The sequence below is a fragment of the Prionailurus viverrinus genome, chromosome A2 (genome assembly GCF_022837055.1).
Source record: "Prionailurus viverrinus isolate Anna chromosome A2, UM_Priviv_1.0, whole genome shotgun sequence".
In the NCBI taxonomy this organism is placed as follows: domain Eukaryota; kingdom Metazoa; phylum Chordata; class Mammalia; order Carnivora; family Felidae; genus Prionailurus; species Prionailurus viverrinus.
In genome coordinates this window covers 163376768-163448856 of record NC_062562.1, presented here as the reverse complement: position 1 = coordinate 163448856, position 72089 = coordinate 163376768, and the positions used below count along the sequence as shown (strand labels likewise).

At 41.9% G+C, this 72089-nt stretch overlaps 1 protein-coding gene and 1 pseudogene across 1 annotated transcript; both read left to right on the top strand.

Annotated features, from left to right (window-relative positions):
* Positions 1–16043: 16043 nt before the first annotated feature.
* Positions 16044–55490, top strand: LOC125154138 (uncharacterized). Its single transcript, XM_047837899.1, has 7 exons — positions 16044–16160; positions 22114–23002; positions 38010–38207; positions 42527–42578; positions 45223–45293; positions 48171–48319; positions 54047–55490. Exons 2-7 carry the CDS (start codon positions 22131–22133, stop codon positions 54937–54939), a joined length of 2235 nt encoding a protein of 744 aa, XP_047693855.1. The 5' UTR covers positions 16044–16160; positions 22114–22130; the 3' UTR covers positions 54940–55490.
* A 9231-nt stretch (positions 55491–64721) lies between these two features.
* On the top strand, positions 64722–69142 carry LOC125151333 (GTPase IMAP family member 4-like; annotated as a pseudogene).
* The last annotated feature ends 2947 nt before the right edge of the window (positions 69143–72089 follow it).

Below are 72089 nucleotides of genomic sequence, written 5' to 3'. Positions count from 1 at the left end.
GGACGGATGTCACTTTACATGGCAGAGGTGAAGGCATTCTGCCATGTGATTAAGGTTTCTAATCTGTTGGTTTTGGGTTAGTCAAAAGGGGATTATAGGGGAGCCCAGGTGGCTCAGTCTGTTAAGCGTCTGACTCTTGGTTTCAATTCAGGTCACAATCACATGGTTTCATGAGTTGGAGCCTCCCATCTGGCTCAGCGTTGACAGTGCAGAGTCTTCTTGGGATTCTCTCACTCTCTGCCCTCCCCGACTCGCACTCTCTGTCTCTCTCAAAATAAACAAACTTTAGAAAAAAGGGGGTGGGGTGGGATTATACCAGGTGGGCCTGACCTAATCAAAAAATATTCAAAAGCAAGAGATTCTCCCACTGGAGAGAATATCCATATTGAATATCCGTATTGAGAACTGCCTATCAAGAGGGGCAGCCAGGGTGACCCTCTGGGAAAAGGAACTCAGTCGTACAACCACAAGCAACTCAATGCTGCTGACAACTTGAATGAATTTGGAAAAAGATCCTGAACTCCACAGAGGACACCACTGAGCAGCTGACTCCTTGACTGAAGCTTCAAGCAACTCTGAGCACAGGACCCAGTCAGGCCTTGCCTAGACTCCAGACCCCCAGAGACGGAGCCAATAAGTGTATGTTGTTTCAAGTTGCTAAGTTGGAGGTCATTTGTTAGGCACCGATAAAAAAGTAATGCACTTGTTATATTTATAGTGAGTTTCTTTTATTTAAAAAAATTTTTTAACATTTATTTATTTTTGAGACAGAGAGAGACAGAGCATGAACGGGGGAGGGACAGAGAGAGAGGGAGACACAGAATCGGAAGCAGGCTCCAGGCTCTGAGCCATCAGCCCAGAGCCCGACGCAGGGCTCGAACCCACGGGCCGCGAGATCGTGACCTGAGCTGAAGTCGGACGCTTAACTGACTGAGCCACCCAGGCGCCCCTATAGTGAGTTTATTTTAAATAGCATGTGGTTGGCCTTGCTTTTTAATCCAATCTTACAGTCCCTGCTTTTTATTCTGGGATGTTTAGACCATTTATCACAGTCTACATGGAAGTACTATTAGACCACTTCACATGTCATTTAAGAAACTTACATTAGTGTACTTACAATTTCTGTCTCCTGGGTGTTGTCATATGCCTGACTTTCACATACGTTGTAGGTTCCTCAATACACTATTACTATACAGATATCCATACATATAGATCAAAATCTTTCCACATTTGCACTTTGTAACTGGCATCTAATCATATCCTACCTTATACTTCAACTAGCTCCCAGGAATATACACACAATAATGTGCAGTATTTATTATTGTGAATAATACCTGTGGAGTATGTATGAGTGTGAAATGTATCTGTTTGTGAAATCTTTTTTTTTTAAATTTCTGAGTATTTACTATTATGAAAAGTTTCCTCTTGGATTTGATGATTCTGTATCACAGTTTTATGGAATTTAACCTACAAAGTGGTTTTATCATATTATTTCATCATACACGAAAGCTATCAACATGAACATTAATGTGATCATGTCAATAAAGAAACGGAACCCCTTTCGGCCCCACCTCTTGGAGCAGGTGCATAGGGGATGGCTCTGAGACAGACACAAGTCCGGGGCCAAGTGCCACACCCTGCTCTCTCCGCTACTCCTTCTAACACGCCCTCGCCATGTCCCAAGTAGAGCTTTTTTACCCGTGGATGTCAAAGCCTTCCTTTGATTCGAGCATACATTTCCGTATGAGAATTTAAAAGCCATAATACTTATATTTATTTTAACTTCTCATTTCTACATGCAAACAAGACAGAAACAAACAACAGTTGGAGGGCGTGTGTGGACACGTGGTCACGAGACAACGTGAAATGAAAGAATGACGGGTTAAAGTCAGCCCCACAGTGCGTGCTCATGCACACGCCGCCCTGGAGGCAGAGCTGGGGACAGCGGCCGTCCTCCCAACCCCGGCCCCCTCCCTGTTGCCCAGCGGGTTCCCGAGTTGCAGGGTTACGGAAGGGATTCCCCCCTTGCTCAGAGCCCCCGTGTGAGCCCCGCAGGGCTGCTGAGGACCCTAAAGACGGAGATTAATGGCGGACTTCCGCCCAGCGGCACTTCACCGAGCCAGCTCACTGCAAGGGCCACCAGGGCCCTCAGGCCTCCTGACCACAGCTCACCACAACCCCGAAGTCCAACCTGCATCTCCCACTCTGGCGCCCCAGGAACTAGTGGCATGGCGGGCCCTTCTAATCCACGTGGAACTGGGATGGCCCTAGGGGTCCCCCCAATAACCACCTTCTCCACGTGGAGCTGCCCCCACCTCCCGCCAACACCACCTTCCTTCCAGACCCTGAACCCTGGGCCAGGTGAGTAGGTGCCTCCTGTTGCATCCACACCTCCGGACTAGAGCATGGCTGATTTGAAGTGAGGAGCCAACTTCCTTGAAAGTGTTTTGTCACATTCTGACAGAGCAATAAGGAAACCCTATGGGTTTGGTTACACAACCTAAGGATGGCATCTGATTTTCTAATGATGTGGTGGTCAAGCACTTTCATGGGCTAGCCTACCCCCATTAAACTCCATGGTACCACCATAGCAGTGGAATGTCAGGGGTCTGGAGCTTTCCACCAGTGCACCTGTGGCTCCCTCTTTCTCCATTGTGTGAGACGACCTCTGGGTTTTGTATTGTTTTGTTTTATTTGTTTGTTTGTTTTGTTTTTTTGCATAGTAATGCATTTGAGAAGCACAATGAAGACATTCCCCAAATTTCGACTTCACTTTGGAAAGACACGAGCCATAATAAATGCTAGAAACTCGGGAACTGTGTTATTTTCAGTATAGTTATTTCTCTTTTTTGGCAGTAAATTATTGTAAAGGAAATAAACCGATGTATCAGAAGTAAACATTAATATGTCTGACCGTGACATCACTTTCACGGGTGATAATAAAACATCCAAGGGTCACAAAGGGCCAGATCTAGCCGGGTATAAGAACTAGGACAGTATTAAGGAGGGTCAGTGTCTGCTTTGGTCTGAATGTTTGTGTCCCCCCACAGGTTTCATATATTGGAAATTTCGTGCCCAAGAGGATGGTTTTAGGAGCTGGGACCTTTGGGAGGTGAGTCAGTCAAGAGGGTAGATCCCATATGACTGAGAATTATGCCCTTCTGCTAGTCTTATCATTCTTAAAGAAAAGGAGGTCTTTTCAGCTATTAAAGATTAGATGGCAGGAAGAGGATGAAATTTTCATACGAGGCTTAGTCTAGCTTCAGTTGGTATCTCTGACCCAAGTTTCTGTTTCTCCTCTCTGGAGGGTCATGAGAGAGGTGAGTAAAATAGCCAGATATTGTGTGGAGAAAAGGTTACAACAGGGTACAGTGCTAATGGCCCTGGACCTGGTTAGGTCAGTAATCAACTCTGTGATCTGCCTAACTCACTTACAGCTTCTGGAGTCAACTCTCCTTGTGTGTAGTGAGGGGGTTCATTTAATCTAAAGCTAATGTTCTGGGGTCTGATTCTTACCCAGTCTTGCCAGTTAAACACTCTAGTGAAGATACCTAACTCACGGCCCTTCACCTTATCCCCACCCCCTACCTTACCCAGCTTTATTGAGATTTACTTGAAATGTAACACTGTTTAAGTTTAAAAGGTGCAATGTGTTGATTTGATTCACTTCTATATTGCAAAATGATTGCCACTATAGTATTATTAGCTAACATCTGTATCACATCACATCTTTACCATTACTCTTTTTTTGAGTGAGAACATTTAAGATCATCTACTCTCTTAGTAACTATTAATGTATGATACAGCGGTATGAACTATAATCACTGTGCTGCACATTAGATCCTCAGAATTTATTTGTCTTATAACCGGAACTTTGTACTCTTTGACCAATGTCTCCCCATCCCCCCATCCCCCGGCCCCTGGTCACCACCATTCTACTCTCGATTTTTCTCTCCATTTCTATCAGTTTGGCTTTATAAAATTCCATGTAAAAGTGATATCATACAGTATTTGCTTCTCTCTGTCCTACCTATTTCACTTACGATAATGCCCTCAAGTTCCATATCAAGTTCATATATATGTGCATATCATATAAATATATATATGTATATGTATATGTGTGTATATATATATATATGTATATATATATATATATATATATATATAATCTTTTTTAACCATTCATCCATAGGTGGACACTTAGCTTGTTTACATATCTTGGCTATTGTGAGCAATGCTGCAGGGAGCTTGTGAGTGTAGATATTTCTTTGAGATCCTGCTTCCCTTTCCTTTGGAATAATACCCAGAAGTGGGATTGCTGGATCACATGGTAATTCTACCTGTAATTTTTGAAGGACCCTCCTTACTGTTTTCCACAGTGGCTGCGCCAGTTTGCATTCCCATAAACAGTGCACAAGGCTTCCCTTTTCTCCACATCCTCCCTAACACTTGTTACCTCTTGTTTTCTTGATGATAGCCGTTCTAACAGGTGTGAGGTGACACGTCATTGTGGTTTTGATTTGCATTTCCCCTGATGATGGTGACACTGAGCATGTCTTAATGTACCTACACGCCATATGTATGTCTTTGCAAAAGTGCCTATTTAGTTCCTCTGTCCTTTTTAAATTGAATTGATTATTATTGCTATTGAATTATATGAGTTCTTTATATATTTTGGATATTTATCAAATATATGATTTGCAAATATTTTCTCCCATTCGGTGGGTTGCCTTTTCGTATTGTTGATGGTTTCTTTTGCTAGGCAGAAGCTTTTTAGTTTGATGTAGTCTCCCTTGCTCGTTTTGTCTTGCATTGCCTTTGATTTTGGGGTGAAATCCAAAAAAGTATTGCCAAGACTGATGTAAAGGAGCTTACTCCCTATGGTACTCTAGGATTTCAAGCCTCTTAGATTCACTGAGACTCATTTTATGGCCTACTGGTTATATTTAGGAGAATGTTCTTTGTGTACCTGAAAAGAATGCATATTCTATTTTGTTGGGTAAAGTGCTCTAGTGTTAGGTCTAGTTGGTTTATCAGTGGGTCACATCTTCTGTTTCTGTTTTGACCTTTTTTTTTTTAATTTTTTTTTCAACGTTTATTTATTTTTGGGACAGAGAGAGACAGAGCATGAACGGGGGAGGGGCAGAGGGAGAGGGAGACACAGAATCGGAAACAGGCTCCAGGCTCCGAGCCATCAGTCCAGAGCCTGACACGGGGCTCGAACTCACAGACCGCGAGATCGTGACCTGGCTGAAGTCAGACGCCTAACCGACTGCGCCACCCAGGCGCCCCTGTTTTGACCTTCTGATTAGCTGTGGTACGCGTTGTTCAACGTGGACATTGAAGTCTACAGCTTGTTGTTGAATTGTCTATTTCTCCTTGACGTCTGTTATTTTTTGCTTCCTGTGTTTTGGGGCTCAATTGTGAAGTTCATGTGTGTTTATAATTATTACATTTTCAAATTCACTGAATCTTTGTTCTAGCCATTCAAATCTATTGTTGAGCCCCACTAGTCAAATTTTCATTTGTTGTTATATTTTTCAGCTGCAGAATTTCTATTTTGTTGTTTAAAAAAGCAATTTCTGTATTCTTACGGACACACAGACAGCAGCAAATCAAGGCCTAGGAAGGCAGAAAGGGAATCAGTATCCAGATTCACTACACCATGTTACCTAAAATACCCAGTTTTTAACAACACCTGTAAGATGTACAACAAAACAGGAAGGTGTGACCCATATACTGGAAAAACTCAGGCCACAGGAATTGCCTGGCAGAGGCCCTGGATATTGAATTAGAAGACAGGGCTTCCAAGCAGGAATTCTATGTTGAAAGAACTAAAGGAAATCACACTTAGAGAAGTAAAAAAGGCTACAGAGACAATATCCCATCACCATTGATTCAAAAATGACATTTGACAAACCTGACACCCTTTCATAATAAAACCCCTCAACAAACTAGAAATGGAAAGAAATGCCCATAAGTCAGTGAAGGGCATCTGTGAAAACTCCCACCACTGGTACCATACTTGATGAAAGACTGAGTGCTTTGCCCCAGTGATCAGAGATAAGACAAGGATATCTGCTCTGGTCGCTTCACTGCAACTTTGTGCAGGGGGTTTGCGTGTTTGGCTGGACTCTCCTGGTGAAGCCTGCTTCCCCTGCAGGGTGAAACCTCTAGTGTCTGTCCTCAGAGGATGCAGCCTGGGTCTGCACAGTCCCGGGGGGGTGACAGCAGTCTTAGCCCCACTCTGTGTGTCTTACCCTAACCACTCTGTCTGTTCATACTATACCCAGCGGTTAAACCTACTGACCGCCCGCTGATTCCTCCCAGGATACTGCTCTCTTGCTGGAAGGCTGAGGGGATAGGGAGTCCCAGCTTCTTGGCCATACCTGCCAGAATGCAGTTCTTACTACTATTTAGTAGACTTTTTGTTTTTTTGAAATAGTCTTTCTTCGTTTGCTGAATGATCTTAGAACAACTTTAAGAGACTTTAATATATTTTTAAAAATATATACCTTGCACCACTTATGGCTGTCCCACCAGTACTAGGTCTGTAGAGTTCCTCCAGGGCATATGGAAGCCAGTCCTAGTTTTGGGTCAAACTCTGGCCACATTGCCAACCCTCCCCTTCTTCCTTCCTGCTGGCTGCCTGGAGTTTGCCTCCTTTTGTTTCCCCCTTGTGGTGTCTTATTATAGTTAAACGAAACACCGTCAAAAGGGAGCCAGGCAGCAGTTACCACCGTCTTACCGACAGCCGTTTTTATACGGAGTCCCACTGTCCTATAACTGCAGATATGGTGAACTTGCAGAGGGTGAGAGAGACGCCGGCCTCTCCCTGTATTTCCAAAGAGTCATTTATATTCTTTCACAGCTTGGACATGAGTCATTTCAGTGCAACTTTCACGTTCTATATCTTCCTGATAAATAAATAATAGTCAAAATAATAAAGCTGCTCGGCTGTTTGTTAGCTATTTATGTTTTGAGTGAAAATTTTTTAAAAGGTGGGGGGACCTGGGGGGCTCATTTGGTTGAACATCCAACTCATGGTTTCACCTCAGAATGATGATCTCACAGTTCTTGAATCAAGCCCTGAGCCGGGTTCTGTGCTGGCAGAGAGTGTGCTTGGGATCCTCTCTCTGCCTCTTTATATGTCCCTCGCCTCCTCACTCTCTCTCTCTCTCAAAATTAATAAATTTCAATCAATCAATCAATCAATCATTCAATGAACAAACAACCAGTAGAAAAATTGGTCAAAATTTTGGAAGATAGCAGCATCCGTGTGCACCTGTTCTAATAAAGAGCAGAACTGACTTGTTCAGCCCACGTCAGGGTCAAAAGATCTAGCTGCTGTGCTTGCTTTGAACGGGCCCTGGTGGGAGATTCCCAGGAAGACGTCCACCTCATCCTCAGGCCAGCACCAGCCTGGGGAGAGATGGGAAAAGCTACCTGTGCAGAGGCCAGTGAGATCTCCATGGTGGGGTTCCTCCTTGGCCCCGCCTTCCTGCCCCAGTCCCTTTTGAGCACAAGAGCAGCCACAAATGAGAAGACATGAACCTGTGACCTTGCCTTTGTGGCCTGATGAGGAAGACAGACTTGGGAGAGGTGAGGCAGGAAATTGCTGGGGCTGAAGTAAGATGTATGTTTTTCTGTGCATGAGTGAATTTACGAGAAATCACCCTGTTGCCCATTTCTTGAAAATGCAAGGGACTGTGGGAAACAATAACAGAAAAAACTGTGCTGTGATATGGTGCCATAAATATAACAGTCTTTCCTTTATCCCTCATTAAAGATTTACTTACCGTGTTTATCATTTGTAATAAAGCACTCGAGACACTCCACAAAGATGTGAGTGAAGCAATAAAAGATGTCAAGTTGAAACCAAAAGAAAGAAACAAAGGTAACAGCAGAAACCATGCCAACTTTGTTCTAAATCCCAGAGAGGGCAGATCACTGAATGCTGTTGGCTGGTCCTGGCAGCCTGTGAGTTCTTTCCCTGACCCCCATTCTCCCAAGCCGCCTCTTCCACCGTTGGTACCGAGGAATGGCTAAGAATCCAGGGGCCATCCAAGCAAAGGCTGTGGGGTTTGGAGGTGTGGGACTGGAAAGTCTAGGCGGATGAGTGAGGAAGGATGCTGTGTGTGTGGAGAGTAGCAGAGAACTCGCGGTGAAACATGCCTGTGCCTTTGCTTCTTGTGTTCATGGCTGTTGGTGCTGGCTGGTAAATAAAGGTGGTGTCCATAACCATCTGTAAGTGTCCATTACTCTGATGGCCTAGGGACGCCAAAGCCCTGGGGAAAAAAGTTCCATACTCGTATTCACACCTGGGTCCTCCAGCCAGGAGCCCTGGGACTGGGCCCTCCTCAGGGTCTCCCTTTGGGGACCACAGGCCCCTGTTCCACCTGGATATTTATACCTACAGCCAACCAACACCTGAGAAGTTGTGTGGGTAAGTGGGCCCAGGCTCATGAATCATGCCGGGGTGGGGGGAGAGTCTTGGGATTCCTCCTCATTGGGAGAGGCCCCGATAGTCTCGCATGATGCTATTCTGTAGGAGGCATTGTATTGAGACAATCTAGGACTTCTTATCCATAAAGATACTGGGGCACATGGGGATTGTGGGTTTTTGGGGTCTGTTTGTGTTTGGGTTTTCTCCAAGCCATAGATCTTGATCGTGGCAGAATCAGGCCCACACACTTTTCCACTGACTGATTCTCATATATTAAGGAGACATTTTTGCGGATTAAGAGAAAATAGTCCTTTTGTGCGGTGTTGGTATTCTGTAAGAGTGAGGGATTGATTGTTGCTGCTGGGACCAGGGCCTGCTTTTACCTCTGACCCCCCAGCTCATGGCGCCCTGACAGTCTGCCTGTTTGCCTTCAGATTTCAGGAGGCCTTAATCCCACTCCCAGGCCTTAAATTCCTGTGTGTCTCTTTAAAGGAAACAATTGTTAGTTTTTGTTTTGGTGTTGTATAATTGTTTCCAAAAAGAAAATTCTTCAGAGCACTGAAATCTAAGTTCTGAGAAAGCCCCAAGCTCTCTCATCAGGGAGACCTGGGGTCTATCTGGGCCAGAAATGTGGTGGGAATGAGGAAGAACATAGTCTAGAAGATTTGCCCTGTTCACACTGTGCCACAGAAGGGGAGACCTTTGGGTTTCTCAGAGGATGGGACAAGAACGCAAGCAGGGGCAAGGTGGAGGGGACATACTGGATGGCTAGCACTGCACGACAGTCATCCAAACTGCAGTTGAAACAGCTGAGACATGGATTGTGTGGTAGCTCCTGGAGTCCAAGGCTAAGATGCCAGAAGAGGCGTGCGCTCTCTGAAGCCTCGAGGAGAGGACCTTGCTTGCTTCTTCCTGGGCTCTGCTGGCAGCTGGCCATCTTGGTGCTCCTTGGCTGGAGATAGGCCACCACTCTCTTTCCTCACGCATTACATTAGAAGCAGCAAGGAGAAACCAGGCTGCACCTTCCACACTGTTCTCGGAATTCTCCTCAGCTAAATATTCAAGTTCATCACTTACATGGTCTACTCACCACCCAGCAGCCCACCTCAGTTTAGCCCCCCTCCCTGACCCCTGCCCCTTGCCCCCTGACATTTATAGCAAGTGCCATCATACCTCCAATGTCCAGCAGCGTGGTCCCCACCTCTCCCTGGGTCCTCACCAGAAAGTGACCTGGATGTTCATCCTACCACCGACATCCTCTTAAGGGCAATCTAGGCCTTTTTTTTTTCATGTACCTTAGAATTCTTCAAGCCCCCATGCATTACTCAATTTCGAAATGACTCCTACATTTTAGGTAATTACCAGAGCAGGACCCTACTTCTTGGCCTTAAAATATATTAGTTCCACCAGGAGCTGCTGTAACAAATGACCACAAACTGTTGCTTAAAGAGCAGAAACTTACTGTCTCATTGTTATGGCTACTGTCTTTCTGGCACAGGCTACAAGTGCCAAACCGAGACGTTCCCAGGGCCATACTCGCCGTGAAGGCTCTGGGGAAGGATCCTTCTCTGCTGCTTCTAATCTTCTGGTGCAGGCTGTCGTGCTTTGTTCTTTGCCTTCTAGGTGCTTCACTCCAATCTCTGCCTCTTTTGTCACATGGTGCTCTCTGTGTGTATCTGTGTGTAAACTTCTCTCACGGTGAATGAAACGATTCCAGGCATTGGAGTAGGGTTCAACCTTAACTTCATGACATGACATCACAGAGAGCGTGCTCCAAAGAAGGTCACATTCTCAGGTACCAGGGGTTAGCACTTCTTTAGGAGGACACAATTCAACCTAAGATGGATGGTAAGAGAGGGACAGTGTGTGCAGTGTGAGGGTACAGTACCCCTGATCTCTTCCTCTCCAGTCCTAGTTGCAGTTACCAGGTTAACCCATTGGGATAGTTTTCTTAGGTCTCTGCTTCTCGGAAATCTTCTGCTGCCTAGGGCTTAGAATCCACATTCCTTGGCCTGGTATTCAACAGTCATTATAATCAGTCTCAAATCCTCTTCCAAGAATGAGATTCTTCTAGATATCATTGTTCCCGTTAATATCCGTTTTACACTTTTGTAAGGAACGAAGGTGATAATGATATGGAGGTCAGTGCCTGGGGCACCGTAGGCCCTCAGTAAAGGCTGGTAATGATTCCTGCACTCCAAATTGTTAGCTGCTCTCTGTCTGTGTCCAGTGTTATTTCCACCTCCAAAGCTTGGATCATGCTATTTTTCCCTCTCTTTCTTATCTGAGTGCAGTTTTGAAAAAAAGCAAAATCATTCTTCTTGGGCAAGTATAAACACATCAAAGATTTTGCTCAACTCATGGCGTGACTAGAGAACCAGTATGATAGTATAATGGATCAAAGTTCCTTTGGGTGGCTCAATCAGTTAAGCGTCTGACTCTTGATCTCAGCTCAGGTTGACCTTAGGGTCTTGAGTTTGGGCTCCATGCTGGGTGTGAAACCTAGTTAAAAACAAACAAATAAGCAAAGAATAAAACAAAAAACACAAATAAAAACACAAAATTCATTTGAAATCAAGGGTTGATGTGTTCAAGAGAGTAGTAAAATGTGATTTTTGCGTTCTATATTCCACCAGACAGAAAATTCGCTGAGTGTCTCCAAGGCAGAGATGTGCAAAAATCCTCTCTGTCCTTAAAGTGTTGTAAAATATCACAGCGGGTCATCAAGCAGAGCACCACACAGTGGAGAACACTCCAGTAATCTCTCTTGCCTATTTCTAAATTTTTTTTTTTTATTTTTTTTGTTTTTTTTTTGTATTTATTTATTATTTATTTTTTTTTCAATATATGAAGTTTATTGTCAAATTGGTTTCCATACAACACACAGTGCTCATTAAATTTTGGATCATTTTCATAGCGTTCTCTACTTTGTGATCATAAACAGTCTCCAACAAGTATTGTTGATCCTAGAAGATTGTTTTTACTATGCATGGCCTGATTATTTATACAGATGCAGCAAGAATCTTAATTAACCGGAAAAGCCTCCTTGAGTTTGCTTGGGAAATCTAGAGCCTAATCATATTAAGCAACTATCAATTCCGAAGGATAAACTTCTTTTGGAAATTTTCAAAATGAGTTTTGAATCAGACTTTTCAAAGCCCCTGCCATTCTTCTCTCCTAGGAGTAGGAAACCAAGGCCCAAACACTTTCTCCAGTAAACTTTGCATGCTGTACCCATAAATCTCAAAGAATTTCCCTCTTCCTGAGGTCTCCAAAATTTGCCTGGGTTTCTGGACTACCTGGGAGTGGACTTCCTTACTCCCAGTGATTGGGATCCTGGAAGCCAGACATCATATTAGTTTTCTTATGAAGGTTTTGGAGACATTAGCTCCACATGTAACACCAACAATTGCTCCTTAGCAGTGGTCTGATGGTCTTTGATGAAACAACAATCACTCTCATATATCACCCTGTACATATGGCTTTGCTGCAGAATCGATTTTTCCAATGGTATCTTTGGAAACAAGAGGACAGATTTTTATTAAACCTATGCAAATGGTTCTATCATCATGAAAGTGAATGAAACTCAGTAGAAGCATTTGTTTCTGAATTTTGAGGGTAGGTGAAGATGAGGTAATGTTTAAAGATGGTTGTTGTGGGTTTACAAATGCACAGTCTACTAATTCGTTTAAGGAGAAAGAAATAAGGTTTCCACACATAGCCATTCAAGAAGAACATCAAACAGAGCGCCATCAATATTCCAAACAAATAACCACAATGGCACATCTTGAATCCGTTCAGTCAGTCCTATGTCATTACTTCTCACTCTGCTGGATCTTGAGTCAGTCGTCTGATTTCCTGAGGTACATATGCTTCCAGACTGAGAGTCCCAGTAGTCCTGGCTTTGCTCACTGGCACAGTCTGAGCATTGAGTCAGTGCTGCCATCTTGCAAACCTGCTCTGAAGAGTCTCTTTGAGGCAACAGTAGTTCAGAGCACGTCCTACAGTTTTTCCCCTGAAGCTCCAAGACTGTGACCCTCTGGTGAAGACACAAATTCTGAGTGGTCACTTTTGGCAGATCTTCGGAGAAGCCTTAGGAGGAAGCAGAGACCTGTTTGAGAACAGGACTGAATGGTTGTGGTTCTTAACCGAATATAACATCGTGGAAGACAGTAAAAGGCTCTTTGGGGGGGATGGTCCTTATTGCATGAGGGTTTGGTCAATGTTTCCTCTGAGGGATTCAGCCCCAAGTGCACTGTCACACCTAACACCTATATCTCTTTTGTGACACGGCTGCCATAAGCCTGCAAGAGGCAGCTCTTCTTGCACATCCGTGGAGCCAGAAGACAATTTCATTGAAGACATGTGAGTGCAGGGGTATAGATAATCCAGATCCCTTATCCTGGTAGACAGGCTGTGGAGGCGCTAAGTCTTCCTTTTCATGCAGTGCCCTTTGGGGGTGGAGTGAGTGGGGACAAACCAGGAAACCTTGAGTGATATCCACTTAAAAGAGCCTGATATAAAGTAGAAGTGACTAAATTTATTTGGCACCAAGAGAGAAGGCTCCAGAATCCCTAACCCCCCAACATGTTGGTATTTGGGGATAAGATAAGTGGGTTTTCATGAGTTCATGAATCTGGGGTCCTCTTGAGGGGATTAGTGCCCTTGTAAGAAGAGATAGCAGAGAGTTGCTTCCTTGCTCCATCATGTATGGACACGGTGAGACAGTGCCATTCGCAAATCAGGAAGTGAGCCTTCCCCAGGGAAACAAGTTGGCTGGCACATTGGGCTTGGGCTGCCCAGTCTCCAGAACTGTAAGAAATGAATTCCTGTAGTTCCTGCTCCCAGGCTGTGGTATTATGGTTGTGCAAGCTGATTAAGACAGCATCTCTGATGTGTAGGTGAGCCTTAGAAGGGTAATCTATGAGACTAACATTGAGGGTTCTATTACTACTTCTAACTAATACCTATTGATCACTATGGTTTGAGTACCACTTCATGTGTACAAATTTATCTGGTTTCACAATGACCGTCTGAAGTAAGTATTCCATTTTAAAATTAGGGGAGTGAGTTGCAGAGAGGTTAACTCACCCAAATATGGCAGGCTGAATGGTGGCCCCCAGAAGTTGGCCTCACTCTAATCCCCAGAGCCTGTGAATGTTACCTTATTCCATAAGCATCTTTGCAGGTGTGATTAAGTTAATGACTTTGAGATGGGGAGATTATTCCGGATTATCTGGGTGGGCCCCAGATGTAATCAGAAAGGTCCTTCTAAGGAGAGGCAAGAAGGCAATGTGATAAAGGCAGCAGAGACTCGTGTGATGTGGCCACAAGCTCAGGACAGCTGGCAGCTTCTAGAAGATGTAAGAGGCAAGGGATGGATTCTCTCCTGTATCCTCCAGAAAGAACCAGCTCTGCAGGACCTTGATTTTATCTCCATAAGACTAATTCCATGCTCTTGTCCTCCATAACTGTAGAAGATGAAGTTTATATTGTTTTCGGCTACTAATGTTTTGGGAATTTGTTATGGAGGCAATAGGAAACAGATCCACCAAGGTTCCAAAGACGATATATAGAAGAAACAGGACAATGGGGGAACGATTCTTTTAAGCTACTGTTATTATTTCTGCACTATTTTAATAAGTTGAGCTTTGAGATTATCTAGATCTGAGCAGCAGAAAACACCCTGAGCCCCACAAGAAGACTCCTAGAGAATTCAAAGAATGTCTCTTAATAACCCCACACCTTTTGAAAATTCATTATATCCACATTTCTGTGTGTGTGTGAAATGGAAAGAATCAAAGGAAACCATAAAAAAGGAAGCTGTGGCTTTGTCCACATTTATCTCTCTGCTTCTGACTATGTGGAAGGAGCAAGATCCTGGGTTCAAAGTTCTGTTTCTGGGGTTGCAGGAGGAGACAAGCTGTGGAGAGGCCTGTGGCTCACAGCATACGTGCAAGTGGAAGGAAGCCCTCAATGATCAGGAGGGTGGCTAAGTGAACAATTCAGATATGGGGCTACACTGCTTCTATCCAGAATCTTGTAGAAGGAGATCACTCCTAACTTAGGGCTCAGGATGGGACTGATGGGGGCCACATGCTCCTTTTTGACCAATGATCACAAGGCTGTTACCATTTGAGACCCGCATCTGATTTCTTGTGGCATCCATGGGTTCTGTGTCAACTAGTCTCCTGATCCCTCTAGGGAACTTAACAGCGTACCTGAGCATAATACCTGGAGAAGCAATTAGCTGACCATGAAAACATCCAAGGACAAGTTTCCCTCAAGGAAAATGTAGCTTGAAATGAAACTAGGAAATTGTAGAGATATTTTGAGCAGGAAATATGATTCTAGCTTTCCTCTAGACTTTTATGTATGCAGCCTCATCAAGACCAAGTTCATGGGTATGTGACCTGTGCCGTTGCACAGGGCCCTGTACTTAGAAGGATTTACTGTTCTATTGATGTCATGTTGAAATTCTTAATTTTTTTTTGTTTGTTTTTGACAAAGGGCCTGGCATATTCCTGTTGTGCCAGACTTTGCAAATTACATAGCTTGTCCCGGTCTGTGTCTTTATTGCAAGTTGGAAAACAGTTACCTGGGCCCTCCAAGTCATTAGCACCAATAACTGGTCTAATGATATGGACCAATAATATAGTATTAATACAACAATTTCCAAATCCAGCTGCTCCCCTCCATGGGTTGCCACCCCATTGTCCACTACTTCCTGCCACATTTAGTTCTCTTAGTACTCACCTTCAAGTGTGAGCATCAAGTAATCCCATGTCTCAATGTAGTGAACAAATATATATAATCAAAAAATTATAATTTTATGATGATGCAAGAGACAATTGGAACAGCTGGTCAACCATGAGAGGTTTGACCATCTGCCTATCATCTCAAAGTTTCCAGAGCAGGTTGGAATGGATGCACTGGCTAAATCTGGGAAAATCTACCCGTGCCTGGGTCTGGGGTAGAGGAAAGTAGGAAGGTTGAAGGGGAAAGTTTGATCCCCTCCCTGGGTGCATCTTTTCTTGTCAGGTCATGCATATTTTGGGGCTTGAAAGAACTATATGAAGAAAACTATAGAAGGTGTATGGTCATTGGAAGACTTTTTCCAGGCCACATCTTCCTTTTTTTCTCTTGGCTCCCAATGGTTTAGACTCTTGGCTTTGTACCTGAAGGCTGGTGAATTTTTAATGAGTAACTTGAGACCTTCATGAAAGACTATCATGAAAACCCATATGATACAATCACTGGGAAGTATCTCAGGCCCTAAAGTTGGACACATCTAACCACGTATTTGAGTTTCTTCTTCCTAGAATCACCCCAGAGTCTCCCACTCCATACAGGGAAGATGATCCAACACCATGCCTGGCTCTGTGTGCATGATTTGGGTCACTTAATAAGGGCCTTTGGGATCCACCAGTATAACCCCAAACAACAAATATAGGTTTGGAAAATTTGGTGTGAGAGCAGGCACATGGAGAAAAAGCTTACACCTTGGTAAAACTAAAGCACTCCTCCAATGATAGGGCAATATTTCTGTCTCTTTAAAGCCAAATAGTTCCTTCACTAGCTCCACCCAATCTGAGCTTCCTGTCTCAGAGGTTTAAAGGGTGCAAACACTTTTTCCTCTCAGTTAAGCAAAAGCAGCAGCTCAAACAGCTTCTTTGGAGAACACTGAGGAACTCATCAGCTCATTCAAAAGAAGGTGAGCCTGGCCTAGGGCAATAGAGCCGGGAGGGGCAGCAGGACACAGGGCTGTGCATGGGTGTGGGTCCTGGTCTGAGAGGGACCAAGTGCTGTGCCAGCAGCCCAGCAAACAGGATGCTGCCACAGGGGTCCCGGGGGAGGAAGAGTGGGAGTAAGCAGATTGAGTGGCCCATGTCCACACGTCTCCTATTTAGCCGGACAAACTTGCTGAACAGCGTATCTTCCATCAGCTGCTCTTATGACAGAGTGAGTTCTGCCTGACACCTCATCTGTTTCCCTTGGTGGGAAACTAGTGTCCTCAAGGCAGGTCTTTAGAGCTGGAAGGCAATTTAGAGACCAGTCTGTCCCAATCTCTCTTTTTCCTGAAAGAAAATCTGAATCCCAGATTGTGTGCGTGTGGTTTTATGAAATTCCCCGGGATACCCAGGTCACAAATGGCACAGGAAGTCTAGAATTCAGCTGGCTGTGTCCTTTCCCACATGTAAGAGAGAAATGGTATGATCGATAGTGTGACAGAGGAGGTAAGGAAGGGATGCCATGGGGAGAGAATGAGCTATTCTATAGAAAACAAATGTGCGTGAAGCCCTTTGGTTGCCTTCCCTGATTCCAGGGTTGCTACCAGTTCATGTTTCTGGACAGAGAGTGAACTACCTCCCTTGGCCTCCCATGATCTATTTCTGATCCAATGTAAATATAAATGTAGAATCAAGGGCCTGAGAAGGAACTAAGAAGAGACCAGAGCGTGCAACGGTTATGCATGAGTGTAGGGTCAGACATACTTTGCATTGGATCCCTTCTCTGCCCAAAGCCCATTAGCGCAGTGACCTTGGGCAACTTTCTCAGCATTTCTGAGCCACATCTATTTCCTCATTTCAAAAATTAGAGTGGGGGCGCCTATCTGGCTCAGTGGGAAGAGCATGGGACTCTTGATCTCAGGGTTGTGAGTTCAAGCCCCACGCTGGGTGTAGAGATTAAATTAATTATTTAATTAATTAATACACTTCAAACATTAGTATACTAAAAATTACTAGAATACTAAAAATTTTATCACTTTATCAGTAAATATTTACATATGTATATCTGGGAGATAAAGCTCATTAAAATATACCATGATCAGACTTCAAAAAGCAATTAGAATTTTTAAACAATTACCAGGTTTATTCCAATCCCCAGATTGTCTCATAGATTATAAAATTGAAATCAGGGGCGCCTGGGTGGCTCAGTCAGTTGAGTGTCTGACTTCGGCTCAGGTCATGATCTCACAGCTTGTGAGTTCGAGCCCCGCGTTGGTCTCTGTGCTGACAGCTCAGAGCCTGGAGCCTGCTTCTGCTTCTGGGTCTCCCTCTCTCTCTGCCCTTAACCTACTCGCATTCTGTCTCTGTATCTCTGAAAAATAAATAAACATTAAAACATTTTTTTAAAAATAAAATTGAAATCAACTCCAAATATGGTTCATAAATTGCAATTCTTTCATATGTCTTAAGTTTAATTTGATAAATAAGTTTTCACCTTCTTGTTTCTTTTTGTAAAATGTTTCTGTTTAGGAAACGGTTGGTCCTTTGTCCAAGAGAATTGGACAGTGTACATTTTGCTCATTAAATCCTCAAGACGTCATAGGACATGTTCTTCTAGTTTCCATGTTTTGTATAAATTTAAATTTAAGGAGAGGCTTGATCAGACTAAGATTTGCCTGGTTAGTTGGGTGGCAATATTTCATAGGTGCAGTTGTAAACGTCCATCAGAATGCACCTTATATATTCTTCTGTCTCTTTCTGTAATGTAGCAGACAGTAATGATAGCCTAGACTAACTTTGTTTCATTAATGGTTGCAAATTATAATATTATAATTCTATCATTCTTTCTTCATTTATTGGATGGCATAATCCTATAAAAGAAACTTCCCCTGAATCATACTTTCATTTCCATAAGGTGTAGTTAATAAGACAAAAGGAATGCTTGATTCATTTTTGTCCGTGTTCAGACTAATGACATCATTTCCTAGCATACCCCAAAGAGAACACTTCTTTTGCGATGATGGTATTGATATGAATTCATGAACTTCAACATATTTGATGAATTTCAATCCATTGAAATTATTATTCTCATTGATACTCAAATTACCTCATCTCTCTCCAGTCAGCCTCTTCAAGTTGGCTCTGTAGTCCTTTCGGTAACATCCAAACTTTTTTTTTTGAAAGTAATCTCTGCACCCAATGTGGGGCTAGAACTCATGAACGTGGGATCAAGAGATGCATGCTGTATTGACAGAGCTAGCCAGGCATCCCACGGTCTGAGTAGTTTTTGATAGCATCCTCACTTTTTAGTGTGACTAGGATAGTCTAGGATCCACTTGCACATTTCTTGGCCCAGAAATGGAATCGGTACCTTCTCCTAAGAGTCCTAATGTTTTTGGTGGGAAATGGCATTTGAAGGGCACAGTATGGGCGCTAAGGGTGCTCATTGCCACTGGGCTTTTCCTTGGGCTTCAAAACTACACATGTGCACAAAAAGCTAAGAATAGGACAGGATTCCTGAAAGCAATTTAAGATTTTCTTGACGTTTTTTCCCCTATTTGGCCTTACACTATATCCCATTAGGACAATAGCCAATGAAGCAACTGCATTTTCAAGTTTCTTGGACCAATTCTTTGTGTGGTTTGTCTATTACACCAAATACTATGTAATTCATGTGCTTTTGATTTTTACCAGTTATCTTAAAATATAGTTTTTGTTGTATAATTATGTAAGCTATTTACAGATGTTCCTCACTATCCACAAGCAGAACGTTCCTATGAAATCTTTTATGAAACAAAATGACATAAAGCAGAGCAGCAATTACCATGAATGTACATGGAAAAAGGGTGCGCATTCCCAGATCTCCCCCAAATAACCTCCCTTATGTGTTTCTGATACTTTTAGACACAACTTGTTAACAGATGCACACATTCAATTGAGAGAAAGCCCACGTGCTCATCTGGCTCACAGCTCTGGTGGCTGGATGGTGAACCCCTGTGTGACGTTCCCAGGGAAGGTGATTGGCAGCTGGCATGGACAATGGCCCACTCGGCCTCTCCATTAGCTCAACTGGCTGTAAAACAAATGCGGAGCGTTGTATTCGTGTTCAGCTTTTTTTTTGTACAAATGAAAAATCCTCTTTGAATTTATGTCAGCCAGCAACAGCAGGTAGACATGTAGGTCTTTCATAAAGGAAAAGAGCTGTGATTCAAACGCTCAAAAAGAAGGAAGTACATGCTTTCAAGACAAATCTATGTCATCTAAGTATATTCAATGTAGTTTCCAGCTTCTACCCTGTCCCCTGCCTTATTCCTCCCATCCCTCTGTCAGAACTTCTTTGGTGACGGTTCAGATGATGTGCCATTGCTTTTTCATGTGCATGAATTATATGTTGTATTTTGTACCTGCAGTTCATGTTCCTCCCCACTAGAGAAATGACAGTAAACTAAATATTATTTTCTTCACTTTGCCTTTTTTTTTTTGCTTTATGAAATGTCCTGGAGATCTCTGAATCCCGGCATAGAGAGGTATTTCTTATTCCTTTCTACAGTTGGATAATACATCGCTGTGTGTATGTACCTTGGTTCATTCAATCAGACCCCTACCAGTGGGCATTTGGTAGATTTTTGGTCTTTAATTATTACAAATAGTGACACAGAGACTAAACATATGCCCAATCTTTTCCTGAGTTTTTGTCAGTGTAGCTCTGGGATATAAGGAAGGGGAACTTCTTCCTCTGCCCTTCAAGGTCTTCCAGCTGCACTAAGAATTACATTCACTTGAGGCAGATTAACAAGAGAAAAAAAAAAAGCAGTGTGCACAGATGCTCAGTGATGAAACTAAAACCAAGAGAAATGACCAAGGCAGGCAGTTTTTATACTTTTTAGGCAAAGAGATGATGGATCTGTGAGGGATTGACAAAATAAGGAAAATTTAACTTTGGAAACATCTGTTAGGGAGGAATTCTTAAGAGACTTTGGGCTGGAGGAGTAAATTAGTAGAAAGTAGTGGGCTGTTTATACACTCTTCTTGGCTCTAAATCTCCCATCCCTGATCATAAGGGTGTCTCTTTACCTCCTGGGACAGGATGGGCACCTTTCACATGGGAGATTTGTTTCCTGCTTGCAGGGGGATGGAAGAGGGTCTTAGTAATCTTCACATACAGGCTGTATCTTAAGGTACTTTTATATGAAATAGTCAGTATGCCAAAGTTGCACGTTTAGGGGTGACCTGCCCTTGACCACTACAGGCATAAATCCTAAAATTGGGACTCACAATCCAGAATAAATGTATATGTAATTTGTGTGATATTCTTAATTTCTCCCCTGTAGGTTTTAGACTGTTTTTCAATTTCATGAGCCGTGGAGAAGAGAACCTGTTTCCTCTAAACCTTTACCGACTGATTATCGCAGCAAATTTTTGCACTTTTGCCAAATCTGTGAGTGGAGAAATAGTATCTTAGTGTAATTTTAATTTGGTTTATTTAGTTTTTTTCTTTTCCTATGTTGGGTTTATTTTTCTCTACTTTAAGTGTGTGTTCATATATTTTTACATAGTTGAGGAGCATTGGCATTTCTTTTTTTTCTTGCAAGTGTTTATTCATATATCTTGCTCCATTTTCTATCGAGCTATTGGACATTTGTCTCTGTACCTTTAGGTATTCTTTGTATAAGAGGAGAATTAACCCTCTTTGATATAGTCTGACATTCGTATTTTAATTGTCCATGGTGTTCATTGTCTCCCATTGTCTTTTCGATGTTTGTGTAGTCAGATGTATGAATCCTTTTCCTTACAATCTTTCAAATGTTAGAAAGAGTTGCCCCCCCCCCCCAGGTTACAAAGGATTTGTCTGAGTTTCTTCTAGTATTTATGTGGATTGCTTTTTAGTGTTTATATTTCTAATGTCTTTAGCATGTGAATGGCGTGAAGACATGGGTGCAGTTTTGTCTTTTTCTGTGTGGTTTTGTAGTTATCCCAATGCTGGTTATTAGTCCATCTGTCTCCCCATTGCTGTGAGATGCTGCCTTACGGAAGATAAATGTAACACGATACAATTGAACTGGATACTCATGAATATAGTAGACCAATTTGGTCTATTTCTGAATTGTCTGTTTTTGTTTTCTGTTCTGTATCTGTTCACACACGTCCTACTGCCTTAATTATAGGGGCTAAAATATTTTACTATCTGGTAGAGCTGGCCCTCCCTCATTGTTCTTCTCTTTTTTGACTGTACAGGCTAATTTTCTTTCTTCATTCATCCAAATGAAATTTATAGTCAACTATTTTAGCTGCAGAGAAAAAATGGAGACAATTTTTTTAAAATTTATATTTCTATAAAATCGCATTAAAGAGGTATCTATTAAAACAGTATTGAATTTGGGCAAATGTCTGTTCTGCATCAAGGTATTTTTCTTAAATCTACTAAATGGGATGTGTTGTAACAATCCATTTTCTCATATTGAACCACCCTACTATTTCTGAAATAAATCACATTTAATTGTGGGGTATTACTTTTTAGTGTCTGACAATTTATTTGGGATTTTTGCATTAGTATTCACAAATGAGACATGTCTGTAGCTTTATTTATTGGTGAAATCTTTGTTAGCCTTTGGGATCAATATCATACTTATGTCATAGAAAGAACTGGAAAGATTTCTTTCTGTTTTAAGTCATCAGGAATAGTTTAAGAAAGGGTAAGTGAGATCCCCATGAAACCATCTGGACCTGGTACTCTTTTGTAGGGGAACTCTTTAACTACTTTGTTGTTTCTTCCATGGTGAGTGAATTGTCTCATCTTTCTGTCTTTATGGGACCTACATGGATAGTAGACTACTGCAGGATTTCAGGGAGGAACACATAGGTCATAAGAGCGAGGTGATGCTTTCCACTTACCTTCTTTGACTCTTTTTCTTCTCCTTCCTTTCCTTTACACCACAGAGACTCCTGGTAGTGACATGGCAGACCCTCAGGACAACACTCTGAGGATTATTCTGGTGGGGAAAACTGGAAGTGGGAAGAGCGCGACGGCCAACACCATCCTGGGGAGTAGAGTCTTTGAGTCTAGAGTTGCTCCCAATTCTGTCACCTCCAGGTGTCAAAAAGCATCCAAGGAATGGAAGGGGAGGAAACTTGTTGTTGTTGACACCCCAGGGCTCTTTGACACCAAGGAGACCCTGTATACCACACGCGGGGAAATCAGCCAGTGTGTCCTCTACTCCTGTCCTGGGCCTCACGCCATCATCTTGGTCCTCCCAGTGGGCCGCTACACGGAGGAAGAGCAGAAGACCGTGGCATTGATCAAGACTGTCTTTGGGAAGCCAGCCTTGAAGCACATGATCGTGTTGCTAACTGGCAAAGATCGCTTAGAGGAGAAGAGCCTGAGTGACTTCTTGGCAGATTCAGATGTGAAGCTAAGAAACATCATCAGCGAGTGTGGGAACCGCTACTGTGCCTTCAACAACAGAGCCTCAGAGGCGGAGAAGGAAGCTCAGGTGCAGGAGCTGGTGGAGCTGATAGAGGAGATGGTGAAGAGCAACAGAGGTGCTTACTTTACCGATGCCATTTATGAGGACACAGAGAAGAGGCTGAAGCAACGGGAAGAAGACCTGAAGAAGATCTACACCGATCAATTAAATAATGAAATTAAACTAGTAGAAAAGGAATATGCTGATAAATCACAGGAAGAACGGGAGGAAAAAATAAAATTGCTAAAGATGAAGTATGCTGAACAAATAAAAAATATCAGGGAAGAAGCTGAGAAGGGATTATGTAGAGATGGTTCAAATGGGATTATGAGCGTGCTTTTAAAAATATGGCAGATGTTGTGGTAGTAAAGACCATTTCCTTTTTTCTTTTGAATTTATGATGATTTGCGATAGTGGTAGATTGTAGTTTCCATAGATAGCTGTGACAGTAGCTTCTACTTATTCTTCCTATAAGCTGACCCTGTTACTCCTGCCACTGACTTGCGGGGCCAGTGTCCTCTACCTTGGAACTGGGCAGATCTGGGACCGTTTCAATTAATAGCAGACGGTTGAAGCAACACCTTGTGACTCTAAGGTTACATATGGGCAATGCTTCCTTGCCCTGTTGGAGTTCTTGCCCTTGGAACTTGACTGTCATGTTGTGAGAAAGCCTAGGCTGCCTCTTGAGAGGCCCCCATGCAGAGGGCCTGAAGTCACTGGCCCACTTCCCAGCTCACCTTTCATTTGTGACTCAGACCAACTTGCCCACCATGCAAATGAGGCAACACAGAAGCGGGCCCTCCAGCTGCCCCGCCATCTCAGGCGAAGTTGCAGAAAGCAAAGATGAGCCATTCCCACTGAGTCCTGACCAAATTGCAGCTTTAAGAGAACAAATAAATGATGGTTTTTGTTTTTAACCACTGAGCTTCAGAATGGCTTGTTATGCAGCGAGAACTAACCAGAATGAAGCCTCTTCCCAGCTCTCAGTCCCCACCGCCTCTCCTTCCCACCTGTCCCTCTTCACACACAGTTGGCATAATCAGGCAATGGCATATAGAGTTCAAAGACTCAGGAAAATTCAAATCAGAAATCCTGCACATATTAAGTGTCTGAACCACTGGTCACATTTGTCATTGCACAGCATGGCCACAAGTACTATGTTAAGGAGGTATCGGGTTTCTCTGGAAAGATTGTTCTGTGGTTCATGGAGATCTGGAAGTCACAGGATTCTCTTATTGTGTTTCTCTCTTTTCTTTTTTAGGGACCATCCTTACTTAAAATGTCTCCACTTGTATCTGAAAAATCCCATCTGGGCCACATAGTTTTCATTTGCCTCTGCAGAATCACACTTCACCCTAGCTCTTTGTCCCCTGAGGCTGATCTAGTTGCACTACATCGGTGGGATCTCTTGCTCTCTGACTTCTGCCTGGCTGGCCAATGGGAAGTCCAAGTCAGAGGCCCTGTGGAAGTAGAAAAGCAAGGCTGGGGTATCCATTCTCCCACGTCTATCTCTGCAGGGCCATCTCTGACTAACTGCAACCCTACGCCAAAGGTCACAGCTCCTCCCTTGGTGGCCTTTCTACCCAACTCTTCTTCTGAATTCCAGTGTTCGTTCACCCCTTCAGGTGGGATTTAATTTTCTTATCGATACTATCAACGTCCCTGTGGTTTCCAAATTCCCCGTGTCCACAGTATGTAAGAGGCCCCTTCTCTACACTTTCTCCAAGTACCTAATGAGAGCAAACTATCTTTTTCCTGTGAGAATCTGATTGATAAATCTAATGGTACCCAGTTCTCCTTCAGAGCATCTTTATTGTTATTGATGGTTTTTCATTCCCTCTAGTGCTTGTTTCCTGACACCAGAAAAATCTCTCCTTACCCTTCCATGCTGTGACATTTGCAGTAAGTAGATGAAAGGTTCTGTCTTGCTAAAATAATAGAGACACTTCAAACTTAGATGGGTGACTCTCAGTCACTCCCAAGGATTGCAGACATCCAAAATCCAAATTTATTAGAATTTTTATTTGTCCTTTGTTTTGTCTGTGAACATGACTGAGAGTATTTACCATATCAGTGACTTTTCGGGAGATGGATTAGAGATTAAGTCTGGAAAATTTAAGATTCTAAATACACGCTCATTCTAAGATTCATCACAAGTATTCAGAATGCAGTAAAAACACGGAAGAAAAATCCTCTCATGAGAAAACATGTGTCAAATGACAAAGTGAGACCAAAGTACTCTTTGCCATCATGCACTTCTTATGTTCAAAAGTACTTCCTTGTAAGTGACTCATCTGTGTAATAGTATGTCTAGAGAGCAAAGTATTCCTGCCCTGTCCTTTTTCATTTCAGAGTCGTTTAAAAGATATTTCCCCCCAGAGATATGCAGAAGCATTCTTAATACAATTAACCTGTGTTCAGGCCATTTGAATGTGCAGCTTATGTAAGCTGATTTCTTTTCTCCCAACCTTAGATTCTTTTTTGGAAGGTAAGACATAACCAGAGAAACAACGAGTAAATCAAATAAATCATTATCTCTTCACTTGACAATCAAAATATTGCTCACTCATTTCTCTTAACATATTTTATATTCCAGTTTTCTCTGAATGTGGTTCTATTTCAGTGCTGAAGACTGTGGAATTTCCAGCGTTTAATGTGTGCATGATCCCTTTTGTTGAAATATGTGATCGTCATGACTCATGATGGGGAATTTACATTAGGATTTATAGAGGACGACCTAAGGAAAGATTTAGCGTGTGAAGTCTACTGTGAAGGATGTGTAGGATGTGTCCATGTGGGTGATGGGTACGATGGCCATGCATCTATTCAGAAACAGGAAAGTTCATGGTGACAGGTAAGATTTTCAGGGGAAGGATAGAGTCAGGAGCAACAGCGTTCAGTTAGGTATGTGAAAAGTTCAATATCAGCTGTCAAAGTTAGGGTGAACGTAAAAGTTAAAGGGTCAGAAGGCTATATGAAAGGCTTGGGGTAACATAAATATCTCCCTTAATATCAGTTGAATCTTTACTAATTGCCAATACCCCGCAGTCCAAAGCTATATGCTAGAAGATCCATATAGGATGCCCAAAGGAAGAAGGAAGAACCAGTTTTGTGAGGTTTAGTCCTTCAACTAATTTGATAGATATTTGAAGGGGTCAAGAGGAAAGGACCTTTTCTGTTAGGTTTTAGCATGTAAGTAATCTCTACACCCAACATGCGGCTCCAGCTCATGACCATGAGATCAAGGGTCGCATGCTCTTCCAAATGATCCAGCCAGGCATCCCAAGAGGAAAAGGCTTTTTAAACATGAACATTTAATTTATAGGGACAATGACAAATTAGTATTGGCCAATTCTTGGAGTTCATCTGTGGCAGAATCATCTCCCCAGGGCAGAAGGTGGCCCAGGTGTAACCGTATGACTATATAAGGGAGGCCCCACAGGGAGTCGTCTCTGCGTGCCATGTCCAGAGAGATGAAGGTTCTCTCTCTCCTGAAACCTAGTGAGGAGGCCTCTGGAGTTTGATACTGCCATAGGGGTGTGGGTGGTGTACATTAAGAGACTTGCTGTGTGTCCTTTGGAGTTTGGCTTTGCTGCCTGGTGGTCATGGGATACATGAAGGCTGTTGCTTTTTCTGTGGAGGGAGCAGAGTACACATGGTGGTGGAGGTCTTGGACGCAGTCAGAACTTTCACTAACACGGGGGCAAAAGTATGTGTTCTTCATATATCAAATGGGGCCACATGGGAGGGAGGCACCCAAAGCCAGTTTGAAGGGGACTTGCCCAGGGGCCCAGCAGGGATCCCAGCAGCTTGTATGTGCATCAGAGTTCTGGAAGTCCGGCACTAGGAACAGACGTTGAAGCAAGAGATGGGAGAGGGGAGAGTGGCCTTCTGTTGGGCTTATGATTTCAGATTCCCAGAGGAGACTCTGAAGGCTATTAACAGTGTTGCATGGGGAAAAGAGCCACTAAGAATGCTGCCACTGTCCCCCCACCAAGGCCAGACTACACTTGACTCATCTTCAGTGTTTCTGCCTCTTCTCCTCCAGCCCATGAAGAATCAGAGCCAAGGCAAGGACAGGAGGAGAATGGCAGCGTGGGGAGAGCTCTAAGCAGCCCTGTCTACACTGCAGGTTCTTCTCTGGGAGCAGGCACATGCCAGGGATGCCAGGGACAGTAGAAGATTTACCCTTCAGCAATATTTTTTAAAAGTTTTTGTAAATATATATATAGCTAACTTGACAATTTACTGTTAATAAATTGTCAAGTTAGCTAACATACAGTGTATACAGTGTCCTCTTGGTTTTGGGGGCAGATTCCTATGATTCGTCACTTACATACAGCATCCAGTGCTCATTGCAACAAGTGCCCTCCTCAATGCCTATCACCCATTTCCCCCCTCCCCCACCCCCCATCAACCCTCAGTTCGTTCTCTGTGTTTAAGAGTCTCTTATGGTTTGCCTCCCTCTCTGGTTGAAATTATTTCTTCCCTTCCCTTCCCCCATGGTCTTTTGTTAAGTTTCCTAAGCTCCACATATGAGTGAAAACATATGGGATCTTTCTTTCTCTGACTGACTTATTTCACTTAGCATAATAGCCTCCAGTTCCATCCATGTTGTTGCAAAAGGCAGGATTTCATTCTTTCTCATTGCCAAGTAGTATTCCATTGTATATATAAACCACAGCTTTATCCACTCTTCTGTTGATGGACATTTGGGCTCTTTCCATAATTTGGCTATTGTTGAAAGTGCTACTATAAATATTGGGGTACATGTTCCCCTGTGAATCAGCCCTCCTGTATCCTTTGGATAAATTCTTAGTGGTGCTATTGCTGGGTTGTAGGGATGTTCCATTTTAATTTTTTGAGGAACCTCCATAATGTTTTCCAGAGCAGCTGCACCAGTTTGCATTCCCACCAACAGTCAAGAGAGTTACGATTTCTCCACATCCTCGCCAACATCTTTTGTTTCCTGAGTTGTTAATTTTAGCCACTCTGACTGGTGTAAGGTGGCATCCCAATGTGGTTTTGATTTGTATTTCCCTGATGATGAGTGACGTTGAACATCTTTGCATGTGTCTGTTGGCCATTTGGATGTCTTTTTTGGAAAAGTGTCTATTCATGTTGTCTGCCCATTTCTTCACTGGGTTATTTGTTTTTTGGGTGTTGAGGTTGGTAAATTCTTCATAGATTTTGGATACTAACCTTGTATTTGATATGTCATTTTTAAATATCTTCTCCATTGCATTGGTTGCCTTTTTATTTTGTTGATTGTTTCCTTTGCAGTGCAGAAAGTTTTTATCTTGATGAGGTCCCAAGAGTTCATTTTTTCTTTTATTTCCTTTGCCTTCGGAAATGGGTCGAGCAAGAAATTGCTGGGGCTCAGGTCAAAGAGGTTATTGCCTGTTTTCTCCTCTAGGGTTTTAATGGTTTTCTCTCTCACATTTAGGTCTTTCGTCAATTTTGAGTTTAATTTTGTGTACGGTGTAAGAAAGTAGTCTGTTGCTTCATTATTGGTATATAGAAAGGCAACTGATTTCTGCACATTGATTGTGTATCCTGTGACTTTGCTGAATTCATGTATCAGTTCTAGCAGCTTTTTGGTGGAGTCTTTCAGGTTTTCCATGTCATCTGCGGAAAGTGAAAGTTTGACTTCTTTGCCAATGTGGATGCCTTTTATTTCATTTTGTTGTCTGCTTGCTGAGGCTAGGACTTCCAACATGATGTTAAACAACAGCCATGAGAGTGGACATCCCTGCCATGTTCCTGATGTTGGGGGAAAGCTCTTACTTTGTTTCCACGAGGATGGTATTAGCTGTGGGCTTTTAATATATGGCTCTTATGAAGTTAAGGTAGGTTCCTTCTATCCCGACTTTCTTGAGGGCTTTATTAAGAAAGGATGCTATATTTTGTCAAATGCTTTTTTGCATCTATTGACAGGATCATATGGCTCTTATCCTTTCTTCTGTTAATGTGATGTATCACATTAATTGATTTGAGAATATTGAACCAGCCATGCAGCCCAGAAATGAATCCCACTAAATCGTGGTGAATAATTCTTTTGAGATGCTGTTGAATTTGATTTGCTAGTATTTTGTTGGGAATTTTTGCATTTATGTTAGCCAGGGATATTGGTCTGTAATTCTACTTTTTAGTGGGGTCTCGGTCTGGTTTGGGAATCAAGGTAATGGTGGCTTCACAGAATGAGCCCGGAAGCTTTCTTCCATGTCTATTTTTTGGAACAGCTTGAGAGGGATAAGTATTAACTCTGTTTTAAATGTCTGGTAGAATTCCCCTAGGAAGCCATATGGCCCAGGACTCTTACCTGTTGTTAGATTTTTGAAAACTGATTCAATTTCTTCACTGGTTATGGGTGTGTTCAAATCTTCTATTTCTTCCTGTTTGAGTTTTGGTAGCATGTGGGTGCCTAGAAATTTTTCCATTTCCTCTAGGTTGTCCAGTTTGTTGGCATGTAATTTTTCATAGTATTCCCTGATAATTGTATTTCTGTGATGTTGGTTGTGATCTGTCCACTTTTATTTGTGGTTTTTATCTATTTGGGTTCTCTCTCTTTTCTTTTTGAGAAGCCCAACTAGGGGTATATCAATTTTGTTTATTTTTCCAGAAAAGAATAAAACTAGTTATTAGATTCATTGATCTGTTCTATTGTATTTTTTTGGTGGGGGGGGGTCTATATTTTTTATTTCTGCTCTAATCTTTATTATTTCTCTTCTTCTGCTGTTCTGCTGGCTTTGGGGTTTCTTTGCTGTTCTTCTTCTACTTCCTTTAGGTGTGCTATTAGATTTTGTATTTGGGATTTTTCTTATTTCTTGAGATAGGCCTGGATTGCAATGTATTTTCCTCTTAGAACTGCCTTTGCTGCATCCCAAAGGATTCAGACTGTCATGTTTTCATTTTCACTTGCTTCCATATACGTTTTAATTTTTTCTTTAAGTGCCTGGTTGACCCATTCATTCTTTAGTAGGATGTTCTTTAACCTCCATGCATTTGGAGGCTTTCCAAATTTTTTCTTGTGGTTGACTTCAAGTTTCATAGCATTGTTGTCTGAAAATATGCATGGTATGATCTCGGTTCTTTTATATTTGTTGAAGGCTGTTTTGTGACCTAGGATGTGATCTATTTTGGAGAATGTTCCATGTGCACTCGAAAAGAGTTCTGCTGCTTTTGGATGAAAAGTTCTGGATATATCTCTCAAGTCCATCTGGTCCACTGTATAATTCAAAGCCATTGTTTCTTCATTGATGTGTTTTTTTTCCCAGACCATCAGTTCATTGTTGTAAGTGGAGAATTAAAGTTTCCTCCTATTACAGTATTTTTATCGATAAGATCACTTATGTTTGTGATTAACTGATTTACGTATTTGGGTGCCATCAAGTTGGGAGCATAAACATTTACAATTGTTAGCTCTTCTCGATGTATAGACCCTGTAATTATGATATATTGCCCTTCTTCATGTCTTGTTACAGCCTGTAGATTAAAATCTAGTTCGTGTGATATAAGCATGGCTACCCCAGCTTTCTTTTGACTTCCAGTAGTATGATAGATGGTTCTCCATCCCCTCACTTTCAATCTGAAAGTGTCCTCAGGTCTAAAATGGACCTCCTGTAGACACCATATAGATGGATCTTGGTTTTTTCCTTTATCCATTCTGATATGTTATGTGTTTGATTGGGGCATTTAGTCCATTTACCTTCAGAGTGATTATTGAAAGATATGGATTTAGTGTCATTGTGTTACCTGTAGGTTTCATGATTGTGGTGATGTCTCTGGTCCTTTGTAGTCTTTGCAGCATTCCACTCACAGAGTCTCCCTAAGGATCTCTTGCAGAACTTGTTTAGTGTTCATGAATTCCTTCAGGTTTTGTTTGTCTGGGAAAGCCTTTTTCTTTCCTTCTATCCTGAATGACAGCTTTGCTGGATAAAGAATTCTTGGCTGCATATTTTTCCTATTCAGCACATTGAATATTTCCTGCCACTCCCTTCTTGCCTGCCAAGTTTCAGTGGATAGGTTTGCTACTACCGTTATGTGTCTACTCTTGTAGGTTAAGGCCCATTTGTCCCTGGATGCTTTCAGAATTTTCTCCTTATCTTTGTATTTTGCCAGTTTCGCTATGATATTCTGTGGAGAAGATCTATTCTTGTTAAATCTGAAAGGAGTTCTCTTTGTCTCTTGTATTTGGATGTCCATTTCCTTCCCCAGATAAGGGAAGTTCACAGCTATAATTTGTTCAAGTAAACCTTCTTCCCTTTTTCTCTCTCTTTTCTTCTTCTTCTTCTGGAACTCTTATGATATGGATATTATTATGTTTCATTGAATCTCCTCGTTCTCTATTTCTCCCCTCAGGGTCTAGTATGTTCTTATCTCTCTTTTTCTTGGCTTCATCATTTTCCATAATTTTGTCTTCTTTTTCACTTAATCTACCCTTTGCCTCCTTCATCCTTGCTGTCACTGTATCTAGTTTATTTTGCACCTCATTTACAGCATTTCTTAAATCGTTGTGACTATTTCTTAGTTCCTTGATCTCTGTGGGAATAGATTGTCGTCTGTCTTCTATGCTTCTTTCAAGCCCAGTAATATGACTATTATTCTAAATTCTTGCTCAGTTATATTGCTTATGTCTGTTTTGAGCAATTTTCTAGCTGTCATTTCCTCCTGGAGTTTCTTTTGAGGAGAATTCTTCCATTTCATCATTTTGCCTAGTTTTCTGTCCCTTATGTGTTTTAATAGTTTCTTATGGGTCTTGCTCCTGTGAGGACTTTATATTAAAACAGGGAGTCATAATGTTGTCCAGGGCCTGGCCCTTCAAGAGGTATTTTTGGAGTGTGTTTTGTGCTCTCTGTTGTTGAGACTCTGATTACTTTATCTCCCTATTCCTAGTGGTGGTTTGGACCTTCCACCGGGAGTGCTTTGATTTGTTTGATGAAGTATGCCTGGAAAAAATAATTTTTAATGGGGGTGGTGGTGGTGGAAGAGGCCTTATCCCATACAAAGAGAGAAATGACAGGGGCAGGGAAAAGGAAAAGAAAAAAAAATTGACCAAACCGAGATCAGAGAAACTTTATGGCTTAGTCCATAGAGAGAGATAGGAAAATAAAGGAGATACAGAAGAGGCATAAAGAGAATAGATTAAAATGTCTGCTTAAAGAAACCAACAACCAGAATAACCAGCATAGAGAAGGGAAGAAATAAGAGGAAGAAGAAGAAGAAGAAAGATGAAAGATGAAAGAAGAAAAAGAAGAAGAAGAAGAAGAAGAAGAAGAAGAAGAAGAAATATATATGTGTGTATATATATATATATATATATATATATATATATATATATATAATAAAAATTGACCAAGAATCAAATCAGAGAATGCAAAACTACTGGACCAATATCTGATGGTGCCTTGTAACCAGTGCCTGTGCTGGTCTGGGGGAGGGACTGTCTGGTTCAGTCAGTGTTGAGTCTTGCTCTGTTAGACACACAGTTACCAGGTGCAGAGGGGCATGCTTTGGTGTGAGCAGGTCCACCTCCACTGTCGATCCATTGTCCGTTCCCTGAAGCCCCACCTTGTTGGTGATGGGGAGTAAAATGGTGACACCCCAGTCTCTCCTCCCCAGACCAGGCATCCTAGACCACTCTGTTCAGGTCGTCCTCACAGTGCCAAAGGGGCACGAGCGGGCAGTCTGTTCTGCTCCAGGATCCTGGGTTTCCCAGGCAGTCGGCTAGGATTCAAACCCCAATGTCTTAAAGGATCCTGCTCCACATGCCCCAGTTCTGGTGTACTGTCACTCCAGGGTATGGGCACAAAGGACCTCTGGGTGGCAGGGGGGTCCTGCAGTGTCCTTTGTCCTTGGAATGGCTATTTGCCTTCTTCCCACAGCACTCAAGGGAGGGTATTGCTCTCTCCACCTGTGCCTGGGAGCTGGCTACAGAGGTTGGGCTGGCTCCCCTCCTCCCCAGGTACACAAAGAGGCCGGAGAAAGCCCTGCAGTTAAAAATTGGTTCTTTCTCCATTTTTTCTGTTCCCCAACCCATGTTTTTTCTCTTGTCCAAATACAACCTTCCACTTCTGCAATCTCTCTTTCGCTTTCCTTTGTGTTTCTGCAGAAGGGGATACCTCCCCTCCATTCCTACGCTGCCTTTTTTATCTCTCCCAGTTTGAAATCATGCATCTATGGCCCATCACATTGTCCCCATGGGCCCCTGGAGATGTTTCTGTCACTCTGTAGCCTGGATTCCTGGAATTTCAAGCCTTCTCGCCTCAATACTTCTGTGTTTGAGGGACGAGGGAACTTCAGATTCCCTTACTTCTCTGCCATGTTAACTCCTTCTGAAAATTTTTTCAAGTGTTTATTTATTTGTGTGTGTGAGAGAGAGAGCATGAGCAGGGTCGGGGCAGAGAGAGAGAGGGAGACACAGAATCTGAAGCAGTCTCCAAGCTCTAAACTGTCAGCACACAGCCCAACGTGGGGCTCAAACCCATGGACCTCGAGATCATGACCTGAGCTGAAGTCAGACGCTCAGCTGAGTCACCCAGGCGCCCCACCCGTCAGTGAAATTGAGAGAGTGATTATTACACTAGATGAAATGAGTACATGAATGTGACCAATAGTGATTAGAGAGGTTTTTTGCTTAAGGCAGAACCTGTGTAAGGTTTCCTTGAGGTGGCACGGATGGAGCCATTTTGAAGGGCTGATGGGAGAAAGAATAAGTGTCTTCTCTTCCTGTCCTTGTGACATCCCTCTTATTTAATCACATAGTTGCACATAGGAGGACTTTGATGGAGAGGAGATTCTAGTAGAGAAGAACCCCAAGATCTTGCCGATCCTAATTCCTGTAACTGAGGTGTGTGTGTCCTATGAGTGTAGCACTGGGAATCCAGGTGATAGGCACTATGCTCGTGCAGAGAACTGACAGGAAGTTCCCACATCCCACCAGGGAGGGACATTTATGTGTAAATCACAGAGAATCTAGAGATTCAGGGAGGTGGAGTAGGGCCTCCAATATCTCAGGTGGGTCAGGGTCCCTCTGGGCCCTGGGCCTTACTTATTCAACGTCAATCAGACCCAAGACTTGACCAGCTAAAAATCTGTGCCAAGGAGTGTCCACATCCTTGCGTCCGAGGAGAGGACAGGCGGTCAAGAGCACAGCAGTGAATGGACATGATCTTTACATCTGTGTGGGTGACTTTGCCAGCAAGCTTGTGGCGTGGCTGGGGCTAAATTTCTGAGTACACTTAGAGACCACAACTTGGCCTTTTGAGAATGAATTTCATTTTTGACAGTCTCAATCTGGTAAATAGGTGAGTGACCAAAGCATGCTAGTGTTTGGAAGCAAAAATAAGCTACACATTAGAGACTTGTCTTCCATTGTCGCTTTTAACTCTGAAGACGACTCTGCTGAGGGAGTTTCAGAGACGTTGTGAGGGATGAGCCCTGAAGATGCATGTTTCAGAGGCAGCGATCATTTGCCAAAGTGGTGTGCACATAGTCCATGAACAACAACCCAGAGTGCATTTGTAATCATTTGTGAATGTGGATGTAAGGTTGCATAATTTATGGTATGTTTTTAAAAAGTGTTTTATCTATGTTTATTTTATTTTATTTATTTATTTTCAGCCTCGTCTATGTTTATAAACAAAAATACAAAATGGAATATCTGAGGCAATTGTTCTAAAGTTCTTTCTTCCTGTTATGAAGTATCTTGATTATCTGAAATTATTCCTAAGTTGGACTGCATTCTCTGGGGTTTGGGATCAACAATTACCATGTCGCAGAAGGTGGCATTGATGGTAAGAAAACCTTCTTCTTAAGGACCTGAAGCTCTGAATCTAGGTCGGGCCACTCAAATGTTCACATCAGGAACAGTTTGCTGTGCATATTGTGCAGAGCACATAAATGGTGCCTAAGGGACAGGGGCAGGTGAGTGGTGCATGAAGAACTTTTGTGGCTGATGGATACATTTGCTATCTTGCTTGTTATGATGGTTTCACTGGTGTATACATACCTTAATTATGTCAAAAATGTTTGTATTTTCTATTTTAAATTGGACTGTCTTTGTATTAATGAATTTTCAGAGTTCTTGACACATTCTATTCTTTGTCAGATCTTTATCAAGTATACACACAAGTTCTTTCTTTTTCTGATATGTGACTCACAAACATTGTCTCCCAGTTTGTAGATTGCTCTCTCTGCCCCTTCCTGCTCACGCTCTCTATCTCTCCCTCTCTCTCTCTCTCAAAATAAATGATTAACTTTGAAAAATCATGTAAATCTACCACAACTGATTATCCTAATTGCATCCAATTGTACCAAATTGCTGCAGGCTTCCACTGCAGGGCTGGGTAGGGGGTATAGACCTTGCACCTCAGCCTTGTGTGCTGTGAGGTGCTCACAACCCTATGTCACCAGAAGACAAAAACAGAAGGAGATGCAGCAGGAAATGGTTGTGGTGAGGACAAGAAAGAAGTGTGGCTGTGCACTGGTAAATTGACAACAACCGTGCTTGTTCTTGTGAGAAAGTTCTGGGAACTGGGCCAATGTTGATTGTAGACTACAGACTTCCTGGGGACTGAGCTGTGAGGTTCATAGGAATCGTCCTTTCTTCTCTACTATGCCATTTCTAATAAAGTGTTACAGATATTTTTAAATTCATGAGAAGGAGGACATGGGTTGAAAAAAGGTGTCAAATTATAAAACAGAGACAAGAAATGCATAAAGAAGCAGACATTGTCAAAAGGCAAAATGCAAAACCTTTGAGGCTTTGAGCTCCCAAAGATGCAGAAATAGACTCCATCTGTGGATGAGAAAAGTTACAAATTAATATCATAACGGGGTATGGACACAGGTAAGATGAGAGCTTGTAACCAGTTTTAGATGATTGTAAATCATGTTGGGGCGCCTGGGTGGCTCAGTGCGTTAGACGTCTTGATTTTAAAGTTAGACTCTTGATTTTGGCCTAGGTGATGATCTGATGGGTTGTGAGTTCAAGCCCTGTGTTGGGCTCTGCACCGACAGCCTGGAGACTGAGATTCTTTCTCTTCCTCTCTCTGCCCCTTCCTGCTCATTCTCTCTCTCTCTCTCTCTCAAAATAAATGAATAAACTTAAAAAAAATGATGTAAAACTACCATGATGGATTATCCTAAAAGCATCTAATTGTACTAAAGTGCTGCAATTTTTCAGCTTCATTGAATTTTAATTTACATAAAATAAGATTCATCTCCTTTCAGTAGATTTAATCATCAATTGAAAAATATATCCAGCACGTCTTGCTATTTCCCACTAGCCTATATATGTGTATGTTGTCATAACATATATTCATTTTATTTTATCTTTTATCTTTTGATCCCTTCCCAGGTTTCACCAATCCCCTCAACCTGGGAACCATCAACCTGTTCTCTGTAACTGTGAGCTTGTCTTGTTTTTTTCTTTTTTACATTCCATATATAAGGGAGATTGTGGAGTACTTGTTTCTCTCTGTCTGACTTATTTCACTGAGCAAAATTCCCTTGACATCCATCCATGCTGTTTCCAATGCAAGGTTTGGGTTTTTTTTAATGGATGACTAATATCCAATTGTGTATATATGCCATGATTTCTCGGTCCATTTATCCATCAGTGGACATTTAGATTGTTTCCATATCCTGGCTATTGTAAGTAATGCTGCCATAAACATGGGAATTCAGATAACTTTTCCAGTTAGTGTTTTTTCCTTGGGATAAATACCCAGAAGTGGCATTACTGAATCATATGATCATTTTTTAAAAAAATTTTAATAAAATTTTTAATACTTATTTACTTTTGAGTCAGAGAGAGACAGAGCTAGAGCAGGGGTTTGGTAGAGGAAGAGAGAGACACAGAATCCCAAGCAGGCACCAGGCTCTGAGATATCAGCACAGAACCTGATTTTGTGCTCGAACTCATGAACTGTGAGATCATGACCTGAGGCGAAGTTGGATGCTCAACTGACTGAGCCACGCAGGAGCCCCTCATTTTTTTTTTTTTAGAGAGAGATAGAAAGGGAGAGGGACAGAGGGAGAGAAATTAAGAGAGAGAGAGGGAGAGAGAGAGAATCTTAAGCAGACTCCATGCTCAGCATGTAGCCTATGTGGGACTCAATTGCACCACTCTGGGATCATGACCAGAGCGAATATCAAGAGTCCAACACTCAATCAATTGAGCCACCCAGGTGTTATTTTTCTTTCATTTTTTTTTTTAAATTTTTTTTTTCAACGTTTATTTATTTTTGGGACAGAGAGAGACAGAGCATGAACGGGGGAGGGGCAGAGAGAGAGGGGGACACAGAATCGGAAACAGGCTCCAGGCTCTGAGCCATCAGCCCAGAGCCCGAGGCGGGGCTCGAACTCACGGACCGCGAGATCGTGACCTGGCTGAAGTCGGACGCTTAACCGACTGCGCCACCCAGGCGCCCCTTTCATTTTTTTTTAAGTATCAAGGGATTTTATAATAACTTTGGAGAAATGTCAGTAATTTATGTATAATAATATTATTATTACAGTATAATTCTGTAATGTCTTATTTTAGAATATAAAAAACTTCACTGGATTCTAAGCTAAGCTTTTAAGCTTTAAAGTTAAATTATATTGTTCTTTCTCCTGTTGCAACCTGACAGGATGGTTGCACACACGAAATAGAAAAAGACACTTGCTCTTTCCACACAGGCATCCCTTTTGTACCCTACAAGGATGAGTTGGCTTGTGTAACCTGCTTAGCTGGCTTCTTAATGGGAGAAGAAAAGTTCCATTCTGAATTTAAATGGGGGAGGGGAGTCTCCTACTGAGATGCCCCAAAGACAGATTTTGTGTTACTTGCTGCATTGCTCTTATGAGGAATAGCTACTAGCAGCAGCAGCTCAGAATTCTCTTTGTAAACTACAATATTTTGTTTCCTCTTCTGTGGGCTACTTAGCTACAAAAAGTAAGAGTAAGAAGCTCCAGGAAATCCTGGAAAGGACTTGGGCATTTCCCAAGTATTGCAAGAGAACTTCAGGGTTTCTATAGACTTTGAATAGGCTTCTCTAGAAGGGCCTTCTATAGAGTTCCTGGGAGTGCAGCAGTCACTTATGGGAGGGGACCCTGGGGCAACAGAGGAGGGGTGTGTGTGAGGGGAAATGGGGGAGCTGTGTAGAGGAAGAGGGGGGCTGTGTAGAGGCTGTGTATTGCTGTGGCTTTTGTTTCCTGATGTCCCAGGGCTTAGAAACCAAGATGGAAGAGATTCACAGTTGAGACTTCTCTTAGTGGGTAAGATCAGAGCAGGGAAAAGTGCCCTGGGCAACAGCACCCTTGGAGAGAAAGTGTTTCCTTCTAGCATTGCCACAACATCTGCCACCAAGACCTGTAAAAAAGGGAGCAGCAGGTGGCAGTTAAGAGAAATTGTGTCATGGATACACCAGGCATTTTTGACACCGAGGCACAGGATGCTGACACCTGCAAAGAGTTTACTCGCTACATCTTCCTGACCTCCCCAGGACCTCACACCCTGCCCATGATGGGACAGCTGGTCCCGTACATGCAGGAAGAGCACAAGGCCATGGAGAAGTTCCAGTAAATATTTGGACTCAGAGCTAGGAGATACATGATTCTCTTTTTCACCCGGAAAGATGACTTGGATGGCATCAATTTCCATGATTACTTAGAGGAAGCACCCGAAGGCATCTGAGGGCTCGAGGGCTAGTTCCGTGATTGCTACTGCGTGTACAAGAATGGTGCGAGAGGAGCTGAGCAGGAGGCCCAGAGAAGCCAACTGCTGGCCCTGGTCTAGCGCATTGTGGCCTAGAATGAAGGACGATGCTACACTAAGAAGATGTACCAAAAGGCCAAAGAGGAGATTCAGAAACAAATCCAAGAGATGCAAGAATTTTATGGAGCACAGCCAGAGAGACAGTGAGTGCAGGGAAGAGAGGAGTTTGAGAAAAAAATCAGGAAGCTGGAGGATAAACTGGAGCGGCAGAAATGAAAGGAACAAATGGAGAGAGAATTGGCAGGGAAAGAGGCTTTCTATGCCCTAAAGCAGCAGAACGCCAGACATGAAGGTGAGACTCATTGCAGGAACCTTGAATTGATCATGGAAGCACTGCAGATAGTTTTTCCTGTTTTCTCTCACCTGTTTATGTAAGATTTACCTGAATGAAAAGATCTCCCTATTTCCTGCATATTTCCCGCTGGCCCTGCCCACTGTCTGCCACCCCCCACCCAGCCCCCGCACCCCTGAACTCATTCACCAACCTTGGAGCACTCTTGCTTCTGTCTCTCAGACTCTCAGGACTAAGGGGTATAATCAGATTCACTGTTGGAGATTGGTAGATGCTTGATTGACTTAACAGGGGAGGGGCGAACTCTCAATTTGTGGAACTGCAGAGTAGAAGGTATAAAGGTGACCCCAAACTTTGTCTATTTATCCCGAGAAAAATCTAGTTTCTTTTTCGATTGGTGGATCTTCTCCCTCTGTTGCTTCTACTCACTTATTTTTCCTTTAGGACACAGTGATCACCTTCCCCCTATGATTTGTTAGAAAGATTTGTTCTTCGTGTTGGGTAATCTATCGGTGGAGATGTTTATAGAATTCTTTCCAGATGAATGGAAATTTATGTAGTAAGAGTTTTACAGAAGGATTCAAATTGTTCCTTATCAGCTGCCTACTGAAGGACAAAGAGTTGTTTAGAAAATAGACCTCTCAGAACTCAACTAAGTGAAATGCCAGAAAGAGCAGTTGAAAGACGGAGATTCAACACAGAAGAGAACAACTGTTTGCTGTATTCAGATGTATGTATAGCAACTCTTTAACTGACCTCAATGCAATATATTTGCTGAATAACCAGTTCTCTTCTTTTCACGTGAAACTAACTGTTGCCACTTCACCTCCATCACCTCAGACCTTCATTACTTACACCCCCTCCCAGTTGAATTGTTTGTTTGTTATTAAAATAAAAATTTTCTCTTCTCTCATATTCTATAAAATTGGAGTCCACTCTTTCTTGGAACATACCTTTGCTATTTTTTATTACTTAATTTAAAATTAGTTAATTATTTATTTTGAGAGAAAGAGAGAGAGAGAGCATGAACAGGGGAGAGGCAGAGAGAGAAAGAATCCTAAGCAGACTCCACACATCAGAGCAGAACCCGATGCAGGGCTCAAACCTATGAACTGTGAGATCATGACCTGAGCCGAAACCAAGAGTCAGATGCTCAATGGACTGAGCCACTCAGGTGACCCCCTGTGTTATTTCTTCTAAGAACACTGAATTTTACTTTTTGGTAAAAGTTCAAGATGATTTTGGAGCTAGTTTTGGTTTACCCTCTGCACATCTCTCCTCCTTTTCCTTGGAAATTCCCAGCCACATTCTCAACCCCTCTGCCAGTCAAACACTACCTTTTACTTGGATTCATTAATTATTCACTGATAGATATTATGTGTAACAAAGGCTTCAGAGACCTTTCTGGTTTTCCTGGAGCAAAAATTGTCTTTAATATATGTATAACAATAAGAGGTGTCTTTATACCTTTTCTACTTTTCTCCTGGGTACTTCTCACATTATCCATTCTAAGGTTTCCCAAAGTACATTTCCATGTTCTACCAATAAATCCCGGTGTAGACTGAACTTTTAATTAACCTCAAGCATTAGAGAAGCACAACACAAAGAAGCTCACAATCCTTTTAGAAATAGTCACTTAGGAGAAGGGGCCAAGATGGCAGAATTTTGGAAGTTTTCTGCTTCTCTCATCCCTGAATTTCAGCTAGATCAGCACCAAAGCATTTTTAACACCTAGAAAATGTATCTGAGGATTAACATAACAATCTTCATAACTTGAGCCACAGAACTTCACAGGTATGCAGCATGGAGAGGTGAAATGGTGGAGAGAGAAGGCTCAGATGTTAGGGAACTATTTTTGCTGTGGAAAGAGGATTGACAGCGGGGAGAGTGCATGAAAAAATTCTCCCTGAAAGCAGCTGGAGAGACAGAGAAAGAGTGGAAACACACACAAGGGACTGAACAAGAAAGAGAGAAAGGAGAAAGAAGAAAGTTCAATGCCACTCTATAAACAGGGGAGCACAGAGTTGGAAATTATACAGCTCAATGCCTGGTGGTGTTCTGGTGGGAAGGGCAAATCCCCAGGAATAGACAGCAAGGTCCAAGGGTTCGGGGTCTCTGGCCACATGGGGAGAGGTGGTTCTCCAGTTAAGAGGACATTTGGTAGAGGCTATGCAGCTTCCCCACAGGCAAAGTTCCCAGCAGACCCTAGAGAACAGCCATTTGTTGGTGTTGAGCAAGGGTGTTAGGAAGCAGTGAAACCTGATGCCAGATGTGTGGTGTGATTTACCATAATCTCTTAGATGCTGCTGCTACAAGATTGCGTGAATTTTTTCTGGGAATGTTGGCACCTGGCCATAGTCTCTGGGCTTCAGCAGCAACATGGTCATGCAAATTTTCCTGGGGGCAAGGGCGGCCAGCACCCAAGAAAATCTTGGCAAGACCCTCCCTGAGGGGGTCAGAGTGGGTCCAAGCCACAGGGCCCTCAGAAATGAGGAGTTTGGAATCACAGCCTCATCTGAGATAAAATTCAGAAGGGAGGTACCACCTGGCAGGCTGATGACTTGGTTCTGGATAGTGTGGAGGCAGGGAGTGGACAGAAGCCAGGGACAAAGGAGGGGTGCATGATTGCCAGTCAGTGAGAGCACAGAGTTCTGATGCTAGAGACTGGATAGGTAGGTGATACCATTTACACCTCTCCCACCCATGTGCATTCATGGATACAGGCGCCACAATGATCTACCCCAGTAATCTAAGCAGTGCCATCTAGTGTAAATGGAGCTGTCACACCAAGCCCTATCCAACTGTGCCAACCAAGCTCTAGAGGAACATGAGTCTCTCCACCACCTTAGTTTACAGATTATAGGTTTCTCCATAGTTTGACTTCTAGTGGAAACTGGATATAATTTCATTCATATTTCATTCTGTTCGCTAGTCCATCCATTCATTCTTTTTTCTTCTTCTTTTCATATACTTGAATATAGAAAGAGAAAAAAATTATTTTTATTTTCTGATTTTATAAAAAATATTTTTCTTTAAATTATATCTACTGTATTTTTTTACTTTCTTGTAAAATTTTTTATTCCATTTTACTTTCAGCATTCACTCTATTCTATTTTATTGTATTCGTTTTTTTAATTATCAAACATTTTCTTTTTATTCCCTTTTCCCCCCTTTCTTTCCCTTTTTTCTCTATTCTATCGAGTTTCTTTCAACAACCAGACCAGAACACACCTAGGAACTAGCATTCTTTATTTGATTTTTGTTGTGTTGTTTTAAATTTTTAAATTTTAATCTTTATTTTTTTATTATTTCTTTTTCATCCTGGATGAAGAAATGAAGGAATTCACTCCAAAAGAAAGAACAGGAGGAAATGCTTCAGACAAATAAGCAAAATGTTTCAACCAGAATTTAGAGTCTGGATAATATAAATATTATCTGGGATTGAAAAAGCATACAATCCCTTTCCGTGACTCCCTGCCCCCTGCCCCCTGCCATTTTATAGCAAGTGCCATCGTCCCTCCAATGTCCAGCAGTGTGGTCCCCACCTCTCTCTGGGGCCTCACCAGAAAGTGACCTGTTTATTCATCCTACCACCGACATCCTCTTAGGCCTTTCTTTTTATCATGTACCTCAGAATCTTCGAGCCTCCATGCATTACTCAATTTCGAAACGACTCCTACATTTTATGTAATTACCAGAGCAGGACGCTACTTCTTGGCCTTAAAATATATTAGTTCCCCCAGGAGCTGCTGTAACAAATGACCACAAACTGTTGCTTAAAGAGCAGAAACTTACTGTCTCATTGTAATGGCTACTGTCTCTCTGGCACAGGCTACAAGTGCCAAACCGAGACGTTCATACTCTCCATGAAGTCTCTGGGAAAGTATCCTTCTTTGCTGCTTCTTAGCTTCTGGTGCTGGCTGGCCTGCTTTGTTCTTTGCCTTCTAGGTGCTTCGCTCCAATCTCTGCCTCTTTTGTCACATGGTGTTCTCTGTGTGTATCTGTGTGTAAACTTCTCTCACTGTGAATGAAACGATTCCAGGCATTGGAGTAGGGCTCAACCTTAACTTCATGACATGACATCACAGAGACCGTGCTCCAAAGTAGGTCACATTCTCAGGTACCAGGGGTTAGCACTTCTTTAGGAGGACACAATTCAACCTAGGATGGATGGTAAGAGAGGGACAGTGTGTGCAGTGTGAGGGTACAGTACCCCTGATCTCTTCCTCTCCAGTCCTAGTTACAGTTACCAGGTTAACCCATTGGGATAGTTTGTGTAGGTCTCTGCTTCTTGGAAATCTTCTACTGCCTAGGGCTTAGAATCCACATTCCTTGGCCTGGTATTCAACAGTCATTATAATCAGTCTCAACTTCTCTCCCAAGAATGAGATTCTTCTAGATATCATTGTTCCCGTTAATATCTGTTTACACTTTTGTAAGGAACGAAGGTGATAATGATGGGAGGCCAGTGCCTGGGACACAGTGGGCCCTCAGTAAAGGCTGGTAATGATTCCTGCACTCCAAATTGTTAGCTGTTCTCTGCCTGTGTCCAGTATATTTCCACCTCCAAGGCTTGAATCATGCTATTTCTCCCTCTCTTACTTGTCTGAGTGCAGTTTTGAAAAAAAGCAAAATCATGCCTCTTGGGCAAGTATAAACACATCAAAGATTTTGCTCAACTCATGGCGTGACTAGAGAACCAGTATGATAGTATAATTGGATCAAAGTTCCTTTGGGTGGCTCAATCAGCGTCTGACTCTTGATCTCAGCTCAGGTCTTGACCTTAGGGTCTTGAGTTTGGGCTCCATGCTGGGTGTGAAACCTAGTTAAAAACAAACAAATAAGCAAAGAATGAAACAAAAAACACAAACAAACAGAAACACAAACTTCATCTGAAATCAAGGGTTGATGTGTTCAAGAGAGTAGTAACATGGAATTTTTGATTTCTATATTCCACCAGACAGAAAATTTGCTGAGTATCTATAAGGCAGAGAAGTGCAAAAAACCTCTCTGTCCTTAAAGTGTTGTAAAATATCACAGCTGATCATCAAGCACAGCACCACACAGAACAATAGAACACTCCAGTAATCTCTCTTGCCTATTTCTAAGTTTTGGATCATTTTCATAGCGTTCTCTACTTTGTGATCATAAGCAGTTTCCAACAAGTATTGTTGATCCTAGAAGATTGTTTTTACTATGCATGGCCTGATTATTTATACAGATGCAGCAAGAATCTTAATTAACCGGAAAAGCCTCCTTGAGTTTGCTCGGGAAATCTAGAGCCTCATCATACTAAGGAACTATCAATTCCAAAGGATAAGCTTCCTTTGGAAATTTTCAAAATGAATTTTGGATCAGACTTTTCAAAGCCCCTGCCATTCTTCTATCCTAGGAGAAGGAAACCAAGGCCCAAACACTTTCTCCAGTAAACTTTGCATGCTGTACCCATAAATCTCAGTGAATTTCCCTCTTCCCGAGGTCTCCAAAATTTGCCTAGGTTTCTGGACTACGAGGGAGTGGACTTCCTTATTACCTGAGAGACTGGGATCCTGGAAGCCAGACATCATATTAGTTTTCTTATGAAGGTTTTGGAGACATTAGCTCCACATGTAACACCAAAAATTGCTCCTTAGCAGTGGTCTGATGGTCTTTGATTAAATAACAATCAATCTCAAATATCACACTGTACATAAGGCCTTGCTGCAGAATCGATTTTTGTAAACAAAATGACATGTATCTTTGTAAACAAGATGACAGATTTTTATTAAACCTATGCATTTGGTTCTATCATCATGAAAGTGAATGAAACTCAGTAGAAGAGTTTGTCTCTGAATTCTGAGGTTAAGTGAAAATCAGATGACAGTTAAAAATGGTTGCTATGGGTTTACAAATAAACAGTCTACTAAACCATGGATTAGAGATAGTTTAAGGAGAAAGAAATAAGGTTTCTTCAAATAGTCATACAAGTAGAACATCAAACAGAATGCCATCAATATTCCAAACAAATAACCACAATGGCACATCTTGAATCCGTTCACTCAGTCCTATGTCATTACTTCTCACTCTGCTGGATCTTGAGTCAGTCGTCTGATTTCATGAGGTACATGCTTCCAGACTGAGAGTCCCAGTAGTCCTGGCTTTGCTCACTGGCACAGTCTGAGCATTGAGTCAGTGCTGCCATCTTGGAAACCTGCTCTGAAGAGTCTCTTTGAGGCAACAGTAGTTCAGAGCACGTCCTACAGTTTTTCTCCTGAAGCTCCAAGACTGTGACCCTCTGGTGAAGACTCAAATTCTGAGTGGTCACTTTTGGCAGATCTTTGGAGAAGCCTTAGGAAGTAGCAGAGACCTATTTGAGAACAGGACTTAATGGTTTTGGTTCATAACCGAATATAACATCGTGGAAGACAGTAAAAGGCTCTTTGGGGGGCATGGTCTTTATTTCATGAGGTTTTGGTCAATGTTTCCTTTGAGGGATTCAGCCCCAAGTGCACTGTCACACCTAACACCTATATCTCTTTTGTGACAAGGCTGCCATTATCCTGCAAGAGGCAGCTCTTCTTGCTGCCGTGGAGCCAGAAGACAATTTCATTGAAGACATGTGAGTGCAGGGGTATAGATAATCCAGATCCCTTATCCTGGTAGACAGGCTGTGGAGGTGCTGAGTCTTCCTTTTCATTCAGTGCCTTTTGGGGGTTGAGTGGGGAGAAACCAGGAAACCTTGAGTGATATCCAACAATTCACTTAAAGGATATTGTTACAAAGTAGAAGTGACTAGTTTTCTTTTGGCACCAAGAGAGAAGGCTCCAGAATCCCTAACCGGCAACATGATGGTATTTGGGGATAAGGTAAGTGGGTTTCCATGAGTTCATGAATCTGGGGTCCTCTTGAGGGGATTAGTGCCCTTGTAAGAAGAGATAGCAGAGAGTTGCTTCCTCCCTCCATCATGTATGGATACAGTGAGACTGTGTCATCTGCAAATCAGGAAGTGAGCCTTCCCCAGGGAAACAAGTTGGCTCGCACATTGGGCTTGGGTTGCCCAGTCTCCAGAACTGTGAGAGATTAATTCCTGTTGTTCCTGCTCCCAGGCTGTGGTATTATGGTGGTCCACGCTGACTAAGACAGCATCTATGAGGTGTAGATGAGCCTCAGAATGGTAATCTATGAGACTAGCGTTGAGGGTTGTATTATTACTACTAACTACTACCTGTTGATCACTATGGTCTGAGAACCACTTCATGCGTACGACTTTGTCTGGTTTCACAACGACCTTCTGAAGTAAGTACTCCATTTTAATCATTAGGAAAGTGAGTTGCAGATAGTTTAACTTACCCAAATGTGGCAGGTTGAAAGGTGGCCCCAGAAATATGTCCACACCCTAATCCCCAGAGCCTGTGAATATTGTCTGGCTCCAGAATATTCTCCAGAAAGAACCAGCTCTGCAGGACCTTGATTTTATCTCCATAAGACTAATTTCATATTTTTGTCTTCCAGTATTGTTGGAGATTAATTTCATATTGTTTTAGGCTACTAAAGTTTTGATAGCTTGTTATGGCAACAATAGAAATCTGACTCACCAGGTTATAGAGATGATATGTAGAAGAACCAGGACAATGTAAGGAACCATTCTTTTTCATCTCCTGTTATTATCTCTGCAATGTTTTAAAAAGTTGAGCTTTGAGGCCATCTAGATCTAAGCAGCAGAAAACTCCCTGATTCCCACAAGAAGACTCCTGTAGAATTTAAAGAATGTCTTTTAATGACCCCACAACTTTTTGAAAATTCATTATATCCACATTGCTTTGTGTGTGTGAGATTGAAATAATAAAAGGAAAACATAAAAAAAGGAAGTGGAAGGAAGCCCTCAATGATGAGGAGCGTGGCTAAGTGAGCAATACAGATATGGGGCAAGACTGGCTTTATCAAATATCTTCTAGAAGGAGATCACTCGTAACTTAAGGCTCAGCATGGGACTGATAAGAGCCACATGTTCCTCTTTAACCAATGATCGCAAGACTGTTACCTTTGAGACCCACATCTGATATCCTGTGGCATCCATGGATTCTGTGTCAACTACTCTCCCGTTCCCACTAGGGAACTTACCAGCATACCTGAGGATAATACCTGGAGAAGCAATTAGCTGACCAGGAAAACATCCAAGGTGGCTCTGGCTGGAGACGTTTCACTCAAGGAATATATAGATTGAAATGAAACTAGGCAATGGTAGAGATATTTTGAGTAGGACATATGGTTCTGGCTCTCCTCTAGACTTCTATGTATGGAGCCTCATCAAGACCAACTTCATGGGTATGTAAAGGACCCTGTGATGTTACCTTGAAATTCTTAAGTTTTGTGTGTGTGTGTGTGTGTGTGTGTGTTTGTGTTTATGTGTGTTTGTTTGTTTGATTCTCTTTGACAAAGGGCCTGGCATTTTTATTTTGTGCCAGACCCTGCAAATTACATAGCTGGTCCTGGTCTGTGTCTTTATTGCAAGTTGGAAAACAGTTACTTGGGGCCCTCCAAGTCATTAACACCAATAAGTAGTCCAATGATATTGACCAATAATATACTAATTAACACGGTAATTTCAAAATGTAGCTACTTCCTTCCATTGGTTGTCACCCCATTATACATTACTTCCTGCCACATTTAGTCTTCTTAGTACCCACTTTTAAGCTTCAGCATCGGCTAATCCCATGTCTCAAAGTAATGAACAAAAATGTATAATCAAAACCATAATAATTTTATGGTGATGCAACAAATAATTGGAACAGCTGGTCAAACATGAGAGCTTTGACCATCTGCCTCTCATCTCATAGTTTCCAGAGCAGGTTGGAATGGGTGTACTGGCTAAATCTGAAAAAGTCTATTTCTGCCTGGGTCTGGGGTAGGGGAAGGTAGGAAGGTTTAGGGGAAAGATGATTCTCCTCCCTGGGTCCATCTTTTCTTGTCAGGTCATGCATATTTTTGGGCTTGAGAGAACCATATGAAGAAAACTAGAGAAGGTGTGTGTTCATTGGATGACTTTTTCCAGGCTACATCTTCCTCTTTCACTCTTGGTTCTCAATGGTTTAGACTCTTTTGGCTTTGTACCTGAGCGCTGTTAAATTTTTAATGAGTAACTTGAGAGCTTCATGAAAGACCATCATGAAAGCCCATATGATGCAATCACTGGGAAGTATCCCAGGCTCTAAATTTGGACACATCTAGCCACATATATGAGTTCCTTTCTCCCAGAATCAACCCAACATCTCCCACTCCATCAGAGAAGATGATCAGAGAGCACGCCTGGCTCTGTGTGCATGATTTGGGTCACTTAATAAGGGCCTTTGGGATCCACCACTATAACCCCAAACAACAAATATAGCTTTGGGAATTTTGTGTGATAGCAGGCACATGGAGAAAAAGCTTACACCTTGGTGAAACTAAAGCATTCTCCAAATTATAGGGTAATATTTCTGTCTCTTTAAATACGAACAGTTCCTTCACTAGGTCCACTCAATCTGAGCTTCCTGCCTCAGAGGTTTAAAAGGTGCAAACACTTTTTCCTCTCAGTTAAACAAAAGCACCAGCTCAAACAGCTTCTTTGGAGAACACTGGGGAACTCATCAGCTCATTGGAAAGAAGGTGAGCCTGGCCTAGGGCAATAGAGCCGGGAGGGGCAGCAGGACACAGGGCTGTGCATGGGTGTGGGTCCTGGTCTGAGAGGGGTCCAAGTACCGTGCCAGCAGCCCAGCAAACAGGATGCTGCCACAGGGGTCCTGGGGGAGGAAGAGTGGGAGTAAGCAGATTGAGTGGCCCATGCCCACATGTCTCCTATTTAGCCGGACAAACTTGCTGAACAGCATATCTTCCATCAGTTGCTGTCATGACAGAGTGAGTGCTACCTGACACCCCATCCATTTCCCTTAGTGGGAAACTAGTGTCCTCAAGGCAGGTCTTTAGAGCTGGAAGGCAATTTAGAGACCAGTCTGTCCCAATCCCACTTTTTTCCAGAAAAAAAAAAAATCTGAATCCTAGGCAGTGTGCGTGTGGTTTTATGAAATTCCCCGGGATACCCAGGTCACAAATGGCACAGGAAGTCTAGAATTCAGCTGGCTGTGTCCTTTCCCACATGTAAGAGAGAAATGGTGTGATCGATAGTGTAACAGAGGAGGTAAGGAAGGGGTGCCATGGGGAGAGAATGAGCTATTCTATAGAAAACAAATGTGCGTGAAGCCCTTTGGTTGCCTTCCCTAATTCCAAGGTTGCTACCAGTTCATGTTTCTGGACAGAGAGTGAACTACCTCCCCTGGCCTCCCATGATCTATTTCTGATCCAATGTAAAGAGAAATGTAGAATCAAGGACTTGAGAAGGAACCAGGAAGACACCAGAGCATGCAAGGGTTATGCATGAGTGTAGAGGTTAGACATACTTTGCATTGGATCCCTTCTCTGCCCAAAGCCCATTAGCGCAGTGACCTTGGGCAACTTTCTCAGCATTTCTGAGCCACATCAATCTCCTCATTTCAAAAATTAGAGTGGGGGCACCTATCTGGCTCAGTGGGAAGAGCATGGGACTCTTGATCTCAGGGTTGTGAGTTCAAGCCCCATGCTGGGTGTAGAGTAAATACATACATACATATATACATACACTTTAAACATTAGAATACTAAAAAGTATTAAATTACTAGAATACTAAAAATTTTATCACTTTATCAGTAAATACTTCCATGTCTTGTCTGGAAGATAAAGGTCATCAAAATATACCATAATCAGATTTCAAAAAGCAATTAGAATTTTTAAAAATTACCAGGTGTATTCCAATTCCCAGATTGTCTCATAGATTTTAAAATTGAAATCAGCTCCAATGCGGTTCATAAATTGCGATTCTTTCTTATTTCTTATGGTTAATTTGATAAATAAGTTTTCACCTTCCTGTTTCTTTTTGTAAAATGTTTCTGTTTAAGAAACGGCTGGTCCTTTGTCCAAGAGAATTGGACAGTGTACATTTTGCTCTTTAAATCCTCAAGATGTCATAGGACATGTTCTTCTAGTTTCCATGTTTTGTATAAATTTAAATTTAAGGAGAGGCTTGATCAGATTAAGGCTTGCCTGGTTAGTTGGGTGGCAATATTTCATAGGTGCAGTTGTAAACTTCCATCAGAAGACACCTTATATATTCTTCTGTCTCTTTCTGTAATGTAGCAGACAGTAATGATAGCCTAGAGTAACTTTGTTTCATTAACGGTCGCAAATTATAGTATTATAATTCTATCAATCTTTCTTCATTGATTGGATGGCATAATCGTATAAAAGAAAGTTCCCCTGAATCATACTTTCATTTCATAAGGTGTAGTTAATAAGACAAAAGGAATGCTTGATTCATTTTTGTCCATGTTCAGACTGATGACATCATTTCCTAGCATACCCCAAAGAGAACACTTCACTTCTTTTGCGATGTTGGTATTGTTATGAATTCATGAACTTCAACATATTTGATGAATTTTAATCAATTGAAATTATTATTCTCATTGGTACTCAAATTACCCCATCTCTGTCCAGTCAGCCTCTTCAAGTTGGCCCTGTAGTCCTTTCGGTAAGATCCAAATATTTTTTTTTTGAAAGTGATCTCTGCACCCAATGTGGGCTAGAACTCATGAACGTGGGATCAAGAGATGCATGCTGTATTGACAGAGCTAGCCAGGCGTCCCACGGTCTGAGTAGTTTTTGATAGCATCCTCGCTTTCTAGTATGACTAGATAGTCTAAGATCCACTTGCACATTTCTTGGCCCAGATCTGGAATCGGTACCCTCTCCTAAGAGTCCTAATGTTTTTGGTGGGAAATGGCATTTGAAGAGCACGGTATGGGCACTAAGGGTGCTCATTGGTACTGGGCTTGTCCTTGGGCTTCAAAACTACACACGTGCACAAAAAGCTAAGAATAGGACAGGATTCCTGAAAAGAATTTAAGATTTTCTTGACTTTTTCCCCCCTATTTGGCCTTACACTATATTCCATTAGGACAATAGCCAATGAAGCAACTGCATTTTCAAGTTTCTTGGACCAATTCTTTGTGTGGTTTGTCTATTACACCAAATACTATGTATTGCATTTGCTTTTGATTTTTACTAGTTATCTGCAAATATAGTTTTTGTTTATAATTATGTAAGCTATTTACAGATGTTTCTCACTATCCACAAGCAGAACGTTCCTATGAAATCTTTTATGAAACAAAATGAGATAAAGGAGAGAAGCAATTACCATGAATGTACATGGAAAAAGGGTGCGCATTCCCAGATCTCCCCCAAATAACCTCCTTTATGTGTTTCTGATACTTTTAGACACAACTTGTTAACAGATGCACACATTCAATTGAGAGAAAGCCCACGCGTTCATCTGGCTCACAGCTGTGGTGGCTGGATGGTGAACTCCTGTGTGAGGTTCCCGGGGAAGGTGATTGGCAGCTGGCGTGGACAAGGGCCCACTTGGCCTCTCCATTAGCTCAACTGGCTGTGAAACAAATGCGGAACGCTGTATTCGTGTTCAGCTTTTTTTTGTACAAATGAAAAATCCTCTTTGAATTTATGTCAGCCAGCAACAGCAGGTAGACATGTAGGTCTTTCATAAAGGAAAAGAGCTGTAATCCGAACTCTCAAAAAGAAGGAAGTACATGCTTTCAAGACAAATCTATGAAATCGAAGTATATTCAAAGTAGTTCCCAGCTTCTACCCTGTCTCCCACCTTATTCCTCCCATCCGTCTGTCAGCAATTTCTTTGGTGGCAGTTCAGATGATCTGTCTTTGCTTTATCATGTGCCTGAAATATATGTTGTATTTTGTACCTACAGTTCATGTTCCTCCCTATTAGAGAAATGACAGTAAACTAAATATTATTTTCTTCACTTTGCCTTTTTTTTGCTTAATGAAATATCCTGGAGATCTCTCCATCCCGGCATAGAGAGGTATTTCTTATTCCTTTCTACAGTTGGATAGTACATCACTGTGTGTATGTACCTTGGTTTATTCAATCAGACCCCTACTAGTGGGCATTTGGTAGATTTTTGGTCTTTTGCTATTACAAATAGTGATGTGGAGAATAAACGTATGCCTAATCTTTTCCTATGTTTTTGTCAGTGTAGCTGTGGGATATAAGAAAGGGAAACTTCTTCCTCTACCCTTCAAGTTCTTCCAGCTGCACTAAGAATTACATTCACTTGAGGCAGATTAACAAGAGAAAAAAAAGCAGTGTGCACAGATGCTCAGTGATGAAACTAAAACCAAGAGAAATGACCAAGGCAGGCAGTTTTTATAGTTTTTAGGCAAAGAGATGATGGATCTGTGAGGGATTGACAAAACAAGGAAAACTTAACTTTGGAAGCATCTGTTAGGCAGGAATTCTAAAGAGACTTTGGGCTGGGGTAGTAAATTAGAAAGTAGTGGGCTGTTTATACAGTCTTCTTGGCTCTAAATCTCCCATCCCTGATCATAAGGGTGTCTCTTTACCTCCTGGGACAGGAAGGGCACCTTTTACATGGGAGATTTGTTTCCTGCTTGCACGGGGACAGAAGAGGGTCTTACTAATCTTGCCACACAGGCTGTATCTTAAGTTACTTTTGTATGAAATAGTCAGTATGCCAAAGTTGCACATTTAGGGGTGACCTGCCCTTGTCTACTACAGGCATAAATCCTAAAATTGGGACTCACAATCCAAGAATAAATGTATATGTAATTTGTATGGTATTGCTAATTTCTCTTTTGTAGGTTTTAGACTGTTTTTCTATTCTCATTAGCCATGGAGGAGAAAACCTGTTTCCTCTAAACCTTTACCGACTGATTATAGCAGCAAATTTTTGGACTTTTGCCAAATCTGTAAGTGGAGAAATGGTATCTTAGTGTAATTTTAATTTGTTATATTTAGTTTTTTCTTTTCCTATGTTGGATTTATTTTTCTCTACTTTAAGTGAGTGTTCATATATTTTTACATAGTTGAGGAGCATTGGCATTTCTTTTTTTCTTTGAAATGTTTATTCCTATGTCTTGCTCCACTTTCTATTGAGGTATTGGACATTTGTCTCTCTACTTTTAGGTATTCTTTGTATAAGTGGAGAATTAACCCTCTTTGATATAGTCTGACATTCATAATTTAATTGTCTGTGGTGTTCATTGTCTCCCGCTGTCTTTTAGATTTTTATGTAGTCAGATGTATGAATCCTTTTCCTTACAATCTTTCAAATCTTAGAAAGAGTTTCCCCGCCCCTAGGTTACAAAGGCTATGTCTGAGTTTCTTCTAGTATTTATGTGGATTGCTTTTTAGTGTTTATATTTCTAATGTATTTAGTATGTGAATGGCATGAAGATGTGGGTGCAGTTTTGTCTTTTTCTGTGTGGTTTGTAGTTATCCCAATGCTGGTTATTAGTCCATCTTTCTCCCCATTGCTGTGAGATGCTCACAGATGTCTCACGGAAGATAAATGTAACATAATAAAATTGAACTGGTTACTCATGAATATAGTAGACCAATTTGGTCTATTTCTGAATTGTCTGTTTTTGTTTTATGTTCTGTCTCTGTTCACACACACGTCCTACTGCCTTAATTATAGCGGCTAAAATATTTTACTATATGGTAGAACTAGTCCTCCCTCATTGTTCTCCTGTTTTTTGACTCTACAGGCTAATTTTCTTTCTTCATTCATCCAAATGAACGTAATAGTCAACTATTTTAGCTGCAGGGAAAAAAGTGGTGACAAAAATTTTTAACTTATATTTATATAAAATCACGTTAAAGAAGTATCTATTAAATCAGTGTTGAGTGTGGGGAATTGTCTCTTCTGCATCGAGGTATTTTTCCTTAGTGTACTACTAGAGATGTGTTGTAACAATCCATTTTCTCATATTGAACCACCCTAGTATTTCTGAAATATATCACATGTAATTGTGGGGTATTACTTTTTAGTGTCTGACAATTTATTTGGGATTTTTGCATTAGTATTCACAAATGAGACATGTCTGTAGCTTTATTTATTGGTGAAATCTTTGTTAACCTTTGGGATCAATATCATACTTGTGTCATAGAAAGAATTGGAAAGGTTTCCTTCTGTTTTAAGTCATCAGGAATAGTTTAAGAAAGGTTTAAATGAGATCCCCATGAAACCATCTGGGCCTGGTACTCTTTTGTAGGGGAACTCTTTAACTACTTTGTTGTTTCTCCCATGGTGATTGAATTGTTTCATCTTTCTGTATTTATGGGACCAACACGGATAGTAGACTACTGCAGGATTTCAGGGAGGAACACAAAGGTCATAAGAGTGAGGTGATGGTTTCCACTTACCTCCATTGACTCTTTTTCTTCTCCTTCCCTTTTTTATGCCCCAGAGGCTTCTGGTAGTGACATGGCGTACCCTCAGGACAACACTCTGAGGATTGTACTAGTGGGGAAAACTGGAAGTGGGAAGAGCGCAACAGCCAACACCATCCTGGGGAGTAGAGTCTTTGAGTCTAGAGTTGCTCCCCATGCTGTCACCTCCAGCTGTCAAAGAGCATCCCAGGAATGGAAGGGGAGGAAACTTGTTGTTGTTGACACCCCAGGGCTCTTTGACACCAAGGAGACCCTGGATACTACATGCAGGGAAATCAGCCAGTGTGTCCTCTACTCCTGCCCTGGGCCTCATGCCATCGTCTTGGTCCTCCAGCTGGGCCGCTACACGGATGAAGAGCAGAAGACTGTGGCATTGATCAAGGCTCTCTTTGGGAAGCCAGCCTTGAAGCACATGATCATATTGTTCACTCACAAAGATAACTTGGAGGAGCAGAGCCTGAGTGATTTCTTAGCAGATGCAGATGTGAAACTAAGAAACATCATCAACGAGTGTGGTAACCGCTACTGTGCCTTCAACAACAGAGCCTCAGAGGCTGAGAAGGAAGCTCAAGTGCAGGAGCTGGTGGAGCTGATAGAGGAGATGGTGCAGAGCAATGGAGGGGCTTACTTTACTGATGCCATTTACAAGGACACAGAAAAGAGGCTGAAGCAACAGGCAAAAGTCCTGAGGAAGATCTACACTGATCAATTAAATAATGAAATTAAACTAGTAGAAAAGGAATATGCTGATAAATTACAGGAAGAACGGGAGGAAAAAATAAAATCTCTAAAGAGGAAGTATGCTGAACAAACAAAAAATATCAGGGAAGAAGCTGAGAAGGGCATATTTGAACGTGTTTTAAATGTGATTATGTGGGTGCTTCCAAAAATATGGTATATGTTTTGGTAGTAAAGTCCATTTCATTTTTTCTTCTGAATTTATGATGATTTGTGATAGTGGTAGATTGTAGTTTCCATAGACAACTGTGACAATAGCTTCTACTTATTCTTCCTATAACCTGACCCTGTTACTCCTGCCACTGACTTGCGGGGCCTGTGTCCTCTACCTTGGAACTGAGCAGATCTGGGACCGTTTCAATTAATAGCAGATGGTTGAAGCAACACCTTGTGACTCTAAGGTTACATATGGGCAATGCTTCCTTGCCCTGTTGGAGTTCTTGCCCTTGGAACTTGACTGTCATGTTGTGAGAAAGCCTAGGCTGCCTCTTGAGAGGCCCCCATGCAGAGGGCCTGAAGTCACTGGCCCACTTCCCAGATCACCTTTCATTTGTGACTCAGACCAACTTGCCCGCCATGCAAGTGAGGCAACACAGAAGCGGGCCCTCCGGCTGCCCCGCCATCTCAGGCGAAGTTGCAGAAAGCAAAGATGAGCCATTCCCACTGAGTCCTGCCCATATTGCAGCTTTATGAGAACAAATAAATGATGGTTTTTGTTTTTAACCACTGAGCTTCTGAATGGTTTGTTATTCAGCGGAACTAACCAGAATGAAGCCTCTTCCCAGCTCTCAGTCCCCACCGCCTCCCCTTGCCACCTGTCCCTCTTCACACAAAGTTGGCATAATCAGGCAATGGCATATAGAGTTCAAAGACTCAGGAAAATTCAAATCAGAAATCCTGCACATGTTAAGTGTCTGAACCACTGGTCACATGTGTCGTTGCACCGCATGGCCACAAGTCCTATGTTAGTGAGGTATTTCGTTTCTCTGGAAAGATTGTTCTGTGGTTCATGGAGATCTGAAAGTCACAGGTTTCTTTTACCATGTTTCTCTCTCTTCTTTTTTTAGGGACCATCCTAACTTAAGATGTCTCCAATTGTATCCGAAAAATCCCCATCTGGGCCATATATTTTTCATTTGCCTCTGCAGAATCACACTTCACCTTAGCTCTTTGCCCCATGAGGCTGATATATATGCACTGCATTGGTGAGATCTCTTGCTCTCTGACTTCTGCCTGGCTGGCCAATGGGAAGTCCAAGTCAGAGACCCTGTGGAAGTAGAAAAGGAAGGCTGGGGTATCCATTCTCCCACCTCTATCTCTGCAGGGCCATCTCTGACTAGCTGCAGTCCTATGCCAAAGGTCACAGCTCCTCCCTTGGTGGCCTTTGTACCCAACTCTCTTTCTGTGTTCCAGTCTTTGTTCACTCTCTCAGGTTTGGGTTGTAATTTTTCACCGATACTAGTAATGCCCCTTGTGATTTGCAAATTCCCTGTGTCTACAGCTTGTAAGATGCTCTTTCTCTAAACTTTCTCCAAGTACCTAATGAGAGAAGACCACCTTTTTCTTGCTAGAATCTGATCGATAAATCTTATGATGCCCACTTCTCTTTCAGAACGTCTTTATTGTTGTTGATGGCTTAAAATTCCCTCTAGTGTTTGTTTTCTTCCACCAGAAATATCTCTCCTTACCCTTCCATGGTGTGACATTTGCAGTGATTAGATGAAATGTTCTGTCTTGCTAAAATAATAGAGAAAATTCAGTTAGATGGGTGACTTTCTGTCACTCTGAGGATTGCAGATACTCCAAATCCAGATTATTAGAATTTTTACAGTCGTCCTTTTTTTTGGTCTGTGAACATGACTGAGAATATTAACCAATGAGTGAATATTAGGGAGACAGATTTGAGATTGAGTCTGGAAAACATAAGATTCTAAATACCTGTTCTTTCTAAGATTCATCAGAAGTATTCAGAATGCAGTAAAAACAACATGGAAGAAAAATCCCCTTATGAGAAAACATGTGTCAAATGATATAGCAAGACCAAAGTACTGTCTGCCATCATGCAATTCTTATGTTCAAAAGTACTTCCTTGTAAGTGACTCATCTGTGTGATAGTATCTCTAGGGAGCAAAGTATTCATGCCCTGTCTTGAGGTTTTTAATTTAAGAACCATTTAAAGGATATTTTCCCTCAGAGATATGCAGAAGCATTCTTAATACAATTAACCTGTGTGAGGGCTGTTTGAATGTGCAGCTTACGTGAGCTAATTTCTTTTTTCCCAGCCTTAGGTTCTATTTTGGAAGGTAACACATACCCAGAGAAAAAACGAGTAAATCAAATAAATCATTATCTCTTCACTTGACAATCAAAATATTGCTCACTCACTTCTCTTAACATATTTTATGTCCCAGTTTTCCCTGAAGATGGTTCTATTTCAGTGCTGAAGACTGTGGTATTTCCAGCGTTTAATGTGTGCATGATCCCTGTTGTTGAAATATGTTATAGTCATGACTCATGATGGGGAATTTAAACAAGGATTCATAGAAGAAGACCTGAGGAAGGATTTAGGTGTGAAGTCTACTGTGAAGGATGTGTAGGATGTGTCCATGTGGGTGATGGGTAGGATGATCATGCTTCTGTTCAGAAACAGGAAAGTTCAGGGTGATAGGTAAGATTTTCAGGGGAAGGGTAGAGTCAGGAGCAACAGCGTTCAGTTAGGTTTGTGACAAGTTGAACATCAGATGTCAAAGATAGGGTCCAATATAAATGACCTGCATTAACTTGAAATCTGGGTCCAAAGGTTATGTGAAAAGCTTGGGGTAAATGTGGCAGGATGTTAACATAAATATCTCCAATTTCAGCTGAATCTTTCTAATTGCCAATACCCCACAGTCAAAAGCTCTATGCCAGAAGATCCACATAGGTTGCCCAAAGGAAGAAGCGAGAACCAGTTTTGTGAGATTTATTCCTTCAACTAATTTGATAGATATTTGAAGGGGTCAAGAGGAAAGGACTTTTTTTTTTAGGTTTTATTTAAATAATCTCTACATCCAATGTAGGACTCCAACTCATGACCATGAGGTCAAGGGTTGCATGCTCTTCCAACTGAGCCAGCCATCTCCCCAGTGCAGAAGGTGACCCAGGTGAAACCGTGTGACTGTATAAAGGAAGCCCCACAGGGACTCCTCTCTGTGTGCCATGTCCAGCGAGATGGAGGTTCCCACTTCCCGAAAGCCAGTAAGGTGGCCTCAGGACTTTGATGCTGCCAGAGGGATGTGGGTGGTGTATGTTAAGAGATTTGATGTGTGTCCTTTGGAGTTTGGCTTTGCTCCCTGCTGGTCCCATGGGATACATGACGGCTATTGCTGTGTTCTGTGGAGGGAGCAGGGTACACATGGTGGTGGCTGTCTTGGAAGCAGTCAAAACTTTCACTAAGGGGCGGGGGGTGGCAAAAGCTAGGTTCCTCATGTCAAATGTGGGCCACACAGTAGGAAGGCAGCCAAAGCCAGTTTGAAGGGGACTTGCCCAGGGGCCCATCAGGGATCCCAACAGCTTCTGTGTGGACCAGAGCTCTGGAAGTCCAGGCACCAGGAACAGACATTGAAGTAACCGGCGGGAGGGGAGAGAGTGGCTGTTTGTTGGACTTGTGATTGCAGATTCCCAGGGAAGACTCTCTAAAGACTCATTAAAGGTCTCCTGGGTGGGGGAAGAGCCACTAAGTATTCTGCCACCATCCCCCACCCCCACCAAGGCCAGACTACACCTGACTGGTCTTCAGTGTTCCTGCCTCTTCTCCCCCAGCCCATGAGCAATCAGAGCCAAGGCAAGGACAGGAGGAGAAGGGCAGGATGGGGAGAGATCTAAGGAGCCCTGTCTACAGTGCAGGTTCTTCTCAGGGAGTGGCATATGCCAGGGACAGTAGAATCTTTACACTTCAGTGAAATTAAAATTTTTTAAAGTGCTTATTTATTTTTGAGAGAGAGAGAGAGAGGGAGAGACAGAGCATGAGAGGGGGAGCAGCAGAGAGAGAGGGAGACACAGAATCAGAAGCAGATATGTATTTTGCTAATTAATTTTAAATCTTTCTCTTTCCTAATAGGCACACTGAAAGCTAAATTTTAATTTTTCATAAGCTTTGAAATGCAGTTATTTAATTACACTTCATTCCAAATATTGATCAGTTTCTGTTTTTGTCTCTTTTGACCCATCAGTTATTTAAAACTGTGTTCTCCAAATGCTAAACATATGACATTTTATTTACTTTTCTTTTAATTACATTGTGGTGAGGAAATGTTGTCTATATTATTTTAATACTATAAAAATTTTAAGCATTTCTTCTTGGATAAATATAAGAGTAATGATAATAAATATTTCCTATGTACTTGAAAACAACTGGCTGGAAGTTTTCTGAAATAGTCTACATATGCTCATTAGATCAGACTTATTAATCATGTTGCCTAAATCTTCTGTCTACTTTTTGATTTTTTTTCTATTTTCCTGTTCTAGAAATGAGAGATGTGTGTTAAAATCTATCACCATACATGGAGATTTGTCTATTTCCTCTTGTGATTCGATTATTCCCTTTATACATGTGATGCCTCCCTTTGTGGTGCATAACATTGTAAAACCGTGTTTTATCTTGATGAATGGGACTACTTACACTACTTACATGAGCAGGGCAGGTGTTTCGAGACCGTGGTGTGCATTCAACTCATCTTCTCTGATCTCTCCCCTCTTTACCCTCCTCTGTGATTTTCCTTCTTATACAAGGGAACATATCATATCTTTTGTAATTTACAAATTTTTGTTCATTTTCTGCTCCTTCAAAGACCACTAAATGATTCAGAAAGGCAAGGATCCTTACCAGCTCTCATTGCTTATGTATTCAGTTGCCCAGAACAGTGCCTGGCACATGATAAGCTCTTGATAATTATTGAATGAAAATTCTATGTAGTTTGATAGTCTGTTCTTATTTGTTTAGAATTTGCTTGTAGGTTTACCTATACTGTTGCTTTCAAGTTTTCCCTCACTTAACGTTTTTGACTTGAATTTCTTCTTCAGTCCCCTCCAAAACTCTTTATTTTTTTTTTAACTGAAAACTTTAGTGCATTTATCATAATTAAAACTTGTGACCTATTGGGATGCATGAAGTTTTATTTTTTACTTTCTATGTGTCCAACCAGTTCCATATTTCTCTTTCTTCCCCTTCCTCTTTGTGGTTTAACTTGAATTATTTAGTTTTTTTCCCCCCACATTTTATGTTTTTCTCCACTGGTTTGGAAATTATCTATGCTTTTCCTGAAATCACCCAGTGATTACAACACACATTCTTAACTTCTCAAAATCTCAAGAAATCTATATTTTAATCTTCTTTGTATACAACAAATTAGAACATTTTAATTCCATTCCCACCCTTAACCCCAATCTATATATTGTTATTGTTGAATATTTAATTTTCTCATCCCCCCCCCTTTTAAACTTTATGAAGCATTAGTATTATTTTACATAGTTTGCATTCATTTAAACTTACTTTTTTTTCTTTCATCTGTGACTTACTATCTGTATTACTTTCCTTTTGCTTCAGATACATTCTTTACAAGTTCCTCTAATGAGATTGTGCTGTTGGCAAGAACTCTCAGTCTCTGTTACCTGAAACGTGTGCATGTATTTTGTCCTTATTTTTGACAGTGATTCTGAGTCTAGGATTTCAGGTTGGCTGTCATTTTCTCTCAGAACACTGAAAATCTGCCTCCACTGTTTCTTGGCTTCCTCTGTTACTCTGCCTGGCTCAGTTGATATAGTGCCTGACTCTTGCTCTCAGGGTCATGGGTTCGAGCCCCATGTTCGATGTAGAGCTTACTTAAAAAAATCAGGGGTGCTAGGGTGGCTCAGTGAATTAAGCGTTCAGCTCTTGTTCTGCGCTCAGGTCATGATCTCACAGTTCTTGGGATCAAGCCCTACATTGGGCTCTTCACTGACAGCACAGAGCCTGCTTGGGGTTCTCTTTCTCTTTGCTCCTTCCAGCTCATGCTATATCTCTCTAAATAAAAAAAAAGTATAACTCCAAATATCCCTTCCTCAAATGTCACCTGTCTGTTCTTTCTTACTCCCTTTAAGACAGTCTTTCTGCTTTGATGGGCTACAGTTTTAGTATGTACTAAGGTGTGAATGCTTTCTTACTTTCTTTCTTTTTAATGATTTATTTATTTTTTAATTTACCTCTTAGTTAGCATATTTACAACAATGTTTTCCGGAGTAGATTTCTTAATGCCCCTTACCCATTTAGCCTATCTCCCCTCCCACAACCCCGCCAGGAACCCTCTGTTCTCCATATTTAAGAGTCTCTTATGTTTTGTCCCCCTCCCTGTTTTTATATTAGTTGTGCTTCCCTTCCCTTATGTTCATCTTTTTTGTGTCTTAAAGTTCTCATATGAGTGAAGTCATATGATATTTGTCTTTCTCTGACTAATTTCACCTAGCAGAATACCCTCTAGCTCCAACCACATAGTTTCAAATGGCAAGGTTTCATTCTTTTTGATTGCTTGTAATACTCCATTGCATATATATACCACATCTTCTTTATCCATTCATCCATTGATATGGGCTCTTTCCATACTTTGAGCTCTTTCCATACTTTGGCTACTGTTAATAGTGCTGCTATAAACACTGGGGTGCATGAGCCCCTTCAAAACAGCACACCTGTATCCCTTGGCTAAATACCTAGCAGTGCAACTGCTTGGTTGTAGGGTAGTTCTATTTTTAATTTTTTGAGGAACCTCTATACTGTTTTCCAGAGTGGCTGCACCAGTTTTCATTCCCACCAGCAGTGCAAAAGAGATCCTCTTTCTACACATCCTCACGAACATCTATTGTTGCCTGATTTGTTAATGTTAGCCATTCTGACAGGTATGAGGTGCTGTCTCACTGTGGTTTTGATTTGTATTTTCCTGATGATGAGTGATGTTGAGCATTTTTTTTCATGTGTCAGTTGGCCAACTGGATGTCTTCTTTGGAGAAGTGTCTATTCATGTCTTTTGTCCATTTATTCACTGGATTATTTGTTTTTTGGGTGTTGAATTTGATAAGTTCTTTATAGATTTTGGATACTAACCCTTTATCTGATATGTCATTTGCAAATATATTCTCCCGTTCCGTCAGTTGCCTTTTACTTTGGCTGATTGTTTCCTTTGCTGTGCAGAAGATTTTTTATTTTGATGAGGTCCTAATAGGTCACTTTTGCTTTTGTTTCCCTTGCCTCTAGAGACGTGTTGAGTAAAGTTGCTGCAGCCAAGGTCAAAGAGGTTTTTTTTTTTGCCTGCATTCTCCTTGAGTATTTTGATGGTTTCCTGTCTTACATTTAGGTCTTTCATACATTTTGAGTTTACTTTTCTGTATGGTGTAAGAAAGTGGTCTAGGTTCATTTTCCTGCATGTCGCTGTCCAGTTTTCCCAGCATCACTTGCTGACAAGACTATCTTTATTCCATTGGATATTCTTTCCTGCTTTGTCAAAGATTAGTTGACCATACGTTTGTGGGTCCATTTCTGGGTTCTATATTCTGTTCCATTGATTTGAGTGTCTGTTTTTGTGCCAATACCATACTGTCTTGATGATTACAGGTTTGTAATACAGCTTGAAGTCTGGGAGTGTGATGCCTCCAGCTTTGGTTTTCTTTTTCAAGATTCATTTGGCTATTCAGGGTCTTTTCTAGTTCCATACAAATTTTAGGATTGTTTGTTCTAGCTCTGTGAGGAATGATGGTGTTATTTTAATAGGTATTGAATTGAATATGTAGATTGCTTTGGGTAGTATTGACATTTCAACAATATTTGTTCTTCCTATCCAGGAGCATGGAATCTTTTTCCATTTTTCATAAACTTTCAAGTTTTCAGTGTACAGATTTTTCACCTCTTCGGTTGGATTTATTCCTAGGTATTTTATGGTTTTTGGTGTAATGGTAAATGGGATCAATTCCTTGATTTCTCTTTCTGTTCTTCATTATTGGTGTATAGGAATGCAACCAATTTCTGTGCATTGATTTTATATCCTGCAACTTAGCTGAATTCATCGATCAGTTCTAGCAGTTTTTTCATGGAATCTTTTGGGTTTTCCATATAGAGTATCATGTCATCTGCGAAGAGTGTAAGTTTGACCTCCTCTTGGCCAATTTGGATGCCTTTTATTTCTTTGTGTTGTCAGAAGTGCAGTCTTTTTTTTTCAATATATGAAATTTATTGTCAAATTGGTTTCCATACAACACCCAGTGCTCATCCCAAAAGGTGCCCTCCTCAATACCCATCACCCACCCTCCCCTCCCTCTCACCCCCCATCAACCCTCAGTTTGTTCTCAGTTTTTAAGAGTCTCTTATGCTTTGGCTCTCTCCCACTCTAACCTCTTTTTTTTTTCCTTCCCCTCCTCCATGGGTTTGTGTTAAGTTTCTCAGGATACACATAAGAGTGAAAACATATGGTATCTGTCTTTCTCTGTATGGCTTATTTCACTTAGCATCACACTCTCCAGTTCCATCCATGTTGCTACAAAGGGCCATATTTCGTTCTTTCTCATTGCCATGTAGTACTCCATTGTGTATATAAACCACAATTTCTTTATCTATTCATCAGTTGATGGACATTTAGGCTCTTTCCATAATTTGGCTATTGTTGAGAGTGCTGCTATAAACATTGGGGTACAAGTGCCCCTATGCATCAGTACTCCTGTATTCCTTGGGTAAATTCCTAGCAGTGCTATTGCTGGGTCATAGGGTAGGTCTATTTTTAATTTTCTGAGGAACTTCCACACTGCTTTCCAGAGTGGCTGCACTAATTTACATTCCCGCCAACAGTGCAAGAGAGTTCCCGTTTCTCCACATCCTCTTCAGCATCTATAGTCTCCTGATTTGTTCATTTTGGCCACTCTGACTGGCGTGAGGTGATATCTGAGTGTGGTTTTGATTTGTATTTCCCTGATGAGGAGCGACGTTGAGCATCTTTTCATGTGCCTGTTGGCCATCCGGATGTCCAGAAGTGCAGTCTTTTGATTTGACATCTGAGCTGGGATACACAGCACAGCACTCCAGAATGAAGAGAGAGCCCACAAGCTGGAAGAAGGACCTTAAGAAACACCCAGATAACTTTTGTTTCGGTATTTCTGTTATCCTCCCCCTCCCTAACACCCATCACCAACACCAACTTGTGTCCAAAGATGGTTTTTAAAAATTCTGTGATTTCTCTTCTCCCTTTACAAGAAGCTCTTTCCTATTCCCTGTCCTAAAAGGATAAACAAAGAACTCTTCTTACAAGAGAAGTCGGTCTTGCTCACAGTGTTGTACATTTTGATGTGTTTTGATGTGTTTTGATGACTTTGTAAGGGTGAAATTGTAGTGTAGGGCTAACATGTAGCTTGAGAGATAACAGCTTTGTGTTGACACTGTAGCTTGAAAAATAACAGCTTTGTTCTGACACTGAAGGTTAAGAGATAACAGCCTTGCTTTACTCTTGTAAATTAGGCTTCACCAATGAAGGAAACAAAAGTTCAAAGAAAAGAGCATCAGAGGCAGGGTCAAGGAGATCCACTGGTTGCAACTTAATGGCAGAAAGTATAAAATAATCACCTCATCCGGGAACTGTTTCTAACTCATCTGGGAACTGTTTCTAACTCATCTGGGAACTATTTCTCTGTTTTGTTCCCAGGTGATGATAAAACGATGTAATCGGCTATAAAAACTCTGTACCCCGGCTGTTCGAAGCCGCACTCTGATAAAGAGTGTTGGTCCCGATCGGTCGGCCTTGACTCTCATTGCAATAAACTTTGTTGTGACTGTCACTGGTGCCCGTAGCATTCTGTTTCAGGAGTCGTGTGAATGCAACAACTTCCCGTCAGAGGAGCCTGTCCTGAACAACTAGCATTTTCAGCCTGTCCTTGTCAAAGTTTTCTCCAGTAATTTTGTTAGGAAACACTATTCAGGAAGAAAATTGGTTTTATGGAAGATTCATGAATCAGGCAGCATCTCATCCTGCAAATAGGGGGGCTCTCCACTGCGCTACAGAAGAAAGGTCTTTAAAAGCAGGGAGAGGGCATTAAAAGAGAAGACAAAGAAAGGAATTTATTAGCAAGGAATGCGTTGTTTAGGCAAGTCTGGCTTCTTAAAGGGAGTGGAAGGGGTCTGTCAGTAAATCCTCAGTATCCCAGGGGAAGGCCACCCTGAAGGAGTGCTAACAGACCACCAGAAGTGCATGATTGTGTGAAGAAAAGGGAACAATCTGAAGATGAGCCCAAATGTGGAGAGCAGAGAAGCCTTGGGAAATAGGGCAGGGAAACCAAGTGGCAAGTGTGCAGAAGAGAAGAAACTGTTGGCTACACGAGGTTGAGGCTTCCAGTACCGTCCACCTCCCTAAAACCACACATTATGTTTCTCTATGGCAGGAATTCACATTGAATGGCAACCTCTAACAGTGTTCTGTGCTGCAGCCCCGGTGACCCCAGGAGCAGCTGCGGTAAGATCAGTGAGATCCAGTCCTCCTGGGCTGGGCTGGGGGAGGACAGCGAGCAGAGGGGTTCTCTTGTGCTGACAGCCAGCCCTCATCCGGCTGGAGCAAAATGTTTCCACCCCTGTATCTGATCTCCTCTTCATCTCCTCTGCTTTTTCTTTCCTGTCCACCCTGTCCACTCTCTCTGGGTAAAACGCCTTTCTGTTTCTCCTCCCGTGATTTCCCTACTCCTCCTCGCTAGGGAGATGCCCTCAGGCTGTCCCAAAGTTGGAGTCTTGCATAGGGATGCTAACTAAATAATAATCTGAACTCCCATCCACATATTTCCTTTGATAATCTTAGCCATTCTGTATTCAGTGTTCTCGGTTTCTGGAAATCTACCTGTCTCAGGCCAGGGATCTGGTTATCATGTGTGGACTCTGCATTGGGGATGGTTTTGCTAATCCTTGGAAGGAGGTGGGGACCAACTACAGATTTTGTGGAACCCAGAGCTGGAGCTTCTGCAATATCTCTCCTCTGCTCCATTGGCATTTTAAAAAGCGTATTCCAATTGACAGAGTAGATGGAAGGGGACCAAATGGAAGCAGAGAGACCAGCTGGGAGACTCTGGAGGTCTGGATTCTGATGGTAGTGGGAGCTAGTGTGGTGGCCTTCAAAGTGGAGGGAGAAAAGTAGACAGATTTGCAGGTGGAGCTCAGAGAATGTGCTGATATGGAAAGGAAAGGGAAAGCAAGGGAAGGGAAGGGAAGGGAAGGGAAGAATCGAGGACAGTTGCTAGATTTTGGGTCTAAGGGACTGGATCAATGCTGTTAGTGTCTCTGACAAATAAATGCAGTTTATAGTAGTGTCTCTAATGTTGTGAGTATCATAACATATGCATTATGTTCACGGAGAGATGGATGGCTATAATACAGGATTCCCATTCAGGAATCAGCCTCACTCAAGGGCTGTTCTGGCAGGGTCTGCCTCCTTGGAGAAACAGGCTTTCAAATATGATTCACACTTATCTTCCACCTGGGTCGAGGGTGGTTCTGTGCTTTATAAATCCTGAAGATGGGGACCATATAGAGACAGTGAAGAGATATGCAATGAATTACTGAAAAGAAATGCAGAAGAGCTATATAGATGATTTGTTGTTTAACTTAAGGCACAGTTATTCTGAAAAATGTGAGAATTCTTATGCTGAGCTGGGATTACCTGTCAACTGTCCTAGGAAGTAGAATATACTTAATCTAGTGAAGCTAAGAAAGTATAACTCTACTAATGCACTCAACTGTATCCGTTTTTTCTTTCATTAAAAATTTTAAAAAATTATTCATTTGTGTGTGTGTGTGTGTGTGTGTGAGAGAGAGAGAGAGAGAGAGAGAGAGAATGAGCATGGGAAGGGCAAAAATAAGGAGAGGGACACGCAGAATTGGATACAGGCACCAGGCTCTGAGATGTCAGCACAGAGCCCAAAGCTAGACTGGAACCCATAAATAGTGGGATCATGACCTGAGTAGAAGTCCAGCACTCAACCGACAGAACCACTCAGGTGCCCCTCCATATTTTTAAGAAACAGAGACGGAGAAGAGAGGAAGAGGGAGACAAAGAGAGAAAGAGAGAGATAATCTTAAGCAGACTTCATGCTCAGCATGCAGCCTGATGTGGGACTCAACCCAAAAATTCTGGGATCCTGTCCTGAGCCGATATCAAGAGTCCAATGCTCAATCGACTGAGCCACCAAGGTGCTCCGTTTCTTTAATTTTTTGTGTATCAAGAGATTTTGTAATAATCTTAGAGAAGTGTCGGTATTTTCTGGCTATAATTCTTTAATGTCTTAATTTAGAATATAAGAGCTTCACTGGATTCTAAGTTAAGGTTTTTAACTTTAAATATAAATTATATTGTTCTCTCTCATGTCACAATCCCTGACAGGGTGGTTGCACACACCAAATAGAAAAAGACACTTTGTCTTTCCACACAAGCATCCCTTTTGTGCCCTGCAAGGTTGTGTTGGCCTGTGTAACCCCCCTGGCTGGCTTCTTAATGGCAGAAGAAAATTTCCATTTTGAATAAAAATGGTGTGGCAGGGGTATCCCACTGAGATGCCCCCAAGTCAAATTTTGTGTTACTTGCTGCATTGCTCTTATGAGGAACAACTACCAGCAGCAGCAGCAGCAGCTCAGAATTCTCTTCTTAAACTACAGTATTTTGTTTCCTCTTCTGTGAGCTACTTAGAGCCCACAGAAAAATCTCTTACCTAGGAAGAGTTAGAAGCTCCAGGAAATCCTGGAAAGTACTTGGGCATTCCCCAAGTATTGCAAGAGAACTTCAGGCTTTCTATACACTTCGAATAGGCTTCTTTAGAAGCCTTCTATAGAGTTCCTGGGAGTGCAGCAGTCACTTATGGGAGGGGACCCTGGGGCAAAAGAGGAGGGGTGTGTGTGAGGGGAAAAGGGGGACCCTATAAGGAAGCAGCTGGAGGTCCATCCTAATGCTGTGGCTTTTGCTTCTTGATGTATCAGGGTTTAGAGACCAAGATGGAAGAGCTTCACAGCTGAGACTTGTCTTAGTGGGTAAGATCGGAGCAGGGAAAAGTGCCACAGGCAACAGCACCCTCAGAGAGAAAGTGTTTCATTCCAGCATTGCGGCAACATCAGTCACCAAGACCTGTAAGAAAGGGAGCAGCAGGTGGCAGGGAAGAGAAATTGTGGTTGTGGATACGCCTGTCATTTTTGACACTGGGGCACAGGATGCTGACACCTGCAAGGAGATTGCTCCCTGCATCTTCCTGACCTCCCCAGGGCCTCATGCTCTGCTCCTGGTGGTCCTGCTGGGCCGGTACATGCAGGAAGAGCACAAGGCCATGGAAAAGATCTTGCAAATGTTTGGACTCCGAGCTAGGAGATACATGATTCTCTTATTCACCCGGAAAGATGACTTGGATAGCATCAATTTCCATGAATACTTAAAGGAAACACCAGAAGGTATCCAAGAGCTGGTGGGGAAGTTTAGTGATCGCTACTGTATTTTCAACAATCTGGCGACAGAAGCTGAGCAGCAGGCCCAGAGAAACCAGCTGCTGGCCCTGGTCCAGTGAGTGGTGGCTGAGCATGAAGGAAGATGCTACACTAATAAGATGTACCAAAAGGCTGAAGAGGAAATTCAGAAACAAATACAAGTGATGCAAAAACTTTACAGAGCAGAGCTAGAGAGACAGAGGGTGCAGATAAGAAGGGAGTTTGAAGACAAAGTCAGAAAGCTGGAAGATAAACTGGAGTGACAGAAATGAAGCAAAACATGGAGAGAGAATTGGCAGAGAAAGAGGTTTTCTATGTCCTAAAGCAACAAAATTCCAGTTATCAAATTGAGAGTCAATGTTGACTACTTGAATTTATCATAGGAGCACTGAAGAAGGCTTTTGTTTTTTTTTCTTTCACCTGTTTATGGAAGATTAACTTGAATGAGAAGATCTCCTTATTTCCTACCCATTTTGTGCTGGCCCTCCCCAACCCCTCACCCCCCAACTCATTCACCAACCTTGGAGCACTCTTCCTTCTGTCTCTCAGACTCTCAAGACTAAGGGGTATAATCAGGTTCACTGTTGGCGATTGGTAGATATTTGATTGACTTAACAGGGGAGGGACAAATTCTCAATTTGTGGAACTCCAGAGTAGAACGTATTGATGCTCTTCTAAGAAGATGACCCCAAACTTTACCTATTTATCCTGAATAAAATCTAGATTCTTTCTAGATTGGTGTACCCTCTCCCTTTGTGACTTCTACTCACTTGTTTTTGCCTTTGGGACACAGTGATCACCTTCCCCATACAGTTTGTTAGAAAGATTGGTTCTTTGGGGTGCCTGCCTGGCTTGGTCGGTTAAGTGTCCGACTTGAGATCAGGTCATGATCTCATGGTTGTGAATTCGAGCCCCACGTGGGGCTCTGTGCTGACAGCTCAGAGCCTGGAGCCTGCTTCAGATTCTGTGTCTCCTTCTCTCTCTGCCCCTCCCCCACTTGTGCTCTGTCTCTCTCTGTCTCTCAAAAATAAATAAATTTAAATAAATAAATACAAAATAAAAAAAGAAAGATTGGTTCTTTGTGTTGGATAATCTATTGATGGAGATGCTTATAGAATTCTTCCCAGATTAATGGAAATTTATTTAGTAACAGTTTTACAGAAGGATTCAAATTGTTCCTTATAAGCTGCCCACTGAAGAACAAAGAGTTGTTTGGAAAATAGACCTCTCAGAACTCAACTAAGTGAAATGCCAGAAAGAGCAGTTGAAAGACAGAGATTCAACACAGAAGAGAACCGTTTGCTGTATTCAGATATATCTACAGCAACTCTTTGACTGACTTCAATGCAACATATTTGCTGAATAACCAGTTATCTCCTTTTCATGTGAAACTAACTGTTGCCACTTCACCTCCATCACCTCAGACCTTTATTACTTACTGTACATACCGCCCCTTCCCAGTTGAATTATTTGTTTGTTGTTATTATAATAAAAATTTTCTGTTCTCTCATATTTCTATAAAATTGGAGTGCTCTTTTTCTTGGAAAACATCTTTGCTATAATTTTCTTTATTATTTACTTTAAAATGTATTTATTGATTTATTTGAGAGAGCATGAGCAGGGGAGAGGCAGAGATCAAGAGAATCCGAAGCAGGCTCCACACATCAGTGCAGAACCCAATGCAGGGTTGAACCCACAAACCATGAGATCATGACCAGAGCTGAAACCAAGAGTAGGATGTTCAACTGACTGAGCCTCCCAGGCACTCCACTTTTGCTACCTATTCTAAGAACACAAGGGTGAGTTTCACTTTTTGGTAAAAGTTCAAGATGATTTCGGAACTAGTCTTGGTCTACCCTCAAGATATTTCTCCTCCTTTTCCTTGGAAGTTCCCAGCCACATCCTTAAACCCTCTGCCAGTCAAACACCACATTCTCCTTGGATTCATTCATTATGCACTGATAGAAATTATGTGTAACCAAGGCTTCAGAGGCCTTTCTGGTTTTCCTGGAGCAAAAATTCCTTTTAATATATGGATAGCAGTGGGAGGGTCTTTATCCCTTTTCTACTTTTCTACTTGGTCCTTCTCACATAATCCATTCTAGCATTTCCCAAAGCACATTTACATGTACCAATATGTTCTAGTAGTCATATGTGACTTATGGAAACTCTCCTTGCTCTGCCATCTTGAAATTGGCTTCTCCATGTCCAAACCCATTTTGCCCAAAGGGACATATATCTCTCCCAGTTTTCCTCAACACACATAGGTTTAGACTGTACTTTTAGTTAATCTTGAGGATAAGAGAAGCACAACACAAAGAAGCTCACAATCTCTTTAGAAATAGTCACTCAGGAGAAGGGCCAAGATGGCAGAGTAGCATGGAAGTTTTCTGCTTCTCTTGACCTTGAAATATAGGTAGATAAGCACCAAAGCATTTTTGCACACCCAGAAAATGTACCTGAGGATTAATCCAACAATCTGCATAACTTGAGCCATAGAACTTGGCAGGTACGAGTCACAGAAAGGTGATTTGGGGAGAGAGAACCCAAGGAGGGTAGGGAGTTGTTTTTGCTTGTGTAGAGAAGGACAGACACAGGGGATAGAGTACAGGAAAATACTCCCCCCAAAAGCAGCTGGAGAGAAAGAGAAAGAGTGGAAACACCCATAAGGGACTGACCAGGAAACATAGAAAGGATAAAGCAGAGTTTCAATACCATTAAGGGGGACTCTATAAACAGGGGAACACAGAGTTGGAAACTCTGCGGCTCAATACTTGGCGATGCTGTGGTGGGGAGGGCGAATCCCTAGGAGCAGACAGTGAGGTCTGAGGGCTCCTCAGGCCACATGACGAGAGGTGGTTACCCTGATAAGAGGACATTTGGTAGAGGCCGTGTGGCCTACCCACAGTCAAAGGTCCCAGTGGACTTCAGAGAACAGCTATTTGCTGGTGTTGGAACAAGGGCGTTAAGGGTGGTGAAGTCTGGCACCACATGTATGTTGTGATTTGCCATAATCTCTGAGACGCTGCTGCTACATGATCACGTGAAAATTTTGTGGGGCAGGTTGGCAGTAGTAGTCTCTGGGCATCTGCAGTAGCGCCACCACACAAACGTTCCCAGGAGCCACCAGCACCTGGCCATTGCTTGGCAAGACACTTCCACAGAGGGTCAGAGTGGGTTCAAGCCCCAGGCCCTCAGAAATGAAGAGTTTGGAAACACAGCTCCATCTGAGATAAAATTCAGAAGGGAGGTGCCACTTGATTGCTTGGTCATGGATAGTGTAGAAGTGGGGAGTGGATGGAAGCTGGAGACAAAGGACGGTTGCATGTTTGCCCGTGGGTGAGAGCACAGAGTTCTGATTCTGGAGACTGGGTACCTGGGTGACGCCATTTACACCTCTCCCATGCATGCGCATTCACGCATACACATGCCACAATGATCCACACCAGTAACCCTAGCAGCGCCATACAGTGGAGAACAGAGCCATTACACCAAGCCCCATCCAACTGCGCTAATGAAGCTCTAGAGGACTACAACAAGTCTCTCCACCTGATTAGTGTATTCTCTGGACTATAAAGTGCTCCATAGTTCAACTTCTAGGGGAAACTGGATGTAATTTCATTCATATTTCATTCTGTTTGCTGATCCATTTATTTAATATTTTTTTCTCTTCCTTTCTTGTTCTTGAGTACAGAAAGAAAAATTATTTTTATTTTCCATTTTTATAAAAAATATTTTCCTTAAAATTTTCTACTGCATTTTTTACTTCTTTTGTAAATTTTTACTCTATTTTACTTTCATAATTTCATTTTATTCAATTTTATTGTATTCTT

Bases quoted from the DNA above. Each gene is read 5' to 3' on its own strand.
- LOC125154138 (XM_047837899.1), top strand. From the start codon at position 22,131: ATGGCAGACCCTCAGGACAACACTCTGAGGATTATTCTGGTGGGGAAA. The intron at 42,579-45,222 runs GTATCCTTCTTT...TTTTGTGACAAG, and splicing joins TCCATGAAGTCTCTGGGAAA to GCTGCCATTATCCTGCAAGA. The intron at 48,320-54,046 runs GTGAGCCTGGCC...TTTATGCCCCAG, and splicing joins ATCAGCTCATTGGAAAGAAG to AGGCTTCTGGTAGTGACATG.